Source organism: Pelobates fuscus, chromosome 9 (genome assembly GCF_036172605.1).
Source record: "Pelobates fuscus isolate aPelFus1 chromosome 9, aPelFus1.pri, whole genome shotgun sequence".
Lineage (NCBI taxonomy): Eukaryota > Metazoa > Chordata > Amphibia > Anura > Pelobatidae > Pelobates > Pelobates fuscus.
Genome location: NC_086325.1, coordinates 31,099,484 through 31,171,572, shown reverse-complemented (window position 1 = coordinate 31,171,572; position 72,089 = coordinate 31,099,484). Strand labels below are relative to the sequence as shown.

Sequence of the window (72,089 nt, the reverse complement as noted above, 5' to 3'; positions counted from 1 at the left end):
AGCACTTACAACGCTACTAGTACCCTCCCCCAGTGACAGTGCATCATTGTGCCATCGCAAAACTGCTTTGTTTGATCAATGCTCTTGCTATAAGATGGGGTGGGGTGGGCTTGGCATTGCCAGAGATGTTTTGGGGGGGGTTCTACTGCATGATTTGGCTAAATACATGGTGTGAAGAAAAGAGACCTCAGCTAACCTTTTCTTCTATGTTTTGTGTTTAATTCCCCTTTTTCTGCCAACAGTAGCTTATCCGTTCGGCAGTTTGCATCACCAAACCACGACCTCCCTCCTTGCTTGTTGTGATCTGAGCACCGACAATTAAGTGTTCCCTGGGTGGCCGTTGTTTGTATAGCCGCACGCCACGAGGAAAAGAAAACGGCGGCCATCTTGTCCGCACGAGGCGAGTCAGCGGGACTTGGTCGTCGAGTGTCTGGAACTAAAATCGGACACTCGACCGTGCGAAGTACCGCTGAAAACTACCGGACGGCCGGTTCTCCCACTTGCCGAACACCCAGAAGAGCGGCATTCGGTAGTTATATCCGTATGGACCAGGGGAACAATCGCTCCTATGAGCCAGGAGGGTATTTTCGGGACTTTTGACAGTTTTCGCCCTTTTCCCCAATTGACCGACCCCACACACTGAATTCGTGGAACTGTTTTGGGCAGGAGCCTCGTGTGTGGTCGGTAAACTAAGACTTCCAAACTTTTTAAGAACCCCTGAACCGATCTGGGTGAAATTTGGATATGTTTGCCTCCCAGATCGGGGCTATCAGGGGATATGTATTTTGTGGGGATACCTTGTGGGGAAAGGGGTGTTCCAATGTTTGGGTAAAATGTGTGCCCTCTGCCTGGAGATAATTGATTTAACCTTTAACTTATCTCACTATCTTCCAGGCAGAGGAAGGGGCGTGTAGTAAGAAAATACTGTACAGTGATTGGTAATATGTTTGTTTGTTTTGGGAGGTCCTCTTGCATGAGGACCCCCATAAAAGCCAGCCTGTTTCAATAAAGCTTTAGTTCTGTTACACCCTTCATGAAGTCTTGGCTCATGTTTGGGGAAAGGATACTCTAACTACTGGGAAGGATTGTCGTGAAGCTGTATTCATCTCTACCCCCTGCTGGAGCTATGGTCACTTATACTCAGCAGCTGGAAAAGGAACGAGGGACCGCAGTAACATCTCCCCTGCAGGTCTTAACAACTGGTGGCAAGCGACGGGATTGAATGGAACGCAGAAAGACAACTGATGAATGGCCCAGCAGTACGAGAAACTAAAAAAGACGACGCTACAAGATCTACTGGAAGCCCGAGGCCAGGTGGCAAGCAACAAGAGAAAAGCTACCCTCATAGCCGAACTAATGGAGGGCGACCAAACCAGCAGCGTGACGGACGTCAGCCGAGAGGAAGCGGAGTTCCAGCGGAAGGTGATGTGGAGGCTAAATTTATATGGGCCGAACCCACCACCGGAGGCGATAACGCAAATCCTGGCACAAGTGAATGCAGAACGCAGTGCCCTACAGGCCAGCTTGAACCAAGCAGACAACGCATCACTAACAGGATCTATAAATGGAGGACAGCGAAAGAAAATTAACTATGCTGCATTTAAAAGCTTTGCAGACGGAGAAACAGAGATTGACGCATATCTGCAGGATTTCGAACGTCAATGCGCTTTGGAGGGTCTGGAATCAGAGCAATGGGCATCGATCTTAAGCAGCAAGCTCACGGGCCGTGCAGCCGAGGCCTACAGAGCAGTTCCTGACACAGCCATACATGACTATGCCAAGGTAAAGGAAATTCTGCTAGCTAGATATGCTGTGACCCCAGAGACTTACAGAAAGAAATTTCGGGCCTTACGGAAAGGTGGCCGAGACTCCTACACTGAGTGGGCTTTTAGGCTGTATCGAGCGGCCCAAAACTGGATACAAGGCTGCCTAGCCACCACATTGGAAGAGGTACTACAGCTCTTCTTACTTGAACACTTTTTTGAGCACACCCCGACAGACACCAGGGATTGGGTCAGAGACCGAAAGCCGGCTACCATCGAAGCCGCAGCCAAGCTGGCGGACGAGCATCATGAAGGCCGAAAGGGGGAAGCTAGTGGGAACCGTCCTCTGGTAAGGTCCAGTGCTCCACCACCAGGACCTGTGACCAACCCCAGACCACCCACACCCCAACCTGGTTTTGTCCGGAAACCTCCACCGGTATGTCACCAGTGCAATCAGCCCGGGCACTTCAAGATCCATTGTCCTCAGCGGAGCCGAACCAGCTGGGAACGGCCCCCACAAACCCCAAGGGCGGCCGCTCACCACTATCAGCACACCCAGGTGGGCGAGCCAGCACCCGACTCCGAACAGTGGGCTGTCCTACATGAGGTAGACCTAGCCCAAGCTGAAATAGACAATCGAGTCCACCACCGACAGTTGGTCACCGTAGACGGTCAAGAAGCAGAGGGGCTCCGAGACACGGGCGCCACCCTTACACTGGTACAGCCGCATACCGTAGCTGCCAAGGCTCGCACCAACAAGACTGTAGCAGTACGGGTGGCCGGGGGTGCCATCCACAAGATACCCACTGCTCGGGTACAGCTGAATTGGGGCCATGGTGACAGGCCGATGGAAGTAGGCATTATGGCGGGACTACCAGCCGACGTTTTGTTGGGGAATGATTTAGGGTGCCTAACTTCAAAGCTGATACAATCCGAACCTGCCGGAACCTGCGCAGTGACCACTAGGGCGCAAGCCCGCCGAGCTGGACCAACACACTCCGAGGAACCACAGGTAGGAACTGAAAACCCCGTAGTCGCCCCTAACCCTATCCCCTTCTGGGGTACCCCCCAAGATTTTGGCCAAACCCAACAAACAGACCCCACCTTAGCCGGTTACAGGAAGGCAGTAGGGACACCCAGAGAAGGGAATAACCACGAGGGATTCCAATGGGATAAGGGGTTGCTGTATAGGGTTACCGGGGGAGTGGGGAGGGGGGCAGCACAAGTGATAAAAAGGCAGCTGGTAGTACCCCGGAAATACAGGGCGGAGCTTCTAAGGCTCAGCCACGATATCCCGCTAGCCGGACATCTGGGTATCAAGAAAACTAAGGACCGCCTTACCCAGACGTTCTTCTGGCCAGGAATATCCACCGATGTGCAGTCTTACTGTAGAACCTGTGATACCTGTCAACGAGTAGGGAAAAGGGGGGATCACCCTAGGGCCAAATTAAGACCCCTACCTATAATTGACGAGCCATTCTACCGGGTAGCAGTAGACCTGGTGGGGCCTCTCAACAAACCCAGCTCCTCCGGAAAGCGCTACATACTCACGGTGGTGGACTATGCCACCAGATACCCTGAGGCGGTGGCGCTCTCCAACATTGAGGCGGAGACGGTGGCAGAGGCCCTAGTCAAGATCTTTTCCCGAGTAGGGTTCCCCCGGGAAATACTTTCCGACCAAGGGACCCAGTTCACGGCAACTGTAACGCAACAGTTGTGGCAGAGCTGCGGGGTTAAACCTTTATTCAGCTCCCCCTATCACCCACAGACCAATGGTCTCTGTGAACGATTTAACGGCACGCTTAAGCAAATGCTCACGGCGTTCACTGAGTCCTACGGTCAATGGGAGAAGTTTCTACCTCACCTCCTGTTTGCCTACCGGGAAGTGCCTCAGGCGTCCACTGGGTTCTCCCCCTTCGAACTCCTCTACGGGAGAAAAGTTCGGGGACCCCTGAACCTCATACGAGAGCACTGGGAGGGCAACACAGGAGAGGAGGGAGTCCCAGTCCTGCCATACGTGCTGGAGTTTCGGGACCGCCTGCAAGCTCTCACCGAGTCCGTTCGGGAGAACTTGCGGGCGGCCCAGAAACGCCAGAAACAATGGTATGACCACGGGGCAAGAGATAGGAACCTGGACATAGGGCAAAGGGTGTTAGCCCTCAGACCATCCAAAAAGAACAAGCTCCAGGCAGCCTGGCAGGGGCTATTTAAAATAGTCGAGAAGATTAGTGACACCACGTATATCGTGGCCAAATGTTCGGATGAAAGAGTAAGACGGGCCTTTCATGTCAACATGTTGAAGCCCTATCACGGACGCTCGGAAGATGTGGCTGCCATATGCGCCCCATCTACAGACGACAGTGAGGGACTCCCCTTACCAGACCTACTAGCGGCTAACCCCGGGACAGTAGAACAAGTGGGGTTAGGAGACAAGCTAGACCCCCCTCAGCAGGCAGACGCTAAGCACCTGCTCCAGGAATACGGTGGGCTATTCTCCTCTCTACCCGGATACACGTCCGCCGCAGTACACCGGGTAGAGACCCAGGGGGAAAACCCCTTGAGACAACAGCCCTATCGTATACCAGCAGCAGTACGCACGAGCATGTGGAAGGAACTCCAGGAAATGCTCGAACTAGGGGTTATTGAGGCTTCCCAAAGTCCCTGGGCGTCTCCGGTAGTGTTAGTACCAAAGCGAGACGGCACCACTCGTTTCTGTATTGACTACCGGAAACTAAATGACAGGACAATCACAGATGCCTACCCTATGCCGCGGATCGACGAATTGCTCGATCGCATGGCTAGTGGACACTTCCTGACTACTTTAGATCTGTGTAAAGGCTATTGGCAAATTCCCCTAGACCCGGCTGCCATCCCTAAGTCAGCCTTCGTCACCCCATTCGGGCTATACCAATTTAAGGTTATGCCGTTTGGGATGAAGAATGCCCCGGCTACATTTCAGCGGATGGCGGACCGACTTCTGGAAGGAATGCAGGACTTCGCATGTGCTTACTTGGATGACATCGCCATCTACAGCGGCACATGGGAAGCTCACCTGGGGCACTTGGCTTTGGTATTCCACAAATTACAGGAAGCCGGCCTTACCCTGAAACCCGAGAAGTGCCATGTGGGCATGGCAGAAGTCCAGTATTTGGGGCATCGGGTAGGTTCGGGTAAACAGAGGCCCGAGCCCGCCAAAATAGAGGCCATAGCAAATTGGCCCCAACCCCGCACTAAGACTCAGGTCCTAGCTTTCTTAGGCACAGCAGGGTACTATCGCAAGTTTGTCCCCGAGTATAGCACTCTAGCCAAGCCCCTCACCGATCTAACCAAAAAAGCCCTACCCAAGCAGGTATTGTGGTCCCCGGAGTGTGCAGCAGCGTTTCAAAGTCTCAAAGCAGCTCTGAGCAAAGCTCCAGTATTGGCGGCCCCAGACCCTAATAAGACATTTCTCGTTCACACAGATGCCTCTATGTTTGGGCTGGGAGCCGTGCTGAGCCAGGTGGGGGAAGATGGCATGGAACACCCGGTGGCATACCTCAGTCGGAAGTTACTACCTCGGGAGGTCAGCTATGCCACCGTAGAAAAGGAATGCTTGGCGTTGGTATGGGCCTTAAAGAAACTTCAACCCTACCTCTACGGCCGAGCTTTTACGCTACTAACTGATCACAACCCTCTCATTTGGCTCAACCGAGTCTCGGGAGACAATCCCCGGTTGTTACGCTGGAGTTTAGCGTTGCAACCATACAATTTTACACTGCAGTACCGTCCGGGCAAACAGAACGGTAATGCGGATGGACTTTCCCGTCAGACAGACCTGGACTCTTAATGCTACCACCCGGACATCCCCTAGCCAACCCGGCAGGGTCTAGGCGGGTATGCCGACCCATGGAACTAAGGGGGAGTAATGTGAAGAAAAGAGACCTCAGCTAACCTTTTCTTCTATGTTTTGTGTTTAATTCCCCTTTTTCTGCCAACAGTAGCTTATCCGTTCGGCAGTTTGCATCACCAAACCACGACCTCCCTCCTTGCTTGTTGTGATCTGAGCACCGACAATTAAGTGTTCCCTGGGTGGCCGTTGTTTGTATAGCCGCACGCCACGAGGAAAAGAAAACGGCGGCCATCTTGTCCGCACGAGGCGAGTCAGCGGGACTTGGTCGTCGAGTGTCTGGAACTAAAATCGGACACTCGACCGTGCGAAGTACCGCTGAAAACTACCGGACGGCCGGTTCTCCCACTTGCCGAACACCCAGAAGAGCGGCATTCGGTAGTTATATCCGTATGGACCAGGGGAACAATCGCTCCTATGAGCCAGGAGGGTATTTTCGGGACTTTTGACAGTTTTCGCCCTTTTCCCCAATTGACCGACCCCACACACTGAATTCGTGGAACTGTTTTGGGCAGGAGCCTCGTGTGTGGTCGGTAAACTAAGACTTCCACACTTTTTAAGAACCCCTGAACCGATCTGGGTGAAATTTGGATATGTTTGCCTCCCAGATCGGGGCTATCAGGGGATATGTATTTTGTGGGGATACCTTGTGGGGAAAGGGGTGTTCCAATGTTTGGGTAAAATGTGTGCCCTCTGCCTGGAGATAATTGATTTAACCTTTAACTTATCTCACTATCTTCCAGGCAGAGGAAGGGGCGTGTAGTAAGAAAATACTGTACAGTGATTGGTAATATGTTTGTTTGTTTTGGGAGGTCCTCTTGCATGAGGACCCCCATAAAAGCCAGCCTGTTTCAATAAAGCTTTAGTTCTGTTACACCCTTCATGAAGTCTTGGCTCATGTTTGGGGAAAGGATACTCTAACTACTGGGAAGGATTGTCGTGAAGCTGTATTCATCTCTACCCCCTGCTGGAGCTATGGTCACTTATACTCAGCAGCTGGAAAAGGAACGAGGGACCGCAGTAACATCTCCCCTGCAGGTCTTAACACATGGGTCACAATCAGCTGCATTTTGAGCCATGAAACCCTGTTACTGTGTGTAAAGCTTCAGATTTAAATTTGACTGAGACCTCTGGGGAGCAACAAAACAAGGATACCAACCATGTGTTCTTACTAAATTGCAGTATAAGAAGCACCGTAAATGAAGAGAGTCCAGAAATACTTGAAGTGGAGTAGGCTAGGTCTACTCCACATAGGCAGTAGCAATAAAGTAGTATTTTAAACCCTAAGCAGGTCCAATGTCTGCACATGCAGCCATACACAGACACACACATATACAGAGACACACACATACACACACATGCAGACACACATACATACAGATGCACACATACAAACACACACAAACATACAAACACACACATATACACACACAGAGACACATACATACAGAGACACAGACAGACATACACACACATACATACAAACACACATACAGACACACACAGAGACACATATATACAGACACACAGACAGACATACACACACACACATAGAGACACATACATACAAACACACATACATACAGACACACACACAGACATACACACGCACACACACACATACAGACACACAGTCATATACACACACATACAGACACACTGACAGACATACATACATACATACATACATACACACCCACATACATAGGGAGGGTAGGGACTTATGGGCCACCCAGTACAAACACACATACACAGACACATTTTTTAGTCACTCTCCTGTTTCCTACCTTTTAGCTGTAGGAGGGTGACTTTCCCTGGGGTCCAGTGGCTCAGCCTGATGGGAGTCAGAGTTCCCACTCAGGCTCACTCCTCTCCTTCCTCCTCCCGCGCTTCTCTCTCTGATTTCTGGGAGGAAGTGACCGGGGCTGTCACTTCCTCCCAGCATCTGACATCCTCACAGGGGGCCCAGTTGTGCTGTTAAAGCGCCACAGCGCTGACCAGGCCTCCTGGAAATACATTGCCCTCAAGTGGCCCTAACAGCATGGGCCACCTGATGTGCCTCTTCAATGTGGCCCCGGCTGTTATACCATGCGGGCCGGGGCCGCGTAACTTAGCCGACGGGCACCGTGGTTGCAGGGGTCCTCAGGGCAGCCAGGCCCCCTGAGGTGATGGGCATGGTCGCAGCTGCGACCTCTGCGCTCGCAGTAGTTCCACCACTAGGCCCCAACAAATAATTTGCTGGGGCCCCTTCACCCAGACCCACTCTGCAGTATCACGGGTCCCTCACCATTGCCAATTAATTTAATGAGTTGGAGTCCTTTGTCCCTGGTTATGCGAGGTCTTTAAAGCAAGGTGTGTACCCTTCTTTGGAGGCTAGGACACACCTTCCCACTGATGCCCCGAGACCCGGAATACAGCAGCCATCATTCTGCTCTTGGTTTCATTTTTAAACTCACTGCAGAAGTGAGAGACAGGTGTGTGCTTGCAAAAATGTATATAATATTAAACCATCACAGCTCTGAACATCTATGTTGGTACCATGTGCCTGCATACACCGAGGCATGTGGGGTTTGACTTGAGCCATCAATCAGTTTACACATCAGATGAAACAAAGTAACATTCTGATTAGTTACCAGGAAGAGAAGCCGGTGATATTAAATAGGCATTTACATATCAATAGAATAAATGTAAAATATGGTATGTGAGAGTAAAAAAACACATAGAAGGGGAAAAAAAAAACATATCTTTAAAAAAATTATAATTTTATGGAAAAATTTGCTTTGATATAAACAAAGCATACATTGTTCAGTTAATCTAGTTTTTGTTTTCTTTGCGTATCTAACAACTGAATGAGAAATGTTTTATAGTGTCCTCTAAAGACACCTTGGTACCAGTCCAATTATACTGCCCACAAATCACCCACATGCCCACATAACCCAGATTGCTGAAAGACAGATGCTAAACCTGCCACTTAGTGTACACATAACCTCAGCCAGTATGGGAAGGTAATTTGCAGATGATAGCTATTTTCTAGACATTTGCATGATTAAATCGTTGAAAAAAGTATTATTGTGTGACTTAACCACTCAAGTAGAAGTGCAAGAGATCAGCTGCTGCTAATATCTTCAACAGTATGATATTGCCTGCATGGTTTGGTATCTAGGTATATACGTGCTATTTCCATGCATTTCTAATATTTTAATGTTTTCTTATATTTTTTATATTTTTTTGGGGGGGTGGGGGGTAGGGGAGTTCAAAAAAATTGGAAGATACAGTTAAGGGTAGATTTTGAATTCTATTTCTGTTATAAACAGTTCCATTAATATTGTAACATCGATATGTTATCAAAATTATTTAAATAAAACCAATTGCAATTGCCTGTCTTTAGAAACTATAGAAGAGAATACTCTGGTCCAATGATTTGTTTTTTTGGAGAGAGGGACATCACAGGATTCCTAGAAGTTTACAAACTTCCAAAGCAAAATAGTTATAATAAACCAGTATAAATAAAGGAGCATTCCACGCTCTAACATGTTGTGTTTTGTTTTTTATTTTACTAATCTTTTTTTTTTTTTTTTAAGAAAATAATATGTTTTGCTATATAAGAACACCATTTCTATCCCTCTGTCAGAACTTGCAGTATATCCATCTATCTCCACAAACAACGTTATGACGCTTTAGGGAGCTATAATTCAGCTGTTAGCTTTCTACAGTAGAGAGCTGGCAACTGAACTACAACTTCTAAAAAAACCTGCTGTGCCCATGTAGAACTGCTTCTACAATAAGCTAAATAGCGTTGTAGAAAGTTAACAGAGCATGATGATTGGTCAAGAAGTAACTTCCTGGTCTTGACAGAGCTTGCTGAAGAAGCTGCAAAGCCTGACAGTTTTCAGCAAATTCAAGTTTGGATATTCCTGTTTTTATAGAATGTATTAATAAAAAATTGATTCCAGCCTGGAGTGTCCATTTAACTGATAGATATGGAACTATATGATTGACATAAGAGTCCTTGTGCATACAGAGTCCTTGCACCATGACCACTTAAAAACAAGTAGTCCAGGCGCTCGGAGTAACCCTTTAACATATTGGAAGCTCTTCCTTAAATGTTATTATGTTTTAATATATATTGTATTTATTAGGTATTTATATGCAGAGTTATTGGAACTACTTGATGCAAGTCATCTGATGGTTTTTTTTTATCTTCGACTAAGTCATGTCCAACCCTTTCTTTTTAGACACTTCTCATTTCAGGTACAAATATCTACTAATTATGAAATGATCCCGTGAATTGTCTTTCTATCGTGATATTGAAATGGTAGCAGCACACAACATGAGCATGATAGCGTACTTTCTACTAACCCAACATGAGTAGATGGGCAGCATTAGAATCTTCACCAATGCATGGTGTCATCACATCCATTTGTATCTCCATACCTTTAAGTCGGAACCTGTCGAAGCCAAAATATGAGTGATCACCTACCCTGTTCAAAGCAAAACAGTGTCAGTGGAACTGGGTCAATTATAATTCTGACACCAGTGATGATTTATTAAAAACAACGTAAAAATTGTGACAATTCTTCATCTTCTCAATTAAATAGTGTGTATTCCCTGGGCAGTCCTTGCAATTTAATTTCATACAAACATAATTGATTTACAATTGTATTGCAATAATTTCCACTTAGAATGATTTATTGACTCTGCACTATCAACAATGCCACGAATCAGCTCAAATATTTTATATCTATTGGAAATGTATTACTCACATTACACGATTTTCTTCAGGAAATTCCATGTTTCATTCCTTATCTTCCTTCTACTATTGTACTATTGTTTGTGTACCACGTGACGATTTGAATATTGAGGTATAATTTCAACATTTGTCTATTAGTGAATACAATTGCATTCCTTCTCATTTGCTCACTCTAAGCAACAGAACTCCTTCAACATAATTTAGTGGTTCTGTCGCAAAGAGCCTGTCCCTGCATTGTCTGTGATATAAACTCTGTGTTTATATTGTTTTTTAGGAACACCTGTAGTTGCGGTCATTCAGACGGCCTCTAGAGGCACTTCCTCATTACAGTCCGGTAATTTGAAAAGAACCAAATGAAGCATTAGGACATCGCAGGCACTGTGATCATGCCTGCAGTGTCCTATAGTAACCCCTGAGTCGCACAGTATAACAATTCACTGCTTCTCATACAGAAGCACTGGATGTAATGCTTCTCTGTGAGAAGCATTTGATTAGGGCATCGCTGTGATTGCTGCATTCGGTCCAAACTGCTTATCAATGAGCAGCATTTGATTGGACAAAATGTCATCAAGGCTGATGACATCAGCAAAGGCAGATCAGGCTGCTTTCGAAGGGCTCTGTCAGTGTTGGGTTACAGGTAAGTAAATGGTTATTTTAGCAAAATTGTTTTAAGGAAAGTGGGAAGCCCTGAAATCTAAGGCACTCCACTAACAATCAGCCAAAAATAAAAGAAGAAAGTTAAACTACAGTGTTCTTTTAATTACAAAATCAGCATATTGACTTTATATTGAATTCAGTAAATTAGTAAACACAATCTTTTGGTTCAAAAATGGGTCCTTAGCCCCCAGTTTCCCCTACTGATTATCCCTCTACTTTGCCCGGCAATGCATTCTATAGAGCCAATAAAGCATGTATGCCCAGCTATGATGGCTGATTGCATTACAATGTGAATACGCTGATAGGTAAAGCAGAATGTCTTAGGTTGGTTAATCATGTGCTCCCGATCGAGAATCACTTGGCAGGGCGGCAGTACGGCAGTGTGGCGGTGCTAGAGAAAAGAAAGTCTTGAGAGTTGACAGTTTTGCTTTAAGAAACAAGTAATATATCGTATATGTTTAAAGCTTTACATGGTATCCATCCTAGTAAAATAATATTTCTACATTCGGTTTTGCCAAATAGTAAGTGGAAGTGTGTTAGATCTACTTATCATTGTATGATTAGCTAGGTAATGTCTGCCCCCATTTTTATATTGCAAATCAACTTACCACGAACGTAAATGAATCCCTTTCAAATAACTACCTGAACCCTCATTGATTGCATTGCTGACTCATTTGATAAAAGTGCATATTGGGTTCACAAATTCTCATTAATGTTATATGGGTTTGGCGAGTTTGTGAATGACAATCAGTCATGCACAATGTAAAGGTAATAGAGAACCTGTGGGTGAGAAAAGAAACGTTGCCATAAACTCACTGATTATGCCATTATTTATCACTTGTATTGTGCTTATTGGCATAATGAGCATTTATCGTTCTTGTGTGTATATTTTCCGCTGATCGTTTGTTCCCGATTGGCTCCTTACTTTGTACTCCATGTGCTCCACCAAAAAAATCACACCAACAAATCTACACAATTGGCAACATGAGTGCCTTTTGTTCTATGGCACTGCACCGGGTATAAATGTCAACTCAAAATCATGCCTTTACACATGCTAGGAGTTCGTGCTTTGTTCTAGTCTCATTTGGTCTAAAGACCATCGTCAAGGGTAAAATTAAAATGGAACAGGTAGATCTTCAGTTATTTTTCTTGTAAGCTTAGACACTATTCTTTCTTCTCTCATCTACTTCCATTTATAACCCGGTGAAATGCGTCGGCATCGGAAATCATTTCAGATGAGGTTTTTAAAGAAAATTTTAATACTGTAAAACACGTCCTGTCTTCTCTAAATCAGGTTAATATAGAAGCATCATCATTAGTGATTTTACACTGATAAGAAAGATGTAACATATGCTAATATGTTTCTAATTTGCATATATGTTTGAATTTGACAACTTCATATTTCTGCTCATCGGTTCATTAGTAAATTAAGGCTTTGAAGAAGAAGAAATACCTAATACTCTGACCAGAGTTAAGGACTACAATATGAGATAGTTACCATGCTTTCTTGTAGGGTTGTGCTTGCAAAAAAATAAAAAAATCTTTTTTTTACTCACCAAACTCTCTATATACCAGTACTTTCTTATATATAAAATTATTAACAAACTTGGCTTAACTCCTATACCTTAAATTTAATATTAATATTATCATTATTATCATCATCTATTATTTGTAAACCTTTAATCTATTTTACAAAACTGTGATGTTTTCAACCTTTTCCACAAATAATAAAATATACTGTACTGTGTTAAGCCTTATTACATTGAACGCATAAACATAAAAACTTATTTTTTCAAATATGCTTGCAGTAATTTTTTTTCATTTTGTAAGTAACAAAGAGTATATAAATAGCAATCCACCATTCACAACACATTGATGACAATGGTTTAGTCTTTTTTTTTTTTTAGATACAGTGAGTTTTGGTTCAATAGTGTGTGTGTGTGTGTGTGTGTGTATGTGTGTCTGTGTGTGTGTGCGCACTCGCGAGAGAGACAAATGTTGGTTGGAAATCTGAAAAAGGGATTGTTAATTTAAAAAAAGAAATTAAAAAAAAAATCAACATATAAAAGAGACATATTTTCTAGTAAGTCTCCCAAAATCATTTGTAAACATCATATCCTATCTTAGCTGAATATATTTCAGCAGAGATGTCTGACACTATGTATAAAACTGCTTAAAAAGACTTACAACGAGGAGATCATTTAAAATCGTAAATTAATTAATGCATTTTCTACATGCTAGGCACGTCACATTGTGTGGTCTACGTGTATTTCTATGCAGATAGACACAATTAAAGGTTAGCAAAGAGGTTAAGACAACAATTCTTCCTTTGTGATTTTAATGCCAAAATTCTTTTATGCGTCGATTCATACATAAAACTCATGGTGTTCAGAGAGTTCTGTTTAGAAGGAGTGTGCCAAAAGGTATACGGATGAAATTCATCCAAAACTGATCATCTGCCGGTAATTGGCTTCCACTGCCGGCGCTGGTCAATCCCTTGGTGGTGTTTCTGGGTCTTCCAGTTCTGCGTTCCAATTGAAATTCCTTAATATAGCTATACAATCAAACAATGCCACCAGATAAGAGCTTTTACCTTCTGCTCAGAACAATAAACATATTGTGAAATCACAGTACAAAACAAACAAAAAAATATAAATAATGCATTTTCGTGTGTTTTGTTGTTTGGGAATGTCAGCGATATACCTTTTGATCAACCTTGCTGTAGAAAAACAAAACTGAACAGAAAGAACAAGACAAACAACACTATGTTCATTGAGAGCTATAATAACTCAAACACCTTGATGTACATACATGATAACAAAGCAATATATATATAATTGTATTGTAATTTTTCTTTTCCTCAATAAGTGTATATATCAATTATACATGTGTAAAGTGTTTTTCATACTGCAATCTGTTACCAGGCCCCTTGGTTTTCCAAGTAGGGTTTCATAAAAAGTTAATGTGTAGCCCCAAATGGATCAGAATTTAAGGATTTCCAGATATTATACCAACAAGGTGATTGCTAAAACCTGGACCACCTGATTATATAAAGACTTGTTTGGGGACCTTTGTTGTAGATATTTAATAATATGCACCCATATTAAATACTTGGATCAATAAATAATCTTCACGCAATGCTTAAACAGTACAAAAATATATTTTTCAATCAATTGATTTTATTTCTTCATTAAGCAAAAACTGTCATATCAAAACATTTTATTATATTTTCCTCTTTTAACATAATGTAAAGGAAAAACTGACTTAGGTGACGCAAATAAGAGAAAACATCCTTAAAGGGAAATATTGAGTCCGTAAAGGGAATTTTTGTAAACAAACTCATTCCAAACTAGCAGAATTAATAACATATTTAAAATCAACATACAATGAAATGTGTATTTGTTTTTGTTTTTTAAACTTTTTGCTTTAAGTATTCCTTATGTGAAAAGAATATATGAACAATCGTGCATGGCAGCATAAAAAAAAAAAAAAAAAAAGAAGAAATACGTATTATTATAGTGATCAAACAGTTTCCTTCGCCAATCAGTGAATGCAAATGTAGACCAAAATATCAAAATAAAGCAAATTACCAACATAGCAAGTTAGAACTATTTTTCGGGGGCTATTTTGACTACACCACAAATCCATCTTGTGAATCTATCCTGTAGTAAGTTGTAAGATTTTGCTAAACGACTTCTTTGAGTTAAATGATCCTACACATAAATTATCCCGTAATTGTTTACTCGTTTTCTTTCTACTTTTTCAAACTGAAAAGATAATCAAAAAGTTAGTAAGGCATCTAAGGTGTATTTGGATCTCAACATAGAATAAAGTATAGAAATATGCTTTAAAAATACAAACTTAAAAAAATGTGCACATATATACCAATTTAATTGTCAGATTAGAAATATTCTTTTTTTTTTTTTTTTGTTCCCAGCCTCCAAGAGGTGCCCAAAATGCATTGCAAATGCATTCATTAAGTAAATGGCACATTCTATTGTTAATCTAGTACAGAGTGTTCTTATTGGCTTAACGCTGACTCATGCATCATTTCAAACATGAGCTGACGCCACAAAGTAGTTTCTTCAATCTTTCTATATTTGAGCCATTGCATTAGTAATAGACCGATTTATGCTACATAGAAATAAGTGAGAATTATTGTCAGTTTCTGATTTTGCTAAATTACTAATTGCATATAGTTAACACATATATTATTATTATTTTATTATTTATATAGCACCATCAGATTCCATGGCACTGTACAATGGGTATATTTGATGATAATATATATATATATATATATATATATATTCGTATATATACACATGAATAAATACATAAATAAATTATACATATATATGTTAGGTGTGCAATTATATATATATATATATATATATACACACCTCAAGATTTATGTTATATAAAATATGAATAGACGTATATCTGATTGGATTTATTAATGATTGTATAAAAAATATTTAAATAGAAATAATTAAGGGTGAACAAATCTTTGCCAACGTGCGAGAAAGCACGTTCGATTATCTTGGGTTGAGAATTTATTCGCTAGAATTAGGGCCTCCAATGAAAGCAAATCCACACATTTGCTTTCTCTACCAATTCCACCTCATTCAGAACGCTACCTATTCATCCTGTGTGCAATACTGTATAATCCTTCAAAAGCCATAACACACACAAGAATGCTGTTTGTAAAATGGATGCAATTTGTCAAAGCCTATCAAAAATGCAAGACTTTTTTTTTTTGCTGCAAATTTTTTTTTTTTATCTGCTTTATCTACCGTGACTCCTACAAAGATAGTTTGGGTATTACATACTTTTGGCTATATGTTGTTTTTTATTTCAATATCTCCTATCCGCCTGTTTGTAGTAGCTGAAGTATATTGACTGAATAAAAATATTTTCCATAAAAGATGTTTTTTCTGAAATGAAAAATATCATGATATAATATTTTTACAATATTCCAATGTTTTTACATCATCTTTTATTTTCTCGTTTCTGAATACCCACATAAATGGTAATCCATATTTATTTAAAGTCCTAAATGGCTCACATACTAATTATTATTTTTTAATATTTATTTATTTTTAAAGTATTAGACAAAGTTTGTCCAATGTTCCGCTATCCACACTATTTTTTTGTGGTGCTAAAGAAATTCATGTTTTAAGCAAAGTCCAGAATCGATTTTGAAAAGGTACACTATGGCACAAGTTTAAGAATCTGACTAATTTAGTCACAAATAATTTATTGTTATTTTTCATTTTTATCCCTAAAAATATATGAAATGTATTATCATAAAATCCTGGCGCTGTGGTGGCTCTGGAAACAGATCTATGTCATATTATTATATACTGTTAAATTTACATTATAACATCATTATTCATTCTCCTGTCCCATGTTGCCAGGAAAAAAATGTGATTTTTTAGGGCCTTCCTGTCTCTATATGATGAATAATGTATTAACATTTCTAAGCCACTAGTACTGATGTAGTGGGTGTTACGCACATTACAAGCACTTACATTAATTCAGTGCACACACAGAAAAAAACTACACTGAAACCTGTACTTCAAAAGCCTCTAAATATTGGAGAGTTAATTCACCTGTAGCTTGACAGTGTAAAGGATGAGACAAGACAATGACAAAGAACAACTTTCATAATGATGCGTAATTCACAAGATCATTATGTAATTGCTCGGTGAGCAAAAATGGTTAATCACCGATCAGAGCTGTGGGGCCTAGTCCGCTCTGAATCGACTAACACACACCTTGTACAAATGGAATATATATTTTTTTAACTAAATTAAAAAAAAAAAAAAAAAGATCACGTTTCTTTCGGTACATAATTAAAAAGATAATTGGAAGAAAAAAAAAATAACATATATAAAATATCTAACATAATCCCAAAACCAGTCATTGCTTAAACCAAAGATATATATATATATATATATATATATATATATATATATATATATATATATATATATATATATATTTAATTTATTGTAGTTATTGAGACAATGCAATAAAAGGACATTTGATTTCTGTTAAACATGTGCTCTGGTAAATTGACTGAATTACAATACAATTATTCATCACAAATATTCTCTGATGTTAGCCGATCACTGGCCATCTGTCGTTTCTACTTTATAACACTAAGAAAATCAGAATGTTTTCATCAAGTTGAGATACGTATGATGAAGTAGCAAGTTTATAGATTGCAATATTGTGTGAGATGTAATGAAAAAAAGATTTGTTCAGAGTTATTTGGGGTCAAAGATCTAAAATGGAGCCAAAGAAATTGCATGTGAATAATGTTTCCGATAAAATAAAACTAAAATAGATATAATTGTACTATCCAATATCCCAATATAGTTGAAAAAAAAAACCAGTGTTTTGGTACCACTGCGATAGCTATTAGAGTGTAAGTATGCCTGCCAACAAAAAGGCCAACTCTACGTTGAGTCCTGCTCTAACAATTCACCTTGCTGCTCTCAGAGGCAAACATTTCTAATGATACAAAAGTGGCATTTTCTTACGTATGATTCTCTTAGAATGGTATCATAGATTTACCTAATAAAAAAGCAAGTATTGTAAAATATCATCAATATACTTAACAGTATACGAGTGAAGACCGATATAAGAGCACTATTAAGATACCTCCTCCTTTGAAGTAATTCTTCAAAGCGATTTGCACTCATTTGATTTCGATTTCAAAAAAATAATCTGGTAGATTTTTTGTTTGATTGCATTTAAAATTCTATGGCGTCTTTAACGTTGACAGAAAACCCAAATCATCACAAATGTTCATCACATGTCTACCTACCTACAAGCGTCAATATTAAATTATGTCCCATTACTAGTCGCTCTACACTGTGATTTTAAGGTTAAACTGTTACTCTGTTATTTTGTTTTGTTTACGTTTCGCTTTATGCGCCCTTAATGCTCTTTCACCATCAACAAGTCTTGCCTGGGCCTTTTCTTTGAATTCAAAATTACTGAGTGTTATTCCTATCTGTAAAAAAAATATTTTACAAAAAAATAAAAAAGGAGAATAGCTGTTCAAAGTTCACAGAATGTAATTATATATATATACAGTAATAGCTTTTTGAGCAGCTATATTCATCCAGTGATACAGATCTAAATATTGATGTCTGTATTACAATGTTATATAATACTTTTTATTGGACTGACAGATTTGGAATATGCCAAACTTTGATAAGTTAAATCCTTTTATTAAAAAAAAAAAAAAAGGTTAAAGTTTGATAAACAAAACAGCTCCAAATAAATTGCTTGTTCTAAAATATTGTTAATCCAATAAACATATTAGCATATATTGCAGTTTTTTTTATTTGAATCTATACACACATAGAACGTTGTATTTATATACTGAAGTATAAATGTGTGTTTTTATTCAAAAACAGTCAAAATAACATTTCATCAAGGTGTAATTTGCAAAACTATTAACAAAAAACATTAAAGAAATCCCGAGATTTTAAGGTGTTGCACACTGAAGTTAAACGATCAACTCAAAGATCCAATATCAATGGATATGGATTTTATCTTCCTGTGAGACCTATGTCCAGATATAAATAATATATACCACGTGTTTGTTAAATAAATCACAGATTAATCTGAAACTATATATATATATATATATAATACATAATAATAATAATAATAAATATCAAACAACTCATACGTAGCATTTAACAAAAATGATACTGACTTGTGAAAGGGCACTATATAAGAATTGCGGAATAAATATGAATCATTTCTAATGTTTTATTATATATGGGTGTGTATGTGATTGCGAGTGTATGAGCATTTATACAATATAAATATATACATATATATATATATATATACACTCCTATAAATAAAACATGACTATTTATAAGTCTACAATTTGTCTGTGTTCACGTATATGCTTATTTTTTTAATATAACTAAGATATATATTACAATGACTCCTACTATTTCATTACTGAGCTTTGGACTAGTCCCATATATGAAGGCCTTCACCCTTTCCATTTGCTGTCACAGAATACTCCACTATAACAGAACAGCAAATGTTATTGTGTCTGCTGTAACAAGTCGCTCATAGGAGGCAAACTGTGTGTGTGTTTTATGCTTTATTGTTTATAACTTTATTCATACGCTTACTTACGGTACTTAAATATATTTAAAAATCCTAAGTGCATTGACTTACTAACAATAATGATTAAGTGCACATCTACACTTACGTATAACGTTGTATGTGTATTATTTGTTTAGGATATATATGTATTGCTTCAAACCAGAGGAAGAGAGGAACTCTCTTGAAAGCTTGTCATTTAAGTATTATCTTATTCCAATAAAAAAATGTATCATTGCATATTGCAATACTCTGGTATTTTGGCATCTTGTCTACTGGACTAATACGGCTAACCAAATTTACACTATATATATATTTTTATTTTTATTTTTTTTATTCATGAAACCAGTAGGGCTGCACTCACCTAAATATGTATACATTATAAGGGTGCTGCTTGAACAAATGGTTGCAACATAAAGAATCCAATGCACTCAGTCGCTAAACACCAGCTTTAATGCTTACAAAATTTGATTTCATTTGAATTTAATAATATCGGACTTAGGCCATAATAATTTAATTTAGTTATGGTATATGGTCATACTTTGCATAAGCCTGCCATAACACCATTATAAACCCAATGTATTGTAGTTTTACTAGTTGTCTAAGTCTAGTGATGCTCACTATTAATTCATTAAAACTTTTTTAATTGGACTAATAATCAGGCTTTTGGAAGTATCTCTCTCACTTTATATAAAAATGTGCAACACCGTGGGTTTTTGTTTAAATATATATTTTTTTCCCATCTAGTACTGTCATGGTACATTATATGGCAACTTTACTCTATCCTAGAAGGGAAAGGCTTGGCAGTGTTTGATTGGTTACAGTCTATCAGTTCCATAGTTTGTACTATAAGTCACACATAATATGGTTCTATTTTGGAACTAGTTTCTCTGATTAAGGGTTCTATATTCTCCACCATTAGATATGATTGCTTGGTATTGTCTGTTCTGAGCCCTCTGCTCTCTGTTCACACAAGACAAGCTGGGAGAGAGCGTATTCAGACTTCAGGCCAGAAACTGTTCTAAGCTCCCACACACACTGGCATTGTCTGGCCTATCCGTCTTTGTGTGCCTGCTGTGTAACGATCAGGGGTTGACTTAGTATGGAATATGACAGATACACAACTTGTTCTGCACTGAACGCATCTATCTCGCTTTATATAAAGTAACCCCATTCTAGAAGTTACAAACCCGCACAAATCTATAAAGCTTAACATTATTACTATTATCCTAAAGAATGCAAAAAAAAATTAACTTAAAGGTACAATGTCCAATTAATCATTCAGCTGAGGAAGGGATTGTTAAACCATCAAATATGAAATCCAGAATTAATGTTATACTGGAATCTCTCTTACGTTTACATTGAATGATGTTACCAGCCGTGAGCTATCTTTTATGGAAAAAAAAATAAATCCCCCAAAATCTAACATTTTCACATTTTCAAAATCTATGTGATATATATATATATATATATATATATATATATATATATATATATATATACAAAAAGTTAATCCATACAAAAATCAAATAGAGTATATTAAATTTTTAATAGTAAAAAAACTATATTTATGATAGAATCAATATAATTGCTTATACAAAATTCACATTTATAATATTTATTCTTTTCCACAAGTATATTTTCAAGAAACCTGTAAAACCGTTTGACCACTTTAAAACATTTCTGAATTCCTAAAACTGAAAAGGGATTTTTGTTATGAAAAATATACCTACAGTCATACACCAAAAAGCAAAATAACAACTACAAAAATCCAACAGTCATTAGCAATTTAAATGCTACCACAACAATAATACAGTAAAGCAATTTGTCTACAGTGTGTTTTTGAATTTTACACACACTGAGCTGCAGCAAATTCTCCATTATTTTAACTTTCGTTTTAAATAAAATTTTAATGTATTAAGATTATTGGTAGAGAAGGGTCATAGGGCACATGGTGAATAAATTAATTTATGTCCCCTCGGGCAAAAAAATTATATATATTGTATATATTTATATAGCATTTTGTATATTGCATATTGCATTTTATACACAACAACATTACTCAAGATTTTGTAAAAGTGTTTATTTCTTCATTTTTTTAACAACAAATAAAATATTGTGTCCATAGAAATCCCTAAACTAAAACTGTTTGACAAACAAACAATAACATCATTTTTTTTTTATTGACACTCATTTCATCTGTAGACATTTTTGTTTTTTAAAACAGAATGCAGAAATTTATTGAAAATAAATAATTGGCAACTGTAATAGGCAATTTTGAATAAAATTGTTGAAAAAAGCAACTTTTAATGAAAATAGCATTTATTATACATCAGGTACTAAATGAATAAAGTAAATGATCTTTTTTTTCTTAAATTAATAACTTTAAAAGGTTTAATATACAAAACTGTACACTTATAAAGTTGGCAGAATTATTTTGATTTTCTTTTTTTTGTTTTGTTTTTTATTTTGGGAGGGGAGTGAAGTTTAAATGTTGTTCCAAATGAACAAAGCTTGAGAATGGAACAATGGGTAGAAAATGAACTAAAAGTGGGTTTTAACTTTGTGAAATGGGCTAGAGGTGAGCTGGCTGATAATCCTGCAATTAAATGCAACCAATGCCCTGTATAAAGGTATGAGTATGATATGTTTGGGTCATTAATTTATATAGCACAGTTTGTATGCATTTTAGCAGCTCTTTCTCTGTTTATGTGTACCTGTATGGGTGTGTGTATGTGTGTGTGTGTGTATATATGTATACATATATATACACACACATACACACACATCATATTGAGTTACTATGTATAAACTTGACAAATAGAGGATATGTCTATCTGGATTAATGTGTGTGTTTGTGTGTGTTTTTGGAAAATGTATCAAATAATGTTTCAATGTATCCAAAGGTATATTGGTGGGTTGTATGGGAACAGAACAGACCCTTGCCTCTCTCTAATCTTGATATCTGTCCTCACAGCTCAATACAGGGTCAAATCCTTACAATAGGAGGAACACAAGAGGCATCAGCCGATGTATTTGTATGGCACGAAGGAGAAAAACAGTTCATTAAATTACAAATATATTTCCACAAAAAAAAAAAAAAATTAAATTAAACAAAAATTTAAAATAAAATTTAAAAAAAATCATCCAAACTGGTGTTTTACTACAGACCTATTACTTATCCCTGGTAGCCAGAGAAGGGTAGTTCTGCTTCCTTCAATCTCCCCAATGCTAGATTCTGCCTTGTGCATTGAACATGAAAAGTGCCAGTTTATTTCAAGAACAAAAAAAAATAAAATAATAATAATAATAGTTATAAAATAATAATTATAATAAAAAGCTATAAATGCATATTGATATCATGTTTAGGCATAAAATAAGAACAGAGTCCAATACATGGCATGCAGAAATGATTATTATAGCCAGCCTTCCATTAAATATTGCTGCAAGTGAACATACAGACTTTTTTTTTAAAAACCATTTAACCATTTAGTTACCTGGTGTTCCTGGTAAAAGCTAATGACAGATACTGTATATCCTTCCTTGAACATCATCTAACATTGTAAATTCTAAGAGGAGACATGATTATCGTGGTGTTAGGGAGGAGGGAGAGGTGTGGGGGTGGGGGGGGGGTGGGGGGAGAGCATCTGATCCAAGAAATACAAAGTATCTTCACAAATATTGTGTACAGGTTGTAGTAAAACACCTTAGACAATAAAGAATAATCCCAGATCATCTCCGACAAAAAAAACAAAACAAAAAAAAACAGAAAAAACAAAACAAACAAAACAAAAACAGCAACAACCAAAAAAAAAATGCAAAAAAAAAAAAAATACTATTCTATTGTAAAACAAAGTCACCTGATAAAAAATGCGATGAAACCAAGGCGCAGAAAGGCAGATTTGGAGGCACAAATCGTTTCTGTCTTTCTGTGGAGACCAGAAAGACAATAAAACCTTGTTTAGAGTAAACAGCATGTATGTATATCAGTTATATTGCCAGGTTTGGAACATAGAGCTCCCATGTCTTATTTTCTCATTTTTTTTATTTTTTAGGTTTATCTAGTTTTTTTTATGTTTTTTTTGTTTTTTTGTTTTTTATTCTCTCCACCAAAACATAAGTTAAAAAAGGAACCCTTTTAAAATCCACTGAATCTCCAGTTCTCACTGACCTCTGGGGATAGTCAAAGCTCATGACACGATGTATCTGTTTTAACACTGTGAGAATACACATCGTGTTGCTGTGGGTCACCCGGTGGAGTCATTCTTTTCTCTTTTTGTCTCCTGTTACAAAACCAGACACGAACCACTTCTTTCTCCAACTGCAGGCTGTCTGCCAACGAGGAGATCTCTTGGGCAGCAGGTTTGGGGCATTTCAAAAAGTGGGTCTCCAAGACTCCTTTCACACTCACCTCAATGGAGGTCCTTTTCTTCCTCTTCCTGCCCTGAGCAGCAATTTTGTCAATACTGGTGGGACTACCTGTGGATGAGTCTGCTTCTTCCAGCCACTTGTTCAGCAGAGGTTTCAGCTTGCACATATTCTTGAAGCTGAGCTGCAGAGCTTCAAACCTGCAGATGGTGGTCTGGGAAAAGACATTTCCATAGAGTGTCCCCAGTGCCAATCCTACATCTGCCTGTGTGAATCCAAGCTTGATCCTCCTTTGTTTGAACTGCTTGGCAAATTGTTCCAGCTCATCTGATGTTGGGGTCTCCTCATCAGAGTGGTCTTGGCAATGGTGGGACCCAATATCCCCATGGTCTGTGGCATCTCTGAGGACAGAATGCAAGCTCTGAGTGTTGCCTGATGGAGGTGGTGGGGTGAGCCCTCCATGGTCCAGCATTCCACTGACAGTGAAGCCAGTCTGAGAGTAGACATTTATAGGCTGCCCGCTGGAGGTGAGCGATGAGTTATGAGCTGGACTGGCTCCCCAAGCATTGGGGTGGTTGGTATGAGGCGAGTGATGGGAAACATGGGGCGACCTGTGGTGGATGATAGCCCCCAGCTGCAGGTCTTCTCTCCCTGGTTTAATATCCTGTTGGTCCAGAGGGCTGTTTCCTAGACTTGTTGACCAAGGATTGCCATCACTTAAGGTGGTCACCCAGTGGTGCCCAAGTGGGTGTCCATTGGTGGGAACTCCCTGCAGGTAGTCACTTTGTAGCAGTTTCTGTGGATTCCTAAAAGGGCTCCCTTGCTGCATTCCACTAGAATCTGCATGGACCAGGGAGCTGGAGCTTAGAATGCTGTAGGGATTGGAGGCAGCCGTAGCCATGCTCACTATGGATCCCCTACCAGTTACAATGTGGCAAAGGGAACAGTATCAGCCTTTGACATCTAACAAGGCAAGAGAGCCAAATCATCAACCGGTGTGTGAGTGACAGCCACTGCAGCCAATGGGGACTTCCCTTTCCTTGGCAAGCTTTATCTTCTGCCAATGGACCACCAGTGGGAGGGACTTCTCATCCCCCAGCCTGTCTGGTCCAGGCAGGAGTTAAACTAGCTGTAGCTGTAGAGGAAGTGAATGGGGCTGGAGTCTTTATTGGTTCCTAAACACTGAGTGACCAAGGCACACTGTTTAACCCCTTCCTGCCGCATGCCATCCCAATTATGGAGGAAAACACCATGTCAGCAATGCTATAATTGTGATTAATTCCCCACAGTGACTAAACATTGGCTCCTGCCTGGTGAATGTGCTGCGGAGATTGCCCAAATCTTACAAGCTGTCCTGTGAAACCCGGGGAATGCAGGAGAAAGGCAGGGACGATACAATGTATCCAAATACCATAGTAACCATTGAAAATAAACAACAGATTCTGGGTTTCTAGAAAAAAAATAGGTATATGTGTGTATATAGTGTGTCTGTGTGTCTATATATATATATAGTGTGTGTGTGTGTGTGTGTGTGTGTGTGTGTCTGTGTATGTGTGGTATATTTATATATGCATACAGACACACACAGGCATATTAGCTATGCATACATGTGTTTTGACACATTAGATAAACATGTGCTTAATAAACACACATATGCTACATTTGTTGCACAAAATATGTATACATTTTAATATTGATAAAATATTATGATACAGAGCCATTATTTTACGATGGCTTTTCTGTGCACGTTAAACAATTTTCCTTTTAATTTTATTTTCTATTTCTACATAGCAAATCCGCACATTACATTTTGCTTTAAATCATATTACAGGGGGGGAAAAGCTAAATATTCTGAAATAATAATAATAATAATAATAATAATAATAATAATGATAATACAGTCATTTTATGATGCTCAGATATGTTATCTTTTTCCATGCAAAATAAAGAGGGATTTTTCTATCCAGTCAATATCAGAGTATGCCCAGGCTGTAAAAATCAGAGACTTGTTTAATATATTTTTTGAATTCCCTCTGTAAAAAAAAAGAAGTGACCTTTATATATTCTTTTTTTTTTGTAACAGGCAAAGTAACCTAGCTACCTAATTATATTTGCACTTATAGCAGGCTGCATCCATTCTCTTATTGGTTTGAAATTCCATTAAATATATTGAGAGTGCTCCTAGGTTAAGCATGATTTAAATTTGCATACATTTTCATCTGTTTAGCTGAAATAAAAGAAGGGTGGCACTGAGCAGGAAGTCATTAAGGCTTTAGTTTAGTGAGAAGACAGTACTGCAGAAAATGCAGATATTGTGGGAGACGCTCACCAATACCCCAGAAAAACCAGGTGAGAATGAGTTTTAAAGAGATTCCATTGTACATTCCAGGCTGGGAAATCGATTGCTGTAACTGTCACCAGCAAACATCTGTAGATTCTATTCTTTTGTAAATATTATTATACACAGAGTGTTCTAAATGCTGCTCTGTATCCATGTATCCATGTTTAAGTTGAAAGCTCATATAAAGATTAATTTTATTGTTTGTTTTAACCATTGTATTACAGTGTGGGATTCAGATATAAAAGCGAATTTTTATTTTATTTTATGGATTGGTTGTGTCTGTAGAAAGGAAATATATTCAATTAAATTCTCTTTTATCCACACATTAACATGTATTATATATATATATATATATATATATATATATATATATATATATATATATATATATATATATATATATATATATATATATATATATATATATATTGTGCATTGTAAGTTGTTTTACATTTGCTTGATCAAGATACACAGTAATTAATATTTTTATTCTTCATTGAACTGTTGTTTTCTATGTTTATAGTGATGTATTATAGTGGTGTATATATTTGTGAGATACACAATATGCATGGGATGGCTATATATGTGTGTATATATTATAGGCGATAACTTAGTTACGGTATTGTCACACTTAACATATAGTATTGGTTTATAAAAGAAAAACACTAATATATATAATATAGTTATTAAATGGTTTTAAAAATGGAACCAGCATGTGTATTCTCTATCCATGGGGGGAAAGGAGATAGTTAAATAGAGATCACTTGTCAGTTAATGTGCACTGCTAGTGGAAAGCAGGGAGATTTATATTTGTATGCTTTGTTCCTCTGTTTTATATTGTGATTTATAACGAGTTGAGTTGTGTGTGTTGTGTGTGAGTCTGTGTGTGCGATTGTGTGTGTCTGTGGCTCCTTGGCTTGTGCTTAAAGAATCTGCCAATATGTGTGTGTGATTGTGAGAGAGAGAGTCTGTGTGCTTGTGTGTCTGTCTGTCTGTCTGTCTGTCTGTCTGTCTGTGTGTGTGTGTGTGTGTGTGTGTGTGTGTGTGTGTGTGTGTGTGTGTGTGTGTGTCTGTAACTCCCTTTATTTTGCCTGCAGGTTCTGCCTGTACGTGTGTCTGATTTCAGAATTAACTATTTAAACTGAGATCTTGGTACAGTCTCCCCCATTCTCTGTTGTGGGCTCTGAAGATCTAGGCAGCAATTTGTTGCATCTAATGTGTGATTGACCCTTTAGTATTTTGGCACTATGCTATAGATGCTCGTTTGGATTGTGAGGTTTGCTACCCTAATCAACGCTAAATGGTGATCGATTTTTATTTATATTAAAATATTTCCAGTATGTCTGGTGCTGTTTACAACCTATTTTTAAGTGATGGAAAATAGGAGGTTTGGGACATCCTTATTGGTCCAATGCCAGTACAGACATCTCTAAAACGTATCTATAGCATTTCATCTTCTTATTATTAGGGGTTGGTTTTACATCTATGTTTTTTTTGATGGTCTCTATAATCCCTGCGGTAAGATTAGAGGCTGGGTATTCATGGTCTTTATAATCCCTGCGGTAAGATTAGAGGCTGGGTGTTTCATGGTCTTTATAATCCCTGCGGTAAAATTAGAGGCTGGGTGTTTCATGGTCTTTATAATCCCTGCGGTAAGATTAGAGGCTGGGTGTTTCATGGTCTCTATAATCCCTGCGGTAAAATTAGAGGCTGGATGTTTCATGGTCTCTATAATCCCTGCGGTAAAATTAGAGGCTGGGTGTTTCATGGTCTCTATAATCCCTGCGGTAAAATTAGAGGCTGGGTATTCATGGTCTCTATAATCCCTGCGGTAAAATTAGAGGCTGGGTATTCATGGTCTTTATAATCCCTGCGGTAAGATTAGAGGCTGTGTGTTTCATGGTCTCTATAATCCCTGCGGTAAGATTAGAGGCTGGGTGTTTGATGGTCTCTATAATCCCTGCGGTAAAATTAGAGGCTGGATGTTTCATGGTCTCTATAATCCCTGCGGTAAAATTAGAGGCTGGGTGTTTCATGGTCTCTATAATCCCTGCGGTAAAATTAGAGGCTGGGTATTCATGGTCTTTATAATCCCTGCGGTAAAATTAGAGGCTGGGTGTTTCATGGTCTCTATAATCCCTGCGGTAAGATTAGAGGCTGGGTGTTTGATGGTCTCTATAATCCCTGCGGTAAAATTAGAGGCTGGGTGTCTGTTGGTTTCTATAATCCCTGCGTTAAGATTAGATTATTTTGGTTTGATTGGAACTAAAACTCTTGCACTGAGATTAGAGGCTGCTACTTTTGGTAAAATCTGTAATTCCTGCAGTAAAATGATAGATTTGGCGTTGTATGGTCTCTCTAATTCTTACAGTAGGTTAGAGACTCTATGTTTGATGTTTTCTGTAATTCCTGCAGTGAGATTAGAGGCTGGGGGTTTAATAATTTCTGTAATTCCTGCAGTGAGATTAGAGGCTGGGGGTTTAATCATTTCTGTAATTCCTGCAGTGAGATTAGAGGCTGGGGGTTTAATAATTTCTGTAATTCCTGCAGTAAGATTAGAGGCTGGGGGTGTAATACTTTTTGTAATTCTTGCAGTGAGATTAGAGACTGGGGGTTTAATCATTTCTGTAATTCCTGCAGTGAGATTAGAGGCTGGGGGTTTAATAATTTCTGTAATTCCTGCAGTGAGATTAGAGGCTGGGGATTTAATAATTTCTGTAATTCCTGCAGTGAGATTAGAGGCTGGGGGTTTAATAATTTCTGTAATTCCTGCAGTGAGATTAGAGGCTGGGGGTTTAATAGAGGCTGCAGTGAGATTAGAGGCTGGGGGTTTAATAATTTCTGTAATTCCTGCAGTGAGATTAGAGGCTGGGGGTATAATAATTTCTGTAATTCCTGCAGTGAGATTAGAGGCTGGGGGTTTAATAATTTCTGTAATTCCTGCAGTGAGATTAGAGGCTGGGGGTTTAATAATTTCTGTAATTCCTGCAGTGAGATTAGAGGCTGGGGTTTAATAATTTCTGTAATTCCTGCAGTGAGATTAGAGGCTGGGGGTTTAATAATTTTTGTAATTCTTGCAGTGAGATTAGAGGCTGGGGGTTTAATAATTTCTGTAATTCCTGCAGTGAGATTAGAGGCTGGGGGTTTAATAATTTCTGTAATTCTTGCAGTGAGATTAGAGGCTGGGGGTTTAATAATTTCTGTAATTCTTGCAGTATAATTAGAGGCTGCATTAGAGGCTGTGTCCCGGCCTGGTGTTCTCTATAAGATTAGAGGCTGTGTCCCGGCCTGGTGTTCTCTATTAGATTAGAGGCTGTGTCCCGGCCTGAGGTTCTCTATAAGATTAGAGGCTGTGTATGGCAGTGTTCTCTATAAGATTAGAGGCTGCATCCTGGCCTGGTGTTCTCTATAAGATTAGAGCCTGTGTCCCGGCCTGGTGTTCTCTATAAGATTAGAGGCTGTGTCCCGGCCTGGTGTTCTCTATAAGATTAGAGGCCGTGTCCCGGCCTGGTGTTCTCTATAAGATTAGAGCCTGGGTCCCGGCCTGGTGTTCTCTATAAGATTAGAGCCTGCGTCCCGGCCTGGTGTTCTCTATAAGATTAGAGGCTGTGTCCCGGCCTGGTGTTCTCTATAAGATTAGAGGCCGTGTCCCGGCCTGGTGTTCTCTATAAGATTAGAGCCTGGGTCCCGGCCTGGTGTTCTCTATAAGATTAGAGGCTGCATCCCGGCCTGGTGTTCTCTATAAGATTAGAGGCCGCGTCCCAGCCTGGTGTTCTCTATAAGATTAGAGGCCGTGTCCCGGCCTGGTGTTCTCTATAAGATTAGAGGCTGCATCCCGGCCTGGTGTTCTCTATAAGATTAGAGCCTGCGTCCCGGCCTGGTGTTCTCTATAAGATTAGAGGCTGTGTCCCGGCCTGGTGTTCTCTATAAGATTAGAGGCCGTGTCCCGGCTTGGTGTTCTCTATAAGATTAGAGCCTGGGTCCCGGCCTGGTGTTCTCTATAAGATTAGAGGCTGCATCCCGGCCTGGTGTTCTCTATAAGATGAGAGGCCGCGTCCCAGCCTGGTGTTCTCTATAAGATTAGAGGCCGTGTCCCGGCCTGGTGTTCTCTATAAGATGAGAGGCCGTGTCCCAGCCTGGTGTTCTCTATAAGATTAGAGGCCGTGTCCCGGCCTGGTGTTCTCTATATGATTAGAGGCCGTGTCCCGGCCTGGTGTTCTCTATAAGATTAGAGGCCGTGTCCCGGCCTGGTGTTCTCTATAAGATTAGAGGCCGTGTCCCGGCCTGGTGTTCTCTATAAGATTAGAGGCCGTGTCCCGGCCTGGTGTTCTCTATATGATTAGAGGCCGTGTCCCGGCCTGGTGTTCTCTATAAGATTAGAGGCCGTGTCCCGGCCTGGTGTTCTCTATAAGATTAGAGGCCATGTCCCGGCCTGGTGTTCTCTATTAGATTAGAGGCCGTGTCCTGGCCTGGTGTTCTCTATAAGATTAGAGGCCGTGTCCCGGACTGGTGTTCTCTATAAGATTAGAGGCCGTGTCCCGGACTGGTGTTCTCTATAAGATTAGAGGCTGCGTCTCGGCCTGGTGTTCTCTATAAGATTAGAGGCTGCGTCTTGGCCTGGTGTTCTCTATAAGATTAGAGGCCGTGTCCCGGCCTGGTGTTCTCTATAAGATTAGAGGCTGTGTCCCGGCCTGGCGCTCTCTATAAGATTAGAGGCTGTGTCCCAGCCTCTCTCACTCACTGCAATGGTTTGGAAGAGGTTTCCGTAGCCCTTTGCTGTCAGTCTAACTTCCCAAGTGTAACAGATGCGGTTCTCAAGCAGTTCTTTCTGCTGATTTCTTTTATTCAGCCTCACATATTTCTCCCCATGATCTGTGTTTCCATAGAGAGAGGGATAAAGAGGGGACCATGGCCACAAATCTCCTGCTCTGTTGAGAATAAAAGAAGCCTTTTTCAATAGCTGACCTCGTCTGGACATGGAGAAAGAGCTGCGAGCTGAGATACTGTTACAAGAATCGCACAGATTCTCTCAAATCACTACATTCAGATATTCATTTAAATCTTTACTTTCACAATAAGAAATATTAGCATCTCTTTCTTTTTGGGCAATAACCATAACTGTGGAACAAACACACCACCTGGTAATTATATGGGGGCTGGGAGCCCCTATTATAAGAAAGTGCAATTTCCACCTTTAGAAATATTAATGGACAGATGGTTATATTTTAGTCAATAAAATATAAAGAAATTTAAAAAAAGGAGGGCACAAAAATGCTCAATAATTTATTTAGAAAAAATTAAGTTACTAATTAAGACTTCCTTATAGGTATTTCTTATACACACACCTAAGTTCATAATATAAATGTACTTAATTAATTTCCTACTATTTATATATAGGAAAGGAATTTTTTAATTAGTTACTTTATTGTTTTCTAAATAAATGATTGAGCATTTTGTGCCACTTTTTTTATTATTTCTTTATATTTTATGTAGGAAAGATTAATCATCTTTCAAATAATAAAATGTAAAAAGAGTGAGAGAGAGAGAGAGAGAGAGAGAGAGAGAGAGAGTTTAAAAGTTGCAAACTATTATATTCTTAAATCATTTACTATTATATGTGTCTGTGTCTTTGTGACAGGTACATATGTGCCGGATATCTGTGTATGTTCATATGTGCTGCTGTCTGTGTGTACTGCCTGTGTGATGTATGCATGTGTGAGTGTCTATGTACATGTGGCTGTACCTTGTCTGTCTGTGTGTGAGTGTGTGTGTGAGCCTAAGACTTTGCACAGAGAGGCTGGGGCTGATTGTGTGCAATTGTTAAATGCAGCATGGGACTGGGAGCACAGAACCTGTCACTCCTGGCATTCAGTGTCCTGACATCTATAGAAGGACCTTCACCTCCAGCACAAGTTCACTTGGAAGCAAGACACAAGGGGCTGGGTTTGGTGGGAACAAGTGCAGGAGCAGCACAATACAAAATAGCCTGTGAACTGTGAAGCCAGCTTGCAGGTTTACCCCTGATACAATGAGCTGGGGAGACTGCAGTTATTGGGGTGGAACAGCTGCTGTCAGCAGGCAGGGCTGAAAATGATCACAGATTTCATCCCTGGACCCACTGTCTGAGCATCAAAGGCATATTTTATTGTATGTATTTTCCTATTGTAGTTATCATTATCACCTATTATAGAGGGTTCCCCTTCTAGAACACTCAGACAGGTTCAACTTACAGACCAAGTCACCCTGAGCAGGCAGCACCAAGATTTAATCAGGGACCCCTCTAATTAAAGGATAAACTGGCTTGGTGGCTGAGACTCTTAGAATAAGGGGCAATTTATTCTAAACCACACACAAAAAGAATCAGGTTATCAGTTCTCTGTATTCCAATGCATTACAAATTCAGAACGAGATGGGGTTGTTTGTTTTTTTAAAGATAAATTCGATTAGATTATTTTGGTGTAAAGTAAAATATTGAAAAAGTGTACTTTTTATGTTAAAAAAAAGTTTAACAAATGCAAAACATTATGCATATTCAATATTAATAAATACAGTATTCACTTCAAAATCACAGTCTCGATATTCCTGTACAAAGTGGAAAACATTATATATATATATATTTATTTTAAAAAGAACGAATTCTTACAATCTAAGTCTGCTTGGTGCAAATTGTCCCATTAAATCTAAATAATAAAATTTCTCTGAAATAAAAAAAACAAACAAACTGATTTTCAACTCATGTACTCATGTACATTGTTGCATGTTACAAATAATATGTGTTAGAGAAACATTTTGTACCGATTAAGAAAACAAAAATAAAAAACAATCATATACAAACATGCCAATAACAAATAATATTTACCTAGTTAGGAAACAAACACAAAATACAATTCTCTGTGTAATCGGTAGTAATCTCTGTGTCTCTAAATATCTAATAAACCTCCTTTTTATTAACACTATAGCTATCAAATTTAACTTGAACCAACTACTTTATTATTTATATTAAAACTTTCTCCCCTCTCAACAAGACTCAAACAAGTCAGGAATTTTAAGATCTGAAATCTAAAAAAAATTGCATCTTTTATTAAGCTATATTTGTTATACAATAATAGACAGAATGTAACTCTTGCTGTTAGACAGACGTTCTAACCTATTAAATGTCCTACGTCTGTAGATGAATAAGAGGATCTGATGAGTCTAATTGAGGTGAAGATCTCCCTGTGTGTGGTGAAAAGTCCCTCTAAACGTTTAACCCCTTTTTAAAATCATGATAGCTGTGAAAACTTTATCCGTGTGCACTGTCTTGTCCCAAACTTTTTCTAAATAGCGATTTCAATCCAGATCTACAAAATGTAGTTTAAATAAAAAAATAATATAAAAAATAAATTAAAAAAATGAACGCTAATATGTTGCCCAAGTAACTGGTAAAATACATGTTAATATTAATTTAATAATAACTTAACAATTAATGTATTGATACAAAATGTTCCTTATTATATGCAATAAAAAAAATAGTGTGTTTGTTGTATTTAAAGGGATAAGCTATACATTGTTTTGTCATTTATTAATATTTAAATAATATTTCGATTAATTAGATCTGATATTTGATTTAAATTCTAGTATCTTATATCTGATGAATACAGGTAACAATGTGTAGAAATAAATGGCGATTTTTTTTTACTTTCAGTTGATTAACTTGATTTGTAATCTCAATTGAATGAAAATGAAAAGTAAAATATATTGAGAAGAAAATATGCGTTTTGAAACAAAATGTAATTGTCATATTTTCAGTTCAGATTTCAATGTACATAAACAAATAAACTGAAATACTCAGGGTGAATTGGTGGCACTAAATATTGTCCCTAAGCAATGCTTATTCAATAATTACTGTAGAATAATTCGTAATCACCCAATACACAGAGATATTAATGAACGTGTATATTCAATAATCTCATTATGTACAGAGTTCCCACAGAACTGCATATTCAGTAATTACTGTAGAATATACATAAAACACTAAACCTGTATAATTCGTAATTACACAGTATACAGAGCTACCACTAAACCTGTATAATCTATAATCACACAGTATACAGAGCTACCACTAAACCTGTATAATCTATAATCACACAGTATACAGAGCTACCACTAAACCTGTATAATCTATAATCACACAGTATACAGAGCTACCACTAAACCCTATAATCTATAATCACACAGTATACAGAGCTACCACTAAACCTGTATAATCTATAATCACACAGTATACAGAGCTACCACCAAACCTGTGTAATCTATAATCACACAGTATGCAGAGCTACCACTAAACCTGTATAATCTATAATCACACAGTATACAGAGCTACCACCAAACCTGTATAATCTATAATCACACAGTATACAGAGCTACCACCAAACCTGTATAATCTATAATCACACAGTATGCAGAGCTACCACTAAACCTGTATAATCTATAATCACACAGTATACAGAGCTACCACCAAACCTGTATAATCTATAATCACACAGTATACAGAGCTACCACCAAACCTGTATAATCTATAATCACACAGTATACAGAGCTACCACTAAACCTGTATAATTCGTAATTACACAATATACAGAGATATCATGGAATATACATAACAGTCAGTATACAGAGATACCACTAAACCTGTATAATCTATAATCACACAGTATACAGAGCTACCACTAAACCTGTATAATCTATAATCACACAGTATACAGAGCTACCGCTAAACCTGTATAATCTATAATCACACAGTATACAGAGCTACCGCTAAACCTGTATAATCTATAATCACACAATATACAGAGCTACCACTAAACCTGTATAATCTATAATCACACAGTATACAGAGCTACCACTAAACCTGTATAATCTATAATCACACAGTATACAGAGCTACCGCTAAACCTGTATAATCTATAATCACACAGTATACAGAGCTACAGCTAAACCTGTATAATCTATAATCACACAATATACATAGCTACCACTAAACCTGTATAATCTATAATCACACAGTATACAGAGCTACCGCTAAACCTGTATAATCTATAATCACACAGTATACATAGCTACCACTAAACCTGTATAATCTATAATCACACATTATACAGAGCTACCACTAAACCTGTATAATCTATAATCACACAGTATACAGCGCTACCACTAAACCTGTATAATCTATGATCACACAGTATACATAGCTACCACTAAACCTTCATAATCTATAATCACACAGTATACAGAGCTACCACTAAACCTATATAATCTAAATTCACACTATACAGAGCTACAACTAAACCTGTATAATCTATGATCACACAGTATACAGAGCTACCGCTAAACCTGTATAATCTATGATCACACAGTATACAGAGCTACCGCTAAACCTGTATAATCTATAATCACACAGTATACAGAGCTACCACTAAACCTGTATAATCTATGATCACACAGTATACAGAGCTACCACTAAACCTATATAATCTAAATTCACACAGTATACAGAGCTACCACTAAACCTGTATAATCTATAATCACACAGTATACAGCACTACCACTAAACCTGTATAATCTATAATCACACAGTATACAGAGCTACCACTAAACCTGTATAATCTATAATCACACAGTATGCCGAGCTACTATTAAACCTGTATAATCTATAATCACACAGTATACAGAGCTACCACTAAACCTGTATAATCTATAATCACACAGTATGCCGAGCTACCACTTCCTGTATAATCATCACACAATATACAGAGCTACCACTAAACCTGTATAATCTATAATCACACAATATATATAGCTACCACTAAACCTGTATAATCTATAATCACACAGTATACAGAGCTACCGCTAAACCTGTATAATCTATAATCACACAGTATACAGAGCTACCACTAAACCTGTATAATCTATAATCACACAATATACAGAGCTACCACTAAACCTGTATAATCTATGATCACACAGTATACAGAGCTACCGCTAAACCTGTATAATCTATAATCACACAGTATACAGAGCTACCACTAAACCTGTATAATCTATAATCACACAATATACATAGCTACCACTAAACCTGTATAATCTATAATCACACAGTATACAGAGCTACCACTAAACCTGTATAATCTATAATCACACAGTATACAGAGCTACCACTAAACCTGTATAATCTATAATCACACAGTATACAGAGCTACCACTAAACCTGTATAATCTATAATCACACAGTATACAGAGCTACCACTAAACCTGTATTTTCTATAATCACACAGTATACAGAGCTACCACTAAACCTGTATAATCTATAATCACACAGTATACAGAGCTACTATTAAACCTGTATAATCTATAATCACACAGTATACAGAGCTACCACTAAACCTGTATAATCTATAATCACACAGTATGCCGAGCTACCACTTCCTGTATAATCATCACACAATATACAGAGCTACCACTAAATCTGTATAATCTATAATCCCAATATACAGAGCTACCACTGAACCTGTATAATCTATAATCACACAATATACAGAGCTACCGCTAAACCTGTATAATCTATAATCACACAGTATACAGAGCTACCACTAAACCTGTATAATCTATAATCACACAGTATACAGCGCTACCACTAAACCTGTATAATCTATAATCACACAATATACAGAGCTACCGCTAAACCTGTATAATCTATAATCACACAGTATACAGAGCTACCACTAAACCTGTATAATCTATAATCACACAGTATACAGAGCTACCACTAAACCTGTATAATCTATAATCACACAATATACAGAGCTACCACTAAACCTGTATAATCTATAATCACACAGTATACAGAGCTACTACTAAACCTGTATAATCTATAATCACACAGTATACAGAGCTACCACTAAACCTGTATTTTCTATAATCACACAATATACAGAGCTACCACTAAACCTGTATTTTCTATAATCACACAATATACATAGCTACCACTAAACCTGTATAATCTATAATCACACAGTATGCAGCGCTACCACTGAACCTGTATAATCTATAATCACACAATATGCCGAGCTACCACTAAACCTGTATAATTTATAATCACACAGTATACAGAGCTACCTCTAAACCTGTATAATCTATAATCACACAGTATACAGAGCTACCACTAAACCTGTATAATCTATAATCACACAGTATACAGCGCTACCGCTAAACCTATATAATCTATAATCACACAGTATACAGAGCTACCACTAAACCTGTATAATCTATGATCACACAATACCCCACTCACTACCCCATACCTTCCAGTGTCCAGAAATTCTGTGAAGAAAAAAGAGTAACTATTCAATGTTTGTTACACATCTCTGTAGGTGTATGTAAATGTTCTGAGTTATTCCATTAGCCAGGAAATGGCATGAATTCATGGGGAATTTGAAATCTGACGACAAAAAAAGGCCAAATTAGAAATATTCTGCAAACCATCTGGTTTCCCAGCTTAGTTTTCTCAATCTAAAACTTGACATCCTCTGGTTAATTCTGGACAATTACTGTTATATAGAGATGTCTTGAATAGTTTGCTGGCGAATAGTTCCTGGCGAACATAGCTTGTTCGCGTTCGCCACGGATGGCAAACATATGCAATGTTCGGTCTGCACCATATTCGTCATCATTGAGTAAACTTTGACCCTGTACCTCACAGTCAGCAGACACATTCCAGCCAATCAGCAGCAGATCCTCCCTCCCAGACTCTCCCACCTCCTGGACAGCATCCATTTTAGATTCATTCGGAAGCTGCATTCTTTTTTTTATAAACAGAAGTGTGTTATATTTGAGCATGCTAGGCTGAACGTGCGTATATCATGACTAGTTGCACTGAGGGTATGAGTATATAGCAGTACATTGTTGTAAAAGATGGCTGTCATGTTTAGGGTTTAGCTTGCACGTTATCAACTGTGTATTTATATCAGCAGCTCCACCACTAGTTATAAATCAAGTGTGAGTCGCCCCATGAGATGAAACTAGTGAATAACATAATACATGAACGGTTAAGGTAAAGGCATGTAAGGAACTACGACAATAAACTCTTTAGGAGGTGAAATAATGACATGTTTAAACGCTTGCTACTTTACGATTAGTTAATGTGCAGAGAGAAGTTCATGTGATCAAAGGCATGGTGTGGAGGATCGGCTATAGTGGGACATGCTTGGCAGGCTGCTGTTTACTGCTTGTGCTCATCCGATCCCTTCTGGGCGCCAGGTGCAGACCCTGGGAGTCCCTGATACCTGGAACAACAAAGGCAAGTCTCTGGCTGAGTGCCGGGTTCGCGGCTTGAGGTGGTGGAAGCTTGTTTTGTCGGGTGGTCGGATCTGTCCCGGTGGTGCTTCACGTCCGGTGCGGGATTGTGGTGGCGAGTGCTTGACGTGGGGCAGGCTCTGCATTTGTGTTTGTGCCTCCGGTCCCGTCTTCGACGCCTTTTGCGTTGGTGGATTTTAATGGGGACTGCTTCGCTTAGCTGTGGTGGAGCTTGTTGGGGCTGTGGTGGAGCTTGTTGGGGCTTCCTGCTTGTTATTTGCTTTCAAAATTGATTAAAGAGTCTGTCCAGCTTAGACTCAATATCCTGCCATGCTCTGCTGGTACCAGGAGGACACGCGGCTGCCGCCATATTGGGAGAGTCGCAGATGAGTATGTCAGCCTGGGCGGCTGGGAGTTGCTGACCGCTATTAAGCATGTCGGGTCAGTCAGGTAGGAGCAACATTGCTGGGTCATTCCCTTCTGGGGTGAAATTCGCTTGTTGATAGCTGCTTAAAGTGAGATATTGAGGGAGCTCACACGAAGTGCGTCTTTCCTCCATGACAGCTAGGCCCCGCCCCCCCGGAAGCTGCATTCTTAGTGAGAGGAGGGACAGTGTAGCTGCTGCGGATTTAATAGGGAAATCGATAGCTAGGCTAGTGTATTCAGTGTCCACTACAGTCCTGAAGGACTCATCTGATCTCTGCTGTAAGGACAGCACCCCAAAAAGCCCTTTTTAGGGCTAGAACATCAGTCTGTTTTTTTTTTTTTTCCCTGTGTAATCTAATTGCAGTTGCCTGCCTGCCAGCGTGTGTGTCAGGCTCACAGCGTATACTGTGCCCATTTGCCCAGTGCCACCACTCATATCTGGTGTCACAATAGCTTGCATTTAAAAAAAAAAATACAATTTTGACTGTAATAGATTGAATAGCAGTTAGTTGTCTGCAAGCGTGTGTGTCAGGCCTACAGCGTCTACTCTGCCAACTTCTGCCAGTGCACAGTGCCACTCATATCTGTTGTCACAGTAGCTTGCACGCATAGTACCACTAATCGAAAAAAAAATGACAGGCAGAGGCAGGCCACCCCGCAGGGGCCGTCGTGGTCGTGGTGCTGTGATTCCCTTTGGCCCTAGAATAATGCCCAGTGTTCAGAGGCCACGTACCCTGAACTCGAAGAGTTCTGAGGACATAGTTGACTGGCTAACACAGGACACGTCCGCTCGGAACCTTGATGCACCATCCTCCTCCAGCTTAGCTTCGGGCACCTCTCAAGTTACCACTCGCCCACCTGCCGCCACCATCAACACTAGCACCACAACCGCTTCACTTGATCTGTCAGAGGAGTTATTTACACATCAGTTGGAAGAAATGAGGGATGCGCAACCATTATTGCCAGAGGATGTAGATAACAGGGATGTCTCAGTCAGGCAGCATTACACACATGGACGTACGGTGTGATGATGATGATGTTGTCATCAGTGAGGACAAGGAACGGGACATGGCTAGCTTGGTATCCAACCTTGTGCAAATGGGGAGTTTGCGGTTGTGCAAATGGACTGTTTGCGGTTGTTTGCGGTGCGTTAAATGGGGAGTTTGGTCTGTCACTGTGAAGCGGGTGTAGCCCTTCCAATACCTGATCGATACAACATCATACCTGATGTTTTAAAGCACGTTATTCCAAACAATTTAGGAATGTTAGGTGATTTATGCCCTTTATGGATTATTACCAGACTCTGCATCAACTATGTAATTTTCCAAGGGAGTTTTGCCATGGATCCCCCTCCGGCATGCCACAGTCCAGGTGTTAGTCCCCTTGAAACAACTTTTCCATCACTATTGTGGCCAGAAAAAGTCCCTGTGGGTTTTAAAATTCGCCTGCCTATTGAAGTCTATGGTGGTTTGCCCGGTTCGCCTGGTTCGCCCGTTCGCGAACATTTGCGGAAATTCACTTTTGCCATTCGCGAACGGAAAATTTGATGTTCGCGACATCTCTACTGTTATAGTGAATAACCTGGTTTGGATTTGTTTGCTAGATCCAACATGTTTTGCTGCTTCTTCAAATTAATGGGCATCACATGAAAAGTGCCGCCCTGCATTCTCTAGCATTTACATTCTACAGGCAAAACTGTTTTATGCACTGCCCATCAGCATGTAGATATTATACATGTTCAGGAATATGTGGTATATTGGGGAACCCTATCTGTGGCAGGTCCCAATGTCTCAGACCCAGGCTAAGGAATGATTCTGATTAAGATTGCTTAATTCTGACACGGAATTACAGTTCTGGCATTAACTAATAACAGCCAGGGGTAAACAATAAACCCAAGTGTCCAATTAAAATTTAGAGCATTTCAGTCTCTTCTACACACCATAGACAAACCTGCACACCATAGACCAGGGGTTGGCAACCTTTGGCACTCCAGATGTTGTGGACTACATCTCCCACAATGCTCTTACACCCATAATGATGGCAAAGTATCATGGGAGTAGTAGTCCAAAACATCTGCAGTGCCGAAGGTTGCCTATGCCTGCCATAGACGAACCTACACACTATAGACAAACCTACACACAGTAGAGAAACCTACACACCACAGACAAACCTACACACCATAGACAAACCTACACACCATAGAGCTGCTGTATGGCCACATAGCCATGTGTAAAGTTAAGTTGAGCAGTTCTAAAAAAAATCTCCAAATGATTAAAAAAAGAAAATTAAATGGACACTATAGTCCTATATTCCTATATACACTGTAGACACTATATTCCTCTCTTGCAACTGTCACTAGTCTAATACTATCCTTACCTTTTTGTGTCATTTTACCACACTCCCTCTAGCCTGTAAGCTCATTGAGCAGGGTCCTCAACCCCTCTGTTCCTGTGTGTCAAACTTGTTTGGTTACAACCTAATGTTTGTTCGTCCACCACTGTAAAGTGCTGTGGAATTTGTTGGCGCTATATAAATAATAACATAATAATAATAATAATAATAGTCACCAGAACAACTACAGCATAATGTCATTGTTCTGGTGAGTATAGTCAGTTCCTGCAGGCTTTTTAATATAAACACTGCCTTTTAAGAGAAAAGCAAGTGTTTACCTTGCTGCCAGTGGCAGTCACTCAGTTGGCCACTAGTGGTGCTTTCTGGGGCAGTGTCTCACAGTGTACCAGACTGATGTTCAACGATGCTGATTGGCGCAGTGCAGCATTTTTCTGCGCATGTGCAATATCCCCCAATGCTTTCCTATGGGAAGCAGGCAGGGCCAGCTGCAGTGAGACCAGGGCCGGATTAACATAGGGGCTGATGGAGCTGCAGCTCCAGGCCCAGGCCCATGGAATAGGCCCATTTAAAAAAAAAAAAAAAAAATTTTTTTTTTTTTTTTTACACACTACTCTTAGCTTTGCCGTCTGACTGGTATTTTACTGGTTTGTCACCTGACTGGTATTTGAGGCTGCCTGGCCGTGCCAGTATTGCAGTACTACCGGCAATACAAATGCAGGTATTTTTCTCAGAATAAATGGAGATTACTCTGCAATACCAGCACCGGCCAGTAGGGGGGGGCCACTGTGTGTGGAGAGAGGCAGGGATAGGAAGTTACAGCATATCCCTGCCTCTCTCTACTACTTACTGATCCGTGGGGGAGCAGCAATACAGCACAGAGTCCAGACAGCAGCTCTACAGCTCAGGTAAGAGAGGGATGGGGAGAAAGGCAGCAGGGACGCATGGGGACACTGAGACACTAGGGGACACTGAGACACTAGGGGAAACAGACACTAGGGGACAAATGGGGACACAGACACTAGGGGACACTGAGACACTAGGACACATGGGGACACAGACGCTGGGAGACCTGGGGACACAGACGCTGGGAGACCTGGAAACACTGAGACACTTGGAGACACTGGAAAACATGGGGACACTGAGACACTAGGGGGCACTGGAACACATGGGGATGCTGAGACACATGGGGATGCTGTGAAACATAGGGACATTGGGAGACACTGGGACACAGAGACACTATGTCCCCATTTCTCCCAGTGTCCCCATGTCCCCCATCCAGTGTCGCTAGTGTCTCAGTGTCCCCAAGTCTCCCAGTATCTGTGTCCCATGTCTCTCAGTGTGCCTAGTGTCCCCATGTGTCCCAGTGTCCCTATATGTCCCAGTGTCCCCATGTCTATGTCCACAACTGTCCCCATGTCTCCCAGTGTCCCCAAGTGTCTGTCTCCCAGCCAGTGTCCCATAGTCTCCCGGTGTCCCCATGTCTCTGTGTCCCTAGTGTCTTAGTGTCCCCAAATGTTTCAGTGTCCCCATGTCTCCCAGTGTCTGTGTTCATAGTGTCTCAGTGTGCCTAGTGTCCCCATGTCTCCCAGTGTCCCTATATGTCCCAGTGTCCCCATGTCTATGTCCACAACTATCCCCATGTCTCCCAGTGTCCCCAAGTGTCTGTCTCCCAGCCAGTGTCCCCTAGTCTCCCAGTTTCCCCTAGTCTCCCAGTGTCTGTGTTCCCATGTCTCTGTGTCCCTAGTGTCTTAGTGTCCACAAATGTTTCAGTGTCCCCATGTCTCCCTAGTCTCTCAGTGTCCCCATGTCTCTCAGTGTCCCCGGGTCTCTCAGTGTCCCCGGGTCTCTCAGTGTCCCCGGGTCTCTCAGTGTCCCCGGGTCTCTCAGTGTCCCCGGGTCTCTCAGTGTCCCCAGTATCCTAGTGACATGGGGACACACTGAGACATTGGTACACTGGGAGAAATGGGGACACTGAGACACTGAGAGACTAGGGGACTGGGCGACATGGGGACACTGACACTGTGATACATAGGGACACTGAGACACTGGGTGACTTGCGAGACTGAGACACTGGGAGCAATCCATCTATACAGCAGAATCAAACTGTGAGTAGTCTGGTGATTTTACAGAATTTTCTCTGATGTCACTCCTTGTGATTATACAAATGATTAAGGCTGGTATTTTTTTCCAACAAAAGGTGGCAACCCTAACTACTCTTCACATACTCTTGTTTAAAGGAGCACTATAGGGTCAGGAACACAATCACAATCATGTATTATGTTAAAACCACCACCCTGGCCCCTTCTTGCCTCCTTAAGTATAGTAAAATATAACTTGTATTCAAGTCTGCAGCTGCTGGCTCTGCCTCTGAACTGACTGTCTGCTGACATAATCAGAAGTGGTGGTGGAAGTGGAGTGGCCAGTGGAGTTATTTTCTCTGAAAAGACAGTTTACTGCAAAAGGCCTGAATGGAATGATTCTACTTACCAGAACAAATACAATAAGCTGTAGTTGTTATGGTGACTATAGTGTCCCTTTACGTTTGGAAGCTTAAGAGGGATGTATGGGAACAAAACTTGTGTGGACTGGCTGACAATAAAATTAGTTTAGGTAATGCAGACGCTGGTCTCTGTAACACTGTGGCATGTCCCCTTTCTTTTACACTCACTACATACACCTTTTCTCTGTCTCAGACTATATACCAGGAACTTCTGCCTGCTAGTAATAAGGTAAGGAGACAAGTGGACATGTGAGTGCTAGGGGGCAGTCCTTAGAAAGCATGGAGTGAGCGCATCATTAGATGCATTTATGTCAAGCTCAGGGTGCTGCCTGCATAGTATGCCCTTAGTTGGACAGCCTGCAGGATTGGCTGGCAGCCTGACATGCATTCATGCCAGGCTGTCCTTCAAATTCTTTGGACAGACATGCCCCCTTTTTGGGAGGTATGACTGTTTTAGTGTTTTTGGTCAATAAGATTCTGTAATTAGGCCCATCATAATTGTCAGCACCAGGCCCAGTGTGCTCTTAATCCGGCCCTGAGTGAGACCGGTGTGACATGGGTAAAAAGATGAGTTTAAGCATCTTTTTACTGCGATCTAGTTGAAGCTGGGGAGCTAAACAGTTAGTATAATACTCTAGTGTCAGGAATACATGTTTGAGTTTCTGACACTATAATGTTCCTCTAAGTTTTATAAAACATAATAAACTTTAAAAAAAATGTGATGACAGTTGTCTTTTAATTTATCTTTTTTCATATATTGCGATTTACTATGTGTATATTTGTTCAAACATTATATATACTGTATATTTTTTGAGAATAACATTCAATACCTCCTTCTAATATAAGAAATCTACTAGATTGGTTCATGCTGGAAAAATCTGGTTTGATTGAATCGATTCGACCAAAACTTTAATTTGACTTTGGTGATTGAATTTGGTAGCATTTCGGCTATTCTGAATTTCGACCATGCAACCACTTGGAGGAAAAAGATTTGGGTGAAACAAAAAGGCGTGAAAATGAGCTTATCACTGTACTGCAAAATATATAAATATAAAATTGATATGTATATATATATATATATATTGTAGTGTACAGAGAGGGTAATTTTTTTAGCTTTTTGATGAAGCTAATTCTGGCTGGAATTTGGTTGAACAAATAAAATATTTCAACAATATTTTACCTGTCAAATTTGGTCCACATTCTGTCAATATTTGCGATTTTGAGCATTTGGTAACTTTTGAGCATTTGGTGACTTTTGAGCATTTGTTTGAGTATTTTAAGCGTTGGGTCTGGATGGTCACTGGTTTATTTATTTATTATTTCTTTATTTATTTTATATAATGGCTGTTCCCTAACCATCAATTATTTATTTTTTTACATTATAGCCAGAACTCATGATTCAAAGGAAATTGTTCATCCATTGTCTGTGTCATTTGTTTTGTGATACGGTTTGGAGTTACAGAAATTGAATGTCCCGCCAATCGGCTAAGATTTGAATTTGATGAAATGCAATATGTTTGAAACTGAATGCACAAGTACCTACCATACACAGTTTATCACATGTCAACACTCCCATTAGTGAATATAGATGTGTAATTACTAATGTTTGTGAATGTGTAAACTGTGTGTGAATGTCTATGAGTGTGTAAATATATATATACCGATGTGCATTTGCACACATGAGCGTTGTTGGTGGAGGGCTTTAGAGGCTGTAACTTGTATGTGGGATTGATAATATGGATTTCCACGAGGGTCGTATTTTTCCTCTATTTTGTTAAAGTTGCCTAGAGTCCCTCATAGTAACACCTATTCTTCATTTACTTCCTGCTAACAACACTGCTGATTCCAGACACGTGACCATAATACATTGGGGAAATGAAGCACATCTCTGCAGATTTGTAGCATTTAAAAACCCCAGGGCAAACATTGTGACACAGGAAATGGGGCTTTGGGCTGAAGACCCAGATATTTTTGGAGTCTAACACCGGTTCATACACGTAAAAACATACAAATGCCTTTGTACATGTTCATGGTTTCAATGTATCTCATAGTTAAGATAGATGGGCAGACTAGACCTGGGCCTTGGGTGGAAAAATGTGGGAAGGGGGGGGGGGAATACATAGTGCTTTTCTATTTTAAACTAATAATGTTATTCTCTGAAATTAGCTGCCTGGGATCATAAACATTGCACTGAGTGACTGTCTGGTATCTCTTCCTCCCAACGTGCAGCTACGTGTGTCCGTCTTCCCCACCAGGAGCAATGACTCCCTGCTCCTTTCTAGAGTTTATTCAGCCAGCAGTTAGCGCACTGCCCAGTATCTCTACAAAGCAGTAGGGTAACGCAGGGATACTAAAATGTAAACCCACCACACAAGCATGGCATCATGGGTATAATGAGAACAAATGTAAAATCCTGTCAGTCTCTGCCTGTCACCCTGAATGGTCGTACAGAGGGCAGGAAGGGGTGTGTGTATTGCAGCGATGGCCACTCTAAACGGCCTGCTCCTGCAGACTGCTATTTCCATTAGTTCGAAGAACAGACTGTCATGGTTGCAGTTAAAGTAATTTCACAATGTTTTGCAACTTTTGACTACCATGATTAGGGGCCCTCCGCCTGCACCCTCCATGCTGACTCCTAGCAGTGACTTGATAAATCTGCCTCTCTTCAATGCAGTCACCATGGGGCAGCCACCATAGGACTAGTATGGGAGCAAGGTACACATTGAAAACCCGAGCCCAAGCTAGATAATCCATGTTAGCATAGTTTGACAATTTACCTGGGTCCTAACGTTTGCCTGTGACTGTCTTGTCTCTTTTTTGTCTGTTTCTCACAATCCGTCTGCTTGACACTGTAGCTTTCGCTCACAAGCTGGGCAGGGCCAGTTGCAGTGAGACCGGTGTGACATGGGTAAAAAGATGAGTTTAAGCATCTTTTTACTGCGATCTTGGGGAGCTAAACAGTTAGTATAATACTCTAGTGTCAGGAATACATGTTTGAGTTTCTGACACTATAATGTTCCTCTAAGTTTTATAAAACGTAATAAACTTTAAAAAAAATGTGATGACAGTTGTCTTTTAATTTATCTTTTTTCATATATTGCGATTTACTATGTGTATATTTGTTCAAATATTATATATACTGTATATTTTTTGAGAATAACATTCAATACCTCCTTCTAATATAAGAAATCTACTAGATTTGTTCATGCTGGAAAAATCTGGTTTGATTGAATCGATTCGACCAAAACTTTAATTAGACTTTGGTGATTGACATAGTTGACTGGCTAACACAGGACACCCAATCTTCTATGGTATCTGGGGAAAGGTAATGGGTGGGGGAGCAATACAATTTGAGTTGTGGCTTAAGGGTGTGAATTAAAGGGAGACTAAAGGCACCCAGACTACTTCATTGAGACAAGGTGTGGGTGCCTTTAGTGTTCCTTTAATTCTTACAGAATGGCAATGTTTACATTGCAGGTTTCACACACCTCTAGTGAATGTCTTCCTGGTGCCACTGAAGGCACTTCCTGTGCTGTAATCTAGTTAAACTCGGTTATAGATCATAGAGCAGCATTTGGTTATTGCAGCATGACACTTTCTTCTATGGGGAAGCATTGGATTGGCTGAGATCATCAATTTTTATGATCTCAGAAAAAGAGGCAGAGCTGCAGCAAGGAAAGCAGAAAGTAATACTCACCTTTCAAGCTCTTACACACGAGTGGGATCACCTACAGAGCTAGTAAGAAATTATAGTGTTAGGAATACATGTTTGGTTATCAATGAGAGAGCTAGCTTAAATATGAATTTTCCAATGAGGAATGTTTAGATTTATTATGTTGTAACCAGTGATAGGAGAACACCATGTACGCACACCTCCCAAGTGTCCCTATTTAGAAGGGACAGTCCCTATTTTGGTCTCAAAGCTCTCTGCCCCTCTTTTCTATCTCGATGTCCTTCTTTTTTAGGAGCTCCATATTGTTGGTGTGTATACATGTATAACAGAGCTCCACAGCAATAATACTCCCAGTAATGTGTCTTTAAACTACAATAAATGTGTTTAGAAATCAGTCTGTGTAAATAAGATACATTGTTACTGATCTAAAGTATATAAATTGTTATTAGTAAGTCAACTTAAATTTCTCAAAACAGCTCTGCCCCTGGCCACACACGCTAAGTGTTCCTCTTTGTCCATCTGTTATGTTGCGAGGTGTGTGGACATGGGTCTGAAGGTTATGACAATCAGGGGTGGGGGCACACCGTTTTGTCCTTGGACTCAAATAGCACCATTTCTAGGGCCTACACTCATCCAGTGTTGCAACTGCTTCAGCTACAAAATAAAAAAAGGAGCAGGTAGGGCTCGAGAGGGTAGCTCCCACTTAGCTCTGGCAATTTAAGATTTTGAAGCATGATCTGCCCTTAAACAAAAGGCAGAAATGTCATATTTTTTTATCTCTCTCTCTATATATAAATACATGTAATACAATTTATCAGACATAATGAATGGTTTAATTGTTACCAGTATATGTTTATTATTTTAATATGCTTTTATGAAAAATATATTTTATTTAGTTAATTTTAGCTGTTTGTATATAGTTTTAATTGTCTCAATTTTTTCCCTTGTAATGTCCCTTGTAATATACCTACTAATAGCTTAGATTACATTTTTACAATTAAACCCTTTAATTAACTCTTCCTGTACCAGGTTATTTTTGTTTTTTTTAAACTTACATTTACTTGCTGAAAATTGAATAGTTGAATACAGACTGAAGTTTTGTTTGAATGGAGAAATGTTTCAGAGTATTAGCATACAGTGTCCGATCAATGTGTTATTTCAGAAAAATGGGAAAGTCAGGTACGTCTGACAAAAAAATGTTCGTTAACGACCTCGGACGTACCTGGTACGTCCGCGGCAAATGTGAGCGCTGGAAGCAATCGTTATCGCTTCAAGATGCTCTAACGGTATTGCAGCGATGCCTCGATGTCGAGGCATCCTGCAATACCTCTCCTGACTGCCGGGCCGTTGGGTGATCGCTCCTCAGGAGCGATAACTTCCGGGTTGCCCCACGTGGCGCCCGGTTGTGTAATAGAGCATTGGGCAGGCTTCTGATACTCTGCCTGTGTGCTGAGTGCCTCGAGGGGTCGAGGCACTCAGTGAAGATTAAATAATAAAAAAAAAAAAAAAAATTAAACTAATAAAAATTCCTATTCATTCCCCCGAGGGTGTTCGGTGTTCCTCTCCATCAGGGTGGACTGTCTGACAGCTCAGACAGTCCTCCCTCTGCATATTAGGCCACCGTTTGGCCATATGATCGCTCTGAAAGAGCGGTCACATGGCCACAATAGGCGTCCATAGTGTAGGCAGTCTCCCTGCTGCTGTAACATAAAAAAAGTTTTAAAATAAAACTTTAAAATAAAAGTTTTAAAATAAAAAATAATATATATATATATGTATATATATGGGATATATATACATATATTATATCTATATATAATATGTATATATATTTATATATCTTATATATAACATCAAACTAAGTGTATTATTTTATTAATATATACATATATTAATATAAAAATATACTTAGAGTAAAATTACACACGTGTATATATAATATATATAAACTATATATATTGTGTATAGATATATATATATTATTATAATAATTAATTGAAAATGAATAAAACATGTAAAAATTACAATACAAATAATATTTCATATATATATATATGTAATTTTATTCTAACTGTACTTTGATATTAATATATATATCAAAATACATTTATCTATGTATATATCAATAAATAAATAAATATAATATGAACTATACATATATTCATTAACATAATGACCTAAATAATTTCATAAATATACACGTAGACTTCCAATATATAAATATGTATATATATTTAAATTCTGCGTGAATATTTATGTAATATTTTAAAAAAGAAGTCATTTTATTGATATTGGAACCTGCCTGACAACCAAGGCCGAAATTCCAGAGAATTTTATTTGCCAAGACACTCTAAAACCTGTACATGGGGGGTACTGTTTGACTCGGTAGACTTCGCTGAACACAAATATTAGTGTTTCAAAACAGTAAAACATATCACAGCGATGATATTGTCAGTAAAAGTTGTTTTTTGCATTTTTCACACACAAACGGAACTTTCACTGATGATATAATTGTTGTGATACCTTTTACTCTTTTATAGACACTAATATTTGTGTTCAGCGAGGTCTCCCGAGTTTAACAGTACCCCTCATGTACAGATTTTATAGTGCTTTTGAAATTTATGGTGTCAAATACAAGGCTTGCTTTTTCATTTTTTTCACATTGAAATTTGCCAGGTTGATTATGTTGCCTTTGAGAGCGTATGGTAGCCCAGGAATGATAATTACCCCCATGATGGCATACCATTTTGCAAAACAAGACAACCCAAGGTTTTGCAAATGGGAAATGTTCAGTTTTTTTTTAGTAGCCACTTTTAGTAGTCACAAACACTAGCCAAAGTTAGCGTTCATAATAGTTTTTGCATTTTTAACACACAAACAAATATGAACGCTAAATTTGGTCAGTGTTTGTGACTAAGTGGCTACTAAAAAATACTGGACATACCCAATATTGAATACCCTGGGTTGTCTACTTTAAAAAAATATGTACATGTGAGGTGTGATTCAGAGATTTATGACAGATAGCAGTATTACAATATCACTGAAACAGCAATGTCGTACTTGTACTTATAGCCCAATAACTTGTAAAAGAAAAGCTAAGAACATTAACATTGGGTATTTGTAAAAACAGGACAAAATGTAGAAACTATTTAGCATGGTTTTTTTTGGGGGGGTTGTAGATGCGTAACAGATTTTGGGGTTCAAATTCCGAAAAAGTGTTTTTTTTTTTCAATTTTTTCATCTTTTTTTAGAAATATTTTGTAGTAAATTATATGATATGATGAAAATAATGGTATTTTTTGAAAGACTATTTAACAGTAAATGAGTAAGAGGGAAATTACAGCTAAACACAAACACAGCAGAAATGTAAAAACAGCCCTGGTCCTTAATAATAAGACAATTTAAAAACGGTCTGGTCACTAAGAGGTTAAAACAAAACAGCAAAAATCATTACTATTCGTTATTGAATTAACAGTTTGAAAAGTTTAATTATATCATCTAAAAAAATAAAATTTCTTAGCAAGAAAACAGAGGGATATATTGCAGATGTAATGTTCATCTGTTCCACAAAACTGCAATAACGCAAATTATTATTTATTTTTTTTAAATGTAGATTTTTAGGAGGGGGAAAGAGAGCCTTGTTTTTAAGAAGCACGCCAAACAACGTAACCAGCACTTGGCTAGTGGTGATTAGAGGTGTCCCGAATAGTTAGCTGGCGAATAGTTCCTGGCGAACATAGCTTGTTCGCGTTCACCACGGACAGCGAACATATGCAATGTTCGTTCCGCCCCCTATTCGTCATCATTGAGTAAACTTTGACCCTGTGCCTCACAGTCAGCAGACACATTCCAGCCAATCGGAAGCAGACCCTCCCTCCCAGACCCTCCCACCTCCTGGACAGCATCCATTTTAGATTCATTCGGAAGCTGCATTCTTTATTTTTTATTTTTTTATAGACAGAAGTGTGTTATATTTGATTATGCTAGGCTGAACATGCGTATATCATGGCTAGTTGCACTGAGGGTATGAGTATATAGCAGTACATTATTGTGAAAGATGGCTGTCATGTTTAGGGTGTAGCTTGCACGTTATCAACTGTGTATTTATATCAGCAGCTCCACCACTAGTTATAAATCAAGTGTGAGTCGCCCCATGAGATGAGACTAGTGAATAACATAATACATGAACGGTTAAGGTAAAGGCATGTAAGGAACTACGACAATAAACTCTTTAGGAGGTGAAATAATGACATGTTTAAACGCTTGCTACTTTACGATCAGTTAATGTGCAGAGAGCAGTTCATGTGATCAAAGGCATGGTGTGGAGGATCGGCTATAGTGGGACATGCTGCTGTTTACTGCTTGTGCTCATCCGATCCCTTCTGGGCGCCAGGTGCAGACCCTGGGAGTCCCTGATACCTGTAACAACAAAGGCAAGTCTCTGGCTGAGTGCCGGGTTCGCGGCTTGAGGTGGTGGAAGCTTGTTTTGTCGGGTGGTCGGATCTGTCCCGGTGGTGCTTCACGTACGGTGCGGGATTGTGGTGGCTTAAGGTGGAGGCGAGTGCTTGATGTGGGGCAGGCTCTGCATTTCTGTTTGTGCCTCCGGTCCCGTCTTCAAAGCCTTTTGCGTTGGTGGATTTTAATGGGGACTGCTTCGCTTAGCTGTGGTGGAGCTTGTTGGGGCTGTGGTGGAGCTTGTTGGGGCTGCCTGCTTGTTATTTGCTTCCAAAATTGATTAAAGAGTATGTCCAGCTTAGACTCAATATCCTGCCATGCTCTGCTGGTACCAGGAGGACACGCGTCTGCTGCCATATTGGAGGGTCGCAGATGAGTATGTCAGCCTGGGCGGCTGTGCTCTGTGCGTCCATTAGCTCCAGACAGCCTCTCAAGGGTGGACAGGGATAACCCCCACCGGTCCGAGGGGGTGGGGTAACGGAGCTCCTGCCGGGAAGTAGCTGCTCCTGGGCATCCCAGGATCGGGAGATCGGCCGCCTCTCCTGCCTGGTGAGCACCAGGCCACACTTGCCATGCGGAGGTAAGTAAGACTCTGTCGAGTTGCTGACCGCTACTAAGCATGTCGGGTCAGTCAGGTAGGAGCAACATTGCTGGGTCATCCCCTTCTGGGGTGAAATTCGCTTGTTGATAGCTGCTTAAAGTGAGATATTGAGGGAGCTCACACGAAGTGCGTCTTTACTCCATGACAGCTAGGCCCCACCCCCCGGAAGCTGCATTCTTAGTGAGAGGAGGGACAGTGTAGCTGCTACTGATTTAATAGGGAAATTAATAGCTAGGCTAGTGTATTCAGTGTCCACTACAGTCCTGAAGGACTCATCTGATCTCTGCTGTAAGGACAGCACCCCAAAAAGCCCTTTTTAGGGCTAGAACATCAGTCTGCTTTTTTTTGTGTGTGTAATCTAATTGCAGTTGCCTGCCTGCCTGCCAGCGTGTGTGTCAGGCTCACAGCGTATACTGTGCCCACTTGCCCAGTGCCACCACTCATATCTGGTGTCACAATAGCTTGCATTTAAAAAAAAAAATTTAATAGCAGTCAGTTTCCTTTACACATGTGCGTTTCAGGGCCTGCCAGGGCACAGTGTCACACCAGTGCAACTCATATCTGGTGTAACAGTAGTGTACATAAAAAAAAAAAAACTAGAAATTTGACTGTGAAATAATAGCAGTTAGTTTCCTTCACACGTGTGCGTTTCAGGGCCTGCCAGGTCACAGTGTCACGCTGGGCAACTCATATCTGGTGTAACAAAAGTGTACATTTAAAAAAAAAATACAGTTTTGACTGTAATAGATTGAATAGCAGTTGTCTGCAAGCGTGTGTGTCAGGCCTACAGCGTCTACTCTGCCAACTTCTGCCAGTGCACAGTGCCACTCAGATCTGTTGTCACAATAGCTTGCACGCATAGTACCACTAATCGAAAAAAAAATGACAGGCAGAGGCAGGCCACCCTGCAGGGGCCGTCGTGGTCGTGGTGCTGTGATTCCCTTTGGCCCTAGAATAATGCCCAGTGTTCAGAGGCCACGTACCCTGAACTCGAAGAGTTCTCAGGACATAGTTGACTGGCTAACACATGACACACAATCTTCTACAGCTTCCGCTCTGAACCTTGACGCACCATCCTCCTCCAGCTTAGCTTCGGGCACCTCTCAAGTTACCACTCGCCCGCCTGCCGCCACCACCAACACCATGTCAGGGTACCTGTGGTCTCTACCTCCGAAAGAGGTAGAGACTTAGCTGTTCCTCCATCCAGACGGTCTGATGGCTCCCTTCCCCGCGGTCTATCCGGTCATGCTAGGCCGGCCGCGAGGGAGTGACTGCCTTTTACAGCATCTAGGCAGGAAGTAGTCATCAGGACACTCCCCCGGAACAACCTGTCAGTCAATGGCTGCAGGACCAATCAGGACGCCTTGGAGGCGTGGTTACTGCTCTGAACAGGGTATTTAACAGAGCTTCTTTCATTAGCTCATTGCCCTGTCGTGGTTCTAGCTTGTTCTAGTCACTCAGTGCTTGTGTATTCTATTATCCCTTTTGGTTTTGACCCGGCTTGTTTACCTTACTCTGCTTATCTCTGTTACCCTTGATTTGGCTTGTCTCTCGCTTACCTGTCTTCTGTTACCCTCGACCTCGGCTTGTCTTTGACCATTCTATACTGTACTACTTACGTTAGTCCGGCCATTCTAAGGTCCGGTATACGTATCTGGCTACTGTTTGTACTCTGCATGTTGGATCCCTGTCCCGATCCTGACATTACGACAGGGCCAATGGATCCTGCAAGTACAAACAGTCAGCTGGCTGCTCCTGATCCTAGGTTTGAAGCCATGGATCACAGAATGGATCAGATGGCGCTTGCGCTACAGGCTCTATTAGCTTGTGCCAATAACCCACCAGAGGAGATACGTAATACCCCTGTTTCTCCTGTCGGTTCAGGTCTAGAGGTAGCCACAGTGGGTGCTTCTTCTCACATTACCCCCCCAGTACGCTATGGTGGGGCTCCTGAGAAGTGTCGTGGTTTTTTAAACCAAATTAATATCCACTTTGAATTGCAACCTCGCTCTTATCCTACAGATAGGGCAAAAGTAGGATTTATTATCACCCTACTCATTGAGAAGGCTCTGAGATGGGCCAACCCACTATGGGAGAACGATAATCCATTAGTTTATAACTATAACGCATTTGTAGCTGCTTTTAGAAGAACATTTGACCCTCCAGGTAGAAAGGTTAATGCAGCCAGATTACTGTTGCGCCTGAGACAGGAGAACCAAACACTGGTGGATTATGCACTAGAGTTCAGGTCTCTGGCGGCAGAAATCAAGTGGAATGAGCAGGCGTATATGGATGTATTTTTGAATGGCCTATCTGATGTAATCCTTGATGAGGTTGCTACCAGAGAACTCCCTGAGAATTTAGAGGATTTAATTTCGTTCATCTCTCGTATAGATGAACGTCTAAGAGAGAGACAGAACACTCGAGAGAGGAACCAGAGACCTTCTTTTAGGTTAGCTCCCGCTGTTCCAAGTCCTGACTCCACGATATCTTTGCTTACTGAACCTATGCAGATAGGGTATACCCGCCTCTCTGAGGAGGAAAGACAGCACAGGAGAAGAGAGGGTTTGTGTATGTATTGTGGAGCCAAGGGTCATTTACTCTCGAACTGTTCTAACCGCCCGGGAAACGCTCGCACCTAAGTCTCTCTAGAGGACAGGCCTTGGGTGTTTCTATTTTGTCCTCTACTCCTGATTATAAAGATCACAGGCTTCTGCTACCAGTTTCCTTAACTTGGGGGAAGGAAGTAGTAAGGGCTATGGCATTGATAGATTCCGGTGCTGCTGAGAATTTTATCGACCAAGCCTTTGCTAGTAAGAACAATTTCCCGTCCCAGCTAAGGGAGACACCTTTGGCCGTTGAGGCCATAGATGGTAGACCACTACTAGACCCTGTTATCTTTCGTGAGACCATACCCATTAATTTAAATGTGGGTATCCTACACGTGGAGAATTTATCTCTTCTGCTCATTTCGTCTCCTTCCGTTCCCATAGTTCTGGGGTACCCATGGTTGAAAAAACATAACCCTATTATCGATTGGGAGTTAGGAGAGATACTCTCGTGGGGCCAGGGCTGCCAGGATCGGTGTTTGTGCAAGGTTTCTCCATTAGCTAATATTAACATACCGGAGAATCCTACTCAGTCCACAGAAAGACAAATACCAGACCTTTACCTAGACTTAAGGGCAGTGTTTGACAAGAAGAATGCCGATTCTTTGCCTCCACACAGGTCATTTGACTGTAAGATTAAGCTTCTACCCGGCACTATGCCTCCGAGGGGCCATGTATATCCTTTGTCTGTTCAGGAAAACTCTGTTCTAGAGGAGTATATTCGGGAGAATTTAGAAAAGGGATTCATCAGGAGGTCTTCTTCTCCGGCCGGGGCTGGGTTCTTTTTCATTAAGAAGAAGGATGGCACGCTGAGACCATGTATCGATTACCGAGGCTTGAATAAAATAACTGTCAGAAATGCCTATCCTATCCCACTGATTGCCGAGTTATTTGATCGTCTTAAGGGCTCCAAAATCTTCACCAAGTTAGATCTCAGAGGGGCTTACAATTTGGTGAGAATCCAGCAAGGTCACGAGTGGATGACGGCATTCAATACCCGGTATGGCCATTACGAATACACTGTTATGCCATTTGGACTATGCAATGCTCCTGCAGTATTTCAAGATTTGATTAATGAGGTACTTAGGGAGTTTCAGCATGATTGTGTTATTGTTTACCTGGACGACATACTAATACACTCTAAGGAGATTGAGACTCACCATAGACAGGTCAGAAAGGTATTACACAAGCTGCTGCAACATGGTCTATATTGCAAATTGGAGAAGTGCAGTTTTGATCAGTCTCAGGTAGACTTTCTTGGATACGTGATTTCTGGGGAGGGTTTTAAAATGGATCCTGTAAAACTCCAATCTATTTTAGACTGGCCCTTGCCCAAAGGACTCAAGGCTATCCAAAGGTTTATTGGTTTTTCCAACTACTATAGGCGCTTCATTAAAGGATACTCCTCTATCATTGCGCCTATTACCAATATGACCAAACAAGGGGCTGATACTAAGTTCTGGTCTAAGGAAGCTCTGGGTGCTTTCAAGACTCTCAAGGAACTTTTTGCCTCGGCTCCCATTCTAGTCCATCCTGATACGACTCTGCCTTTCTTGCTCGAGGTCGATGCTTCTGAGACAGCAGTTGGGGCTGTTCTGTCTCAAAGGTTAGGGGTGGATAAACCGTTACACCCTTGTGGTTTCTTCTCTAAGAAATTTTCTGGGCCTGAGAGCAGATATGACATCGGGGAGAGGGAACTGTTAGCAGTCATTAAAGCCTTAAAGGAGTGGAGACATTTGTTGGAGGGGACCCTACACCCTATTACGATTTTGACGGACCACAAAAACTTGTCCTATATTGGGGAGGCTAAGCGCTTATCCTCTAGACAAGCTCGTTGGTCCTTATTCCTGACTCACTTCAATTATGTACTGACTTACAGACCTGGTTCTAAAAACTCTAAAGCCGATGCATTATCTCGCCAATATGAACCTTCTACTGTACCTGAACCAGTTCTTTCTTCTATAGTTCCGAAATGCAATATCATTGCTAATACGAATCTCAGGATTCATTCTCCATTACTGGCCGAGATCATTAAGTTGCAACATTTAGCACCTAAACAGACTCCTGCGGGCCGTCATTTCGTTCCTCCTGCTCTTCAACTGGAACTTTTACAGTGTTTACATAATAGCAAGATGGCGGGACATCCTGGTATTCGCAAAACTTACGCGTTGATCTCTAAGGACTTCTGGTGGCCTGCTTTACGGAGGGATATTGAGGAGTTCATCGCTGCATGTGAAGTTTGTACTAAAACCAAACAACCCCATACGCTTCCATGTGGATTCCTGCAACCCTTGGAGGTTCCAGAAAAACCATGGTCCTGTTTGGCCATGGACTTTATTGTCGATCTACCTATCTCTAAAAGACAGACTGTTATCCTCACCGTGGTTGACAGGTTTACTAAGATGGCACACTTCATTCCCCTGCCTAAACTCCCGTCTTCTCCCGAATTGGCAGAGATATTCGCTAAGGAGATTTTTCGCCTACATGGGATACCCTCCCAAATTGTATCGGACAGAGGCTCCCAATTTGTTTCCCGCTTTTGGAGGTCCTTCTGCTCTCAACTTGGTATTAAATTAAACTTTTCTTCTGCCTATCATCCTCAGTCTAACGGAGCTGCTGAACGTACCAACCAGAAAATTGAACAATATTTACGATGCTTTGTTTCTGAACACCAGGATGATTGGGTCGGTTTGATTCCTTGGGCGGAGTTTGCACACAACAATCTCGTTTGCGATTCTACTCATTCAAGCCCCTTCTTCATGAATTATGGTTTTCATCCGTCTATTCTTCCTTCGGATTCCCCTTCCCAGGGGGTGCCGTCGGTTGATGTTCATGTTGCCAATTTGAGGAAGTTGTGGGATCAAACTCGACAAATCCTTGTGCACAACTCTATGTTGGTCAAGAAACACGCTGATAAACGTAGAAGGGCGGCTCCGGTCTTTGTTCCAGGTGATAGGGTATGGCTGAGCACGAGGAACATCCGTTTAAAAGTGCCCTCCATGAAGTTCGCTCCTCGTTATATTGGACCCTACAGGGTGCTGACCCGTATCAATCCAGTTGCGTATCGTTTAGCTCTTCCTAATACCTTACGCATCCCGAACTCGTTTCACGTTTCATTACTGAAACCACTCATATGTAACAGATTTTCCTCCACAATAGCCCCTCCTCGCCCCGTTCAGGTGGAGGGTCAGGAGGAGTATGAGGTTAACTCTATTATTGATTCTCGAATCTCCCGGGGGAGAGTACAATATCTGGTTGATTGGAAGGGATATGGTCCTGAGGAGAGGAGTTGGGTACCTCAGGAGGATGTTCATGCTCCCCGTCTCCGCAGGGCGTATCACTCTCGCTTCCCATCTCGTCCCGGTTCATTCCGCCCGGTGGGCGTATCTGAGAGGGGGGGTACTGTCAGGGTACCTGTGGTCTCTACCTCCGAAAGAGGTAGAGACTTAGCTGTTCCTCCATCCAGACGGTCTGATGGCTCCCTTCCCCGCGGTCTATCCGGTCATGCTAGGCCGGCCCGAGGGAGTGACTGCCTTTTACAGCATCTAGGCAGGAAGTAGTCATCAGGACACTCCCCCGGAACAACCTGTCAGTCAATGGCTGCAGGACCAATCAGGACGCCTTGGAGGCGTGGTTACTGCTCTGAACAGGGTATTTAACAGAGCTTCTTTCATTAGCTCATTGCCCTGTCGTGGTTCTAGCTTGTTCTAGTCACTCAGTGCTTGTGTATTCTATTATCCCTTTTGGTTTTGACCCGGCTTGTTTACCTTACTCTGCTTATCTCTGTTACCCTTGATTTGGCTTGTCTCTCGCTTACCTGTCTTCTGTTACCCTCGACCTCGGCTTGTCTTTGACCATTCTATACTGTACTACTTACGTTAGTCCGGCCATTCTAAGGTCCGGTATACGTATCTGGCTACTGTTTGTACTCTGCATGTTGGATCCCTGTCCCGATCCTGACACACCAGCACCACAGCCGCTTCACTTGATCTGTCAGAGGAGTTTTTTACACATCAGTTGGAAGAAATGAGTGATGCACAACCATTATTGCCAGAGGATGTCGATAACAGGGATATGTCTCAGTCAGGCAGCATTACACACATGGACGTACGGTGTGATGATGATGATGTTGTCATCAGTGAGGACAAGGAACGGGACATGGCAAGCTTGGTATCCAACCTTGTGCAAATGGGGAGTTTGCGGTTGTGCAAATGGACTGTTTGCGGTTGTTTGCAGTGCATTAAACGGGGAGTTTGGTCTGTCACTGTGAAGCGGGCGTAACCCTTACACTACCTGATCGATACAACATCATACCTGATGTTTTAAAGCACGTTATTCCAAACAATTTAGGAATGTTAGGTGATTTATGCCCTTTATGGATTAAAACCAGACTCTGCATCAACTATGTAATTTTCCATGGGAGTTTTGCCATGGATCCCCCTCCGGCATGCCACAGTCCAGGTGTTAGTCCCCTTGAAACAACTTTCCATCACTATTGTGGCCAGAAAGAGTCCCTGTGTGTTTTAAAATTCGCCTGCCTATTGAAGTCTATGGCCTTTCGCCCGGTTCGCCCGTTCGCGAACATTTGCGGAAATTCGCGTTCGCCATTCGCGAACGTAAAATTTTATGTTCGCAACATCTCTATTGGTGATCCTATTTATGGTATTGGCCAATATTTACCCAAATGAGGGTATTAACTAGTGCTTATTTCATTAACAGTACTGGCAAGTAAAGATCCTTTTAACTGTATTGGCCAGTGTTGATATAATTCACAGCAGGGTTTGAAATTTCCACTTGCCACTAGCCATTGGCTAGTGAAAATGTACCATAGACCTTTTAAAACCAGACCAGTTGAGAAAGACTTAAAATTTTAAGCCCGGATTTACGGTATTGGCAAGTTTTGATTATCTTCAAATGTGTATCCAATTTAACGTATTGGCTTGTGATAATTCATTATGGGTACTGGCAAGTACACATCCAATTAATGGCATTGGCCAGTGTTGATCCCACTTAGGGTACTGACTAATGATTATTTCAATAATGGTACTGGCCAGTGTTGATCCCACTTAGGGTACTGACAAATGATTATTTCAATAATAGTACTGGCCAGTGTTGATCCCACTTAGAGTACTGACTAATGAATATTTCAATAATGGTACTGGCCAGTTTGTATCCCACTTAGGGTACTGACTAATGATTATTTCAATAATGGTACTGGCCAGTGTTGATCCCACTTAGGGTACTGACTAATGATTATTTCACTAATGGTACTGGCCAGTGTTGATCCCACTTAGGGTACTGACTAATGATTATTTCAATAATGGTACTGGCCAGTGTTGATCCCACTTAGGGTACTGACTAATGATTATTTCAATAATGGTACTGGCCAGTGTTGATCCCACTTAGGGTACTGACTAATGATTATTTCAATAATGGTACTGGCCAGTGTTGATCCCACTTAGGGTACTGACTAATGATTATTTCAATAATGGTACTGGCCAGTGTTGATCCCACTTAGGGTACTGACTAATGAATATTTCAATAATGGTACTGGCCAGTGTTGATCCCACTTAGGGTACTGACTAATGATTATTTCAATAATGGTACTGGCCAGTGTTGATCCCACTTAGGGTACTGACTAATGATTATTTCAATAATGGTACTGGCCAGTGTTGATCCCACTTAGGGTACTGACTAATGATTATTTCAATAATGGTACTGGCCAGTGTTGATCCCACTTAGGGTACTGACTAATGATTATTTCAATAATGGTACTGGCCAGTGTTGATCCCACTTAGGGTACTGACTAATGAATATTTCAATAATGGTACTGGCCAGTGTTGATCCCACTTAGGGTACTGACTAATGATTATTTCAATAATGGTACTGGCCAGTGTTGATCCCACTTAGGGTACTGACTAATGATTATTTCAATAATGGTACTGGCCAGTGTTGATCCCACTTAGGGTACTGACTAATGAATATTTCAATAATGGTACTGGCCAGTGTTGATCCCACTTAGGGTACTGACTAATGATTATTTCAATAATGGTACTGGCCAGTGTTGATCCCACTTAGGGTACTGACTAATGATTATTTCACTAATGGTACTGGCCAGTGTTGATCCCACTTAGGGTACTGACTAATGATTATTTCAATAATGGTAATGGCCAGTTTTGATCCCACTTAGGGTACGGACTAATGATTATTTCAAAAATGGTACTGGCCAGTGTTGATAACTCTTAGGGAACTGACTAATGATTATTTCAATAATGGTACTGGCCAGTGTTGATCCCACTTAGGGTACTGACTAATGATTATTCCAATAATGGTAATGGCCAGTTTTGATCCCACTTAGGGTACTGACTAATGATTATTTAAAAAATGGTACTGGCCAGTGTTGATAACTCTTAGGGAACTGACTAATGATTATTTCAATAATGGTACTGGCCAGTGTTGATCCCACTTAGGGTACTGACTAATGAATATTTCAATAATGGTACTGGCCAGTGTTGATCCCACTTACGTTCTAGAGGGAGTGGGGTATAGCGACACAGAGGGTAAAAGTAGGAGTATGAAGTAGGTTGTTAGAAATGTATTAATTGAGGGCTTAGTAGGTAATTTTTGACAGTTGGAGGAGAGGAGTCATGGAGGGTGGGGGATGAAAACCTGATAACATTTTAATTGATATGATGTCTTGAAGAAGTGAGTTTTCAATGATTTTTTTGAATGAGTGGAGACTGGGTGAAATTCTTATGGAGAAGGGAAGGGAGTTCCACAGAAGAGGTGCAGCCCTGGAAATGTCTTGTAGGCGAGCATTAGAGGTGGGTGTACAGACAGAGGATAGACGTAGGTCTTTGGCAGAGCGTAGGGGCCTCGACGGGACATACTTGTGTATTAGGGAGGATAGGTAGGTTGAAGCAGCATTATGTAGGGACTTGTAAGAAAGCACCATAATTTTAAATTGAGCCCTATATCTAACTGGGAGCCAATGTAGGGACTGACAGAGCGGGGAGGCATGAGAGGTGCTGGCAGACAGGAAAATGAGCCTCGCCGCCGCATTCATTATAGATTGCAGTGGTGCACTCTGGGAACATGTAAGACCACTGAGAAGAGTATTGCAGTAGTCCAGGCAAAAGAGAACAAGAGCATGGACAATGGTACTGGCCAGTGTTTATCCCACTTACGGTACTGACTAATGATTATTTAGTACTGGCCAGTGGATTAGGGTACTGGCCAGTGTTGAATTTGGAGTTATTGATCAGTACTGATGATGTAAAATGTAGATGTTGATGGCCCCATTGTAATACACACTGATGGGAGTATTCAAGGTCAGTGATTTGAGTAACACACGTAAGGATGGCTTGTTCTGTATTAGGGAGGGTGGAGGTTTACTGATCAGTATTATGAGGATAATATATATATCTGCTGGTGTAACGAGAACTCCTGGAAAATACTAGCAAAATACTAGCAATACTAATGCCTGTGCTGCGTTATTCATATTTCATGTATGAACGACACACCCAGAGAGGGAAAATAAAAATACTCTGTCTCTCCATCTCTCCCTATCAGATACACTCCCTCTTACTCTCTCTCAATCCATCAGTCGGTCTCATTCTCTACTTCAATATATATAAATCTGATTGTCATCATTCTCACACACACATAAATACAAAGACAGTCCTAGACAATCCGATGCATAGAGCTAGTATATCACAATATTTTTGTGTGCACATAAATAATAATAGTAATTTTATATTATATATATATATATATATATATATATATATATTCATTCACTGTTTCTCTCCAATGCATTTGATCATCTCATCAAGTCCCATGGCTTAACCAATCTCTTTTCATGCACAGGATAAAAAGAGAAGAACTTCAAAGCAGGTTCAGGTAATTAAGAGCTGAGGGGAATATAATTTAAACCACAGGCCTTGTTTTGCACCCAGGTCTGCGTTCAGAGCCAGCCGGCAAGGGAGGGACTATTCCCTGCTGTATCCAAATCTGCTTCCTCTGAACAGCTCTGCCAGGCCTCCAGTTATCACATCTGCATTTCAAACAGCGTGTCTCTGGCATTAATTATTAATTAGCCTACAGTCACCCCAGAGGATTTAAGTTCCAGCCTGCACATACTTATTCATTGACCTCTATCTTAGTTTTTGTTGGGAAAAAACCTCTCTAGAATGTCTAATAATTTCCTTTCTCTCTGAATTCTCACTTAGAATTTTGCAAGTGATGTGCGGTACAGCCGGAGTCACAGAGCCTAGAAAGAGGCGTCCAATAACCTTCCCTAAAAAAAAAAAAAAAAATCAATTTGAGTTGCCCAACCATGTCCTGCCAGTCAATGTATTGTTCGACTCTGTCGTTCCATCCCAATAACATTAGTGTTACTGTTGCCTAATCAACTCTGGATAAGGCTTCAAAGTGTTAATCCTTACATAGGAATAAAGGTATCAATCCCTGTGTTTAGATGAACGACTTGCTAGGTTCTTATCCCATTTTACAGTGAACAGATTCACACAGCCCTGTTGTACAACACTCCAGAATACGTTGGTGCCTTATAAATAATTTTACATAATAATAATAATACTTATGCATTACAACATAATTTAAATTAAATATGCCCTTTAATCGGCTCTGCTGTATGTTGTTAAATGTAAAATCCCTGGACAAAAAAAAATCACATTTACTATTGATAACACCAAACCTAGTCATGTGACACAAAGAGAGGACAATAAAAAGTAAAAAAAACTAAAAAAATAAAACAGACAAAAAAAAAATGCAACTAGAGAAAGATGTGTAACATCAGAGTGATTGCAAAATCAAGAGATTTTAACTCTGAAAGACATCTGAATGGCTGGGCTGTTCCAGTTTTTTGTTTGTTTTTATTGATGACTGTTGATTGGCATTGTTTGACATTGTTTGATGGGGTAATTTAATTCTTTAAACTCCTGGGATATTAGTAATTAGGAGCTGGCACCAATTAGTGTAATAGTAACTGGACTTTCCTCTGGTTATTTTTAGGGAGTGCTTTACTGTACAAGAAGAACTGGACCTCCCACTGGTACCTAGGGGGCATGTTTAATATTATTAAAGACCAGGCATCTCTCGAGTAATGGGAGTACTGGGATTAATACTACTTAGTACCTGACATTTAGTACAAGACATTTTGCTGCCTAACATCTCTCTCCCTTCTAATCAGCCAGTCAAACGTACATAATTGCCCACACACATACATACGTGTATATAATATAATAAGGCACACACGTAAAACTAACCATCACATTCACATACTTAGTAACACATTTAAACATCTACACATCGACACATAGTCACAAATACACACACAATACATCCCTCTGGTTGTGTCATTAGGATGGCATTGGCATCGCTGTGTACCAAGAGGCTGAGAATGCCCTAAAAACACACCTACACCCATCTCATAGGGGCCCGGGGGGATGATATATCCTCACAACACCTTTACTGATAATTCTTAAGCTATGCACTGGGCTTCCTTATTAGAAGATGTGGAAGATGAGGAGGCAGGTTCATGGCTGCATCATGGTTTGGAGGGTTTCTCATGTCCCCCTCATTTGTTAATATTTATTTATGTATTAATTCATATCTATTCAGTTTAACTATTTAATTGCTGACAGTTTAAGTAATCTGCTTTTTGGTGCTTGTCCTCAAGAAACAAAACTTCATAGTCAGTCAGCTCAAGGAGAGATTTAATAGTCGGTTCAAGACAATTTCATATGGTCCTTATACCTCCCTACTATTGGTGCTTTGAGAGTAGCATGAGTATGAGATAGACTTTAAATATCCATCTTGCGCTATGCTCACATAGCTTTAGTCAGGTGACTTTGATAGACTGAATTGGAGAGACAATTTTAATAAACTGAATTAGAGAGACCATTTTAATAAACTGAATTAAAGAGACCATTTTAATAAACTGAATTGGAGAGACAATTTTAATAAACTGAATTGGAGAGACCATTTTAATAAACTGAATTGGAGAGACCTTTTTAATAAACTGAATTAAAGAGACCATTTTAATAAACTGAATTGGAGAGACCATTTTAATAAACTGAATTGGAGAGACCATTTTAATAAACTGAATTGGAGAGAACATTTTGATAGACTGAATTGGAGAGACCATTTTAATAAACTGAATTGGAGAGACCATTTTAATAAACTGAATTGGAGAGACCTTTTTAATAAACTGAATTAAAGAGACCATTTTAATAAACTAAATTGGAGAAAACATTTTAATAAACTGAATTGGAGAGACCTTTTTAATAAACTGAATTAAGGAGACCATTTTAATAAACTGAATTGGGAGACCATTTTAATAAACTGAATTGGAGAGAACATTTTGATAGACTGAATTGGAGAGACCATTTTAATAAACTGAATTGGGAGACCATTTTGATAAACTGAATTGGAGAGACCATTTTAATAAACTGAATTGGAGAGACCTTTTTAATAAACTGAATTAAGGAGACCATTTTAATAAACTGAATTGGAGAGAACATTTTAATAAACTGAATTGGAGAGACCATTTTAATAAACTGAATTGGAGAGACCTTTTTAATAAACTGAATTAAGGAGACCATTTTAATAAACTGAATTGGAGAGACCATTTTAATAAACTGAATTGGAGAGACCATTTTAATAAACTGAATTGGAGAGACCTTTTTAATAAACTGAATTAAGGAGACCATTTTAATAAACTGAATTGGGAGACCATTTTAATAAACTGAATTGGAGAGAACATTTTGATAGACTGAATTGGAGAGATCATTTTAATAAACTGAATTGGAGAGACCATTTTAATAAACTGAATTGGACAGACCATTTTAATAAACTGAATTAAAGAGACCATTTTAATAAATTGAATTGGGAGACCATTTTAATAAACTGAATTGGACAGACCATTTTAAAAAACTGAATTAAATAGTAATTGGTTTGTGGTCAGGCAAAATGTTGTACCTGTATGAGTTAGTTGGATGTTTTTAACACAAAATCAGCTGAAACTGTCTCGATTACGTTAATTAATTCAGCTAAAACATTGTTAGTGAACACCGCCAACGTGTACAATTTTCTCCAAGTCACTTATTACACACAATTAGACATTGCACGTCTGTGGATAGACCTTTCTGTTTTGGTTTGGTCTTTCTGTTTTGGTCTTTGCTGTTTGTCTAGCTCAGCAAATCGCAAATCTTACTGAATAACTCCACGATGTTGTGTAAGCAAGCCAAATTTGAGGATCATGTTTTATTTTTAAAAAGGAAGTCTGTAACCCTAATTTTTTTTTCTAAGAACAATATGGAAATATATGTCAACATATTTATATCCTGGCTGTGCTGTGATAATTCGAGGTGTACTTTTGCGTAATCCGAATGACTGTTTACTGTATATCTAGATCTTTTCTTTGGTTACTTGCAGGCTACGTTGATGTCATCAGTTATGTTGGGATTAGCAGGATGGACCATAAAGCAGAGAGAAAATACCAAGTTAAGAGGAGAGGCACTACAACCATACTCTTCATGTTAAAAAATGTTGCCCCCCCTTACCCCCCTTAAAAGCATTAAAAACTCACCTTATTTCAAGCGTTGTGTGGGTCCGCTGGCACTGGCCCCACCCCCTTGGTGACATAATTAGAATTGCCTGTTTTTAGCCAATCCAATGCTTTCCCAAGAGGGCGGGACCAAACACCGTTCTGGCCAATCAGCATCATAATCAATGCAATTAGAATCAATGCATCTCTATGAGGAAAATTCCGCATCCTCATGCAGAGCGTGGGGACGTTGAACGGCAGAGCTGCCTACTGTGCAGCACTGAGTCAGGAAGCACCTCCAGTGGCCATCTGAGGAGTGGCCACTTGGAGGTGTCCCGATGGGCAATGTAAACACTGCCTTTTCCCTGAAAAGGCAGTGTTTGCATGAAAATGCCTGAAGGCAATGATTATACTCACCAGAACAACTACATTAAGCTGTAGTTGTTCTGGTGACTATAGTGTCCCTTTAATAAGTAAAAATCATGCTATTTCCAATTTATGAAAAAAGAAAGCCATGGACAACATAATTACAAATGTATTTTGCCTTTCGTCCAGACCGCTATTTTTTTAAAAAAAAATAGCTTTTTGTTAGTCAGGGATGGAGGCAGGAACATTATGATAACGCTTTCTTAAAATGGATTATCCACAAAGTGGCCCTAGGTGGTTTCCTAGGGCCCAGGGGGTAGACAGCGTCCCTAGTACCATGAATTTGGTTGGCGTTATTAACCATCTGTATGTGAAAACTTAGGGGGGGCCACAAACTGGTAGCTGTCCGATGGCTGTTAATCCTTCTCTGATTTATATCCAGAGGTATCTGCTTCTGTGTGCGCACAAAAGTACTTATTTTAGTGCCAGTTCGAAACTGTTTTGTTTTTCTTATTATGCAGTGCGTGGAATGTTCAACACTTAATAGCTGAATAGTTAAAGAGTCCCTCAATAATAGGTAACATATTACTTTTACAATATAGTTGTGGTCTGGAGGGCTAGCAGTGCAAGACTGAAAAAGTACAAAGGTCATCCAGTCTTTCTTCCCAGTGTGACAGAAAATGTCATTTTCAAATGTTGTCTCTCATTATTTGACCCCAAATCCTTCATTAGCAGCAATTGTTACTCTGTAGAAGGTTATATAAGGTTTAGAACTGTGAAGAGAGCACAGCATTGAGAGAACAGCTAAAACCAGATAGGAGCTGTTTCCCTTTATGTTGGTAACTGGAAGGACAGGCTGAGCCTGGGTAACTTAAATTAAAATTACAAAAACAAAGAATTTAAAAGGTGAATTTTCAGAGACAGCTTCCTAGCACCATAACCACTACATCAACCTTTAGTGGTTATGGACTTGGTAGGTCTACATTTCCCAGTTCTATAATATTTATTTGGTCTTTTATTGTTAATGCAGAGTTTGTATTATGCATTATTTTGTTTTAGTTATTTTTCGGCTAACATTCAGACTCTCTTTGTGTATGTCCCAGAATGACTATGAGTGTTGTATATGCCTCAGTGTCCTCTTAGTGTCTATACCAGGTTTCCCCAAACTCCGACCCTCCAAATGTTGCTGAACTAAAACTCCCATGATTCTATGAATGAAATAGATAGGCTGAGAATCATGGGAGTTGTAGTTCAGCAAACATCTGGAGGGCCGGAGTTTAGGGAAGCCTGGTCTATACCAACCACAGTGACTGGCAATGTGGGCATCTTTAAACCAATGGTCAACTATACTGAAGTGGAGGACACCTTATTTTTCAGACAAGGTCCCTCATAGCCATTCCAGGCATTCTGTCCTGATCTTCTTCCACCAGACAGCCATAGTAATTATTAAAGCATTACTTGGAGTGGTTTTCACCATTGATGTCACCCTTGCAGCCTTTCAAAATGGAAACAGTGCCATGGCTAAGAAATTGCACTGCTCCCACTTTGTAGTTGGCACGTCTACTAGTGGCTGAGCCAGAAGCTATGTTAGATGCACACCTGTTGGACCAGAGTTAAAACCAGGTAAAGAATTGAGTGAAATGGTAATAAAATAACAAGACTGATGATAAAGAGTTTGCTTTATTCCACTTGTGTTCACAGTAATATTGTGTAGTATAGCAGTCCAGTCACGTGTTCTTCCTTCTTAGCCGTGTGTCAATATTGTCTGCACAACATTCAAATAAAGCTTGTTTTGTTTCCAAAAATGATTAAAAGACTGTTGGCCATTTGTGTCTAAGTAACCATGTCCATTTACATTTTGTCTGTATTTGCATCTACAGGAGAAATATAAAGTAAAACAATCTATAGAAATCTATAACTATAAAGCTATATACTGTAGTGTAAAAATCAACTCACTGAAGTGATTTTGAGCTAAATCTTCTTACATGATGTGTTTATACATTTATCTATTTCTCATGATCTAAATGTTAATTTAATGGGCATGTTGCGTGTTCAAATTCAATATTGCTCTGTGAGATGTCACACTGTGCAATATGAGCTAACTGTAGTAGCCATTTGCTCACTTTTTGTACTGAGGCCTCCGTGCAATATTGAGACGAACATGCCTTAGGTTTCCTGAAATTAATAGGAGTTCCATTTTAAATTTACAGATGCATTTTGTGACTGGGAAGGGTTGTGAAGAGAGTCAGACATTGGTTGGGTTTTACCCTTCCTCCTTACTCTGCATTTAGGAGAAGGAGAGATTAGTAACCCGTGCTAAGGTTAGAGTGCTAAAGGACATGTTATACAGTGTTCACAAGATGGTGGCACTATGCTTAGAGATTCCTATCTAATCTTCTATGCAGAGTCCCACATGTTACAAATCAATGACTGTGCAAACAGTCTTTAAAGGTTTCATGAATTATGGTTTCATTGGGTTGGTAAGTAAAGCGAATCATTTTTAGGCATTTTGTACTTTTATAGAAATAACTGAGTAATTACTGTTATGAAAATGTAGTTAATTATAAATTATGTAGCAAAATGAATGGTCATCACTTACTAATCATATATTGTATATTATTGTAGATGTCGACTGACACATACCACGAGAGAAACACAACGACCACTGACTACCTCGAGTCTCTTCCAAGATGAATGGCTCTAAGTCACACTGTGTCATCCTGCTGACACTCTAAATGCAAATTGAAAGTGAAATCTTGTATTACGAATCGTGATACATTTAGTAAGCTCTAATTTACCTCCAAGCCCGCAACCTGGTACATCATGACCCTTAGTAACTTTCTAGCAAAATTAAAATGGCTTAGCTTACCTGTGTTGCAGGAAATGTGACAAAGATCAGAATTTGGTGACATTAGAGAAAGTTTGCTTTTAAAAGAAAAGTGGTTTTCTAATATTTTGTAAAAAATTTTTTAGACTGCCTTGTTGTGCCTTTGTGGATAATCCCACATCGTTATTCACTTAGCTGTCTGTGCTTCTCTCACTCCTCCTTCTGAGGCTGCAAGGGCACCCCAGCGTACGAAAATGGGTGGCATAAATTAACGGGGGAGGAAAAATCATGCAAATCCGGCAAAGATGGATCGTTACTTTGAGTTGGTGAGGATTTGGGAAGGTGACAGATCTGCTTTAATATGGAAAAATATTCCTATATCTCCATATGGCTTACTAAAATAGCACCAGATTGAGCTATCAATGTGGAGAACTGTTTGTTATACAATTTGCAAACAGGAGAAATGAGGAATCTTTCCATGGCGTTCTATGATATATATCCAAAATAGATCTGTGAATTATGTAGAAGGTAGACTGTATATTTAAAAATATATATATTTATTATACTCTTCCATTTAAAGTAACAAAATGCATTCATTTGTGACCTAGATATGTGTAAATCTTAAAAGTTTAAATAAATCATCGAAAAATTGAGAAAACTGGAGTATTATGCAATGTATATACGTTGATTAGCCACTAAAAGTTGATATTTTCTGATATATAGAAATGCTTGATCTTCTCTTCACTTTAATACCAATATGAATAAAAAAAAAAAGATAATATACAGAAGACGAGTATTGGTAGAGTATAGATACAAAACTACTGAATTAAAATTGATAGATTAAGCCATAGTAATGTGTGTGTGTGTGTGTGTGTGTGTGTATGTGTGTGTGTGTGTGTGTGTGTGTGTGTGTGTATGTGTGTGTGTGTGTGTGTATATATATATATACATTCACAACTACAAAATACCAATGGAATGGTTATGCTTAATTTAGAACTATGCCCTGAAGTTCTTGTTTTTAAATCATGTTTTAGAATTTGATTGCATTTTAAACCCAGTTGCCCTGTCTCCTCTTACATATGCTTAAGCCTCTCTGACAACGACCCACCTCCTATACTCTTAGAGAACACAGCTGTGACTGTCACACCCTGCATGAAAGAAATGGCTTCACTTTCAATCATATTGTAACTTATTTTAAAAGTTTTTATCTCCTGCTCTCCAAATTGAACTTTAATCACATACAGGAGGCTGCTGGAAGCAAGCTATTAACAGGAGATAATACATTTTAAATAAAGGAAGTGTAAACATTAGCCGACTCTTTACAGGAAGTGTTGTGTGAGTCACATGCAGGGAGGCGTGACTAGGGCTGCATAAACAAAGTGATTTAACTCCTAAATGGCAGAGAATTGAGCAGTGAGGCTGCAGGGGCATGATCTATACATCAAAACTGCTTCATTAAGCTAAAGTTGTTCTGGTGACTATAGTGTCCCTTTAATGTTTCTTAATGTATCAATCTCAGAATGCAAAATGAATATTGACTCAACTATCACTAAAACCAAAATCAATAACGAGAGCCAGCATTCCTCTAAGCCAGGTCCTGGTGTAACTATCCAGGAAACCTTCAATCTACTCAAATGCTGTTCTTGTTGCAATGAAGATGGTCAATGAAGATGGTCGCCACAATCTGCTGGAATAAATTATTTGACTTCAACTTTACCCAGTGACGGTAACAATTGAACTAGTAATGCTACATTATTCTACAGTTGGTGTAATAAAGGGGAACTGTAGAAATGAGACAATTGAATACAATTTTAAAAATCTCCTATAACTTGTGTTAACCTTTTTTCGTGAGATGTGCTTTTTTTAAAAAAAATTATATTAAAGATTTAGCAAATTACATCCCAATCGAGCACAGTCTTGGCACAGTCAGGGCACACATTCCAAATAAGGAAGCGAGAAAGATTCATTGTTTACATTTGTATCTCCTCTGTAAACTTTCTCTTTGCTGACTGCCAAATGCAAAGGACAGAATTTTTAACAGTGATTGACAGGAGCTAAGATGGAGGCGCCCATGCGCACAATAAAGAGTCATGGGTTTCTCCTTTTATGTTTCTTTCTCACACTTCACAAGTAAACTTAATATTAAAAATCCTGGGAAGTGTCAGTATCCCTTTTAACCAATGGCTTTTAGGTAAATAATATTGTTTAATATTTTGCTGTTTTCTATTCAGCAAATACAATAAATAACCTTCATAAAAAGCGTAGGACGCGTCTGTCTTATGCTAAACATTTAGCAGAAAAATGGAAAAATATATCAGTAATGCACAGCCTCAAGGAATTCTGTTAAAAATTGAGGTAATCAGCTAAAACTGTCCTGATTTCCATCAGCATGTCAGGCAGTCGAGGAAATCTAGTCCTCCTACAACTTGCTGAACAAACACGATACACTAAACTATCCTCTAGGTGCG

General features: G+C 39.8%; 1 protein-coding gene and 1 long non-coding RNA gene across 2 annotated transcripts; one reads left to right on the top strand and one right to left on the bottom strand.

Annotated features, from left to right (window-relative positions):
• Window positions 1-23,070: 23,070 nt before the first annotated feature.
• POU3F4 (POU class 3 homeobox 4) lies at window positions 23,071-24,520 on the bottom strand. The gene is made up of 2 exons (XM_063433334.1): window positions 23,376-24,520; window positions 23,071-23,133 (listed from the first exon to the last, which is right to left on the bottom strand). Exon 1 carries the CDS (start codon window positions 24,471-24,473, stop codon window positions 23,388-23,390), a length of 1,086 nt encoding a protein of 361 aa, XP_063289404.1. The 5' UTR covers window positions 24,474-24,520; the 3' UTR covers window positions 23,071-23,133; window positions 23,376-23,387.
• Window positions 24,521-25,853: 1,333 nt separating this feature from the next.
• On the top strand, window positions 25,854-69,646 carry LOC134573553 (uncharacterized). The gene is made up of 3 exons (XR_010085332.1): window positions 25,854-25,921; window positions 68,289-68,417; window positions 69,420-69,646. It is a non-coding gene; the product is annotated as an uncharacterized LOC134573553 (long non-coding RNA).
• Window positions 69,647-72,089: the final 2,443 nt, after the last annotated feature.

Bases quoted from the DNA above. Each gene is read 5' to 3' on its own strand.
- POU3F4 (XM_063433334.1), bottom strand. From the start codon at position 24,473: ATGGCTACGGCTGCCTCCAATCCCTACAGCATTCTAAGCTCCAGCTCC.